The 72,089-nt window shown below is 41.2% G+C and overlaps 2 protein-coding genes across 10 annotated transcripts in view; both read right to left on the bottom strand.

Annotated features, from left to right (window-relative positions):
• Nucleotides 1-12,763, bottom strand: part of LOC139423231 (calcium uptake protein 2, mitochondrial-like) — a 17,691-nt gene extending 4,928 nt beyond the window's left edge. Inside the window, exons 1-11 of the mRNA XM_071175020.1 lie at nt 12,527-12,763; nt 9,555-9,684; nt 9,328-9,359; nt 9,122-9,197; nt 8,888-8,935; nt 6,058-6,140; nt 4,707-4,766; nt 4,135-4,232; nt 2,593-2,764; nt 2,150-2,258; nt 1,881-2,038 (exon numbers count right to left, since the gene is read on the bottom strand). Of these exons, the coding sequence (XP_071031121.1) occupies nt 1,881-2,038; nt 2,150-2,258; nt 2,593-2,764; nt 4,135-4,232; nt 4,707-4,766; nt 6,058-6,140; nt 8,888-8,935; nt 9,122-9,197; nt 9,328-9,359; nt 9,555-9,684; nt 12,527-12,763 (1,203 nt within the window). The remainder of the gene's footprint in view (nt 1-1,880; nt 2,039-2,149; nt 2,259-2,592; nt 2,765-4,134; nt 4,233-4,706; nt 4,767-6,057; nt 6,141-8,887; nt 8,936-9,121; nt 9,198-9,327; nt 9,360-9,554; nt 9,685-12,526) is intronic.
• Nucleotides 12,764-21,196: 8,433 nt separating this feature from the next.
• LOC139423230 (galactosylgalactosylxylosylprotein 3-beta-glucuronosyltransferase 1-like) lies at nt 21,197-58,469 on the bottom strand. 9 transcript variants are annotated; one of them, XR_011635815.1, is made up of 7 exons: nt 58,198-58,463; nt 32,519-32,703; nt 31,349-31,869; nt 30,683-30,979; nt 30,104-30,209; nt 29,612-29,675; nt 21,609-21,672 (listed from the first exon to the last, which is right to left on the bottom strand). XR_011635815.1 is itself a non-coding variant. In XM_071175014.1 (6 exons), the coding sequence occupies exons 3-6, from the start codon at nt 32,670-32,672 to the stop codon at nt 21,562-21,564; spliced, it is 1,083 nt and encodes a 360-aa protein (XP_071031115.1). In that variant the 5' UTR covers nt 32,673-32,703; nt 58,198-58,310; nt 58,401-58,469; the 3' UTR covers nt 21,197-21,561. The 9 variants fall into 9 exon arrangements, 8 of the variants coding, with proteins under 8 accessions (XP_071031115.1, XP_071031114.1, XP_071031113.1 ...); XM_071175014.1 differs by lacking the exons at nt 29,612-29,675; nt 30,104-30,209 and having other exon boundaries at nt 21,197-21,672; nt 58,198-58,310; nt 58,401-58,469; XM_071175013.1 differs by lacking the exons at nt 29,612-29,675; nt 30,104-30,209 and adding an exon at nt 55,512-55,661 and having other exon boundaries at nt 21,197-21,672.
• Between the last annotated feature and the right edge of the window lie 13,620 nt (nt 58,470-72,089).

Raw genomic sequence — 72,089 nt, 5'->3', positions numbered from 1 at the left:
GACTGTTAAACAGCCACCACTAACATTGAGTGGCTGCTGCCAACACACTGACACTGACTCAACTCCAGCCACTTTAATAATGGGAATTGATGGGAAATTATGTAAATATATCACTAGCCACTTTAAACAATGCTACCTTATATAATGTTACTTACCCTACATTATTCATCTCATATGCATACGTATATACTGTACTCTATATCTTCGACTGTATCCTTATGTAATACATGTAACACTAGCCACTTTAACTATGCCACTTTGTTTACATACTCATCTCATATGTATATACTGTACTCGATATCATCTACTGTATCTTGCCTATGCTGCTCTGTACCATCACTCATTCATATATCCTTATGTACATATTCTTTATCCCCTTACACTGTGTACAAGACAGTAGTTTTGGAATTGTTAGTTAGATTACTTGTTGGTTATTACTGCATTGTCGGAACTAGAAGCACAAGCATTTCGCTACACTCGCATTAACATCTGCTAACCATGTGTATGTGACAAATAAAATTTGATTTGATTTGATTTACTTGCACATCATCATCTGCACATTTATCACTCCAGTGTTAATCTGCTAAATTGTAATTATTCACTCCTATGGCCTATTTATTGCCTACCTACCTCCTCATGCCTTTTGCACACACTGTATATAGACTTTCTTTTTTTTCTACTGTGTCATTGACTTGTTTATTGGCTTGTTTATTGTTTACTCCATGTGTAACTCTGTGTTGTTGTCTGTGTCACACTGCTTTGCTATATCTTTGCCAGGTCGCAGTTGTAAATGAGAACTTGTTCTCAACTAGCCTACCTGGTTAAATAAAGGTGAAATCAAAAAAGAAAACTGCCAGCAGCTCTTAGCAATGTTTGAAGCAAAGCGCTGTTTATGACTTCAAGCCCATCAACTCCTGAGATTAGGCTGGCAATACTAAAGTGCCTATATGAACATCCAGATATATGAAATACAAAATGGTAGAGAGAAATAGTCGACGCATCAAAATTCCTATAATAACAACTACAACCTAAAACTTCTAAACTGGGAATATTGAACCACCAGCTTTCATATGTTCTCATGTTCTGAACAAGGAACTTAAACGTTAGCTTTTTTACATGGCCCATATTGCACTTTTACTTTCTTCTCCAACACTGTGTTTTGGCATTATTTAAACCAAATTGAACATGTTTCATTATTTATTTGAGACTAAATTGATTGTATTTATGTATTATATTAAGTTAAAATAAAAGTGTTCATTGAGTATTGTTGTAATTGTCAATATTACAAATATATACATTTAAAAAAAGCGGCCGATTAATCGGTATCGGCTTTTTTTGGTCCTCCAATAAATCGGCATCGGCATTGAAAAATCATAAATCGGTCGACCTCTAATAATAATAATAATGTCAATAAACTTTACAGAGTGGCTGCGTGAATTGATCACCAGGACACCTTTTTATATGGACTAAACAACTCCCCCAAAAATGTTGCGCAATCTCCGCTGCGTCCTCCCTTTCCTAATCCTCACTTCTGAGATTAACATTCTGGAAAATTTGGACAACATGATCAGTGTGAGCGTTTTCTCCCCCCCAAAAAGTGCGTAAAGTAACACATCGCGGAACGTTTAAAAGGTCATTTAGTACACTGGAAAAGGTGTCCTAGGGGGCGGGGCGGTTCGATTAGATTGTGTAGCCTTGGCTGAAACTTAACTTGTGTAGCACAATTCATACAGAGACCGCACCTCACAACACAATGATTATTAACAAGTAAATTGGAGACTTGAACGTTTGAAAGTTTGAGTGAAGCACAGATCTCAAGAACAAATAACACCCTGACATACTTTTTAATGTGATTGCCAACTGGTAAATACCCCCTTTACCTTCAAGCCACGTAGTACTCGGTCCTCCATCACTCCGATAAACTCCTTGTGGCTCAGGCAGTTATCGCCGTCCAGGTCAAAGATCTTGAACACAGTGTCCAGCACGTTCTCCGAGAGGTCGTGCCCTGTGGCGATCTTCACAGCTCGCTTAAATTGGACTGTGGAGTATCAAAAGAAAGTCAAATTATCAGGATAATGTCTTTGGTTGAAGTGATTTGACTGTGTCGAATCAGAAACTTTCATACAAAATGCCCAAGGTAGAAAATTACCCATTCCAATAGGTCGGTTGGCTTCACTTATCATTTTCACAGAGAAGGCAAAGTCCTCCAGGTTGTTGGTGAATAGGCAAAACGCTTTGAACTCATCAAATGTGATGCTCTACAAAAGAAGAGGGACAAATGTCCAAGTTGTATACTGAGAAGTCAACCCTTGAGACCCCCCCCACCCCCCCCCCAAGAAAAATGGGTTTATTTCACAACTTCTTAAACCTGAAGGTACATTGACCTGACTTCCTATTATCCTTGGCCCTGTTTGAATAGAAAATGCATCCTTTCTACATTAAAGTAACCCCACATCAGAATTGGTTGGATTGGGGAAAGTAATTGGGTGGCAATTCTCAACCTTGCTTTCACAACCCCTAATAATCTGTGGTGACCAAGGAAGGAAGGGTGGATTTTTCAAAGCATTGGAACAGGGCCACATTCCTTTTTACCTGGCCAGCGGGGATCCTCTTCCTCATGTTCTCCCAGTAGGCCTCGTTGGCTTCCTCGTTGGTGTAGTGCAGCAGCCACTCTGCAAAGTCCTCCCGCCGCATGGTGTCCATGCCCTTGGAAAACTGCAGGAACTCCATCTCCTGCACCTCTGCCTGCAGGTCCTCCATGAACCTAGAAGAGAAATCCAGAGTAAAGACACTGAATGTGACTAGGTCGGTTCCGGGCCCGTACTCAGTGTCTCAGAGTAGTTATGCTGATCTAGGATCAGGTCTCCCTGTCCTTGTAACTATATTATGATCTAACAGGCAACACTGATCCTTGAGCAACAATAAGTATTCAGTGCATATGAGAAAACATGATTTTACTAGGATTAGGTACACCTATATATGCAAAAGTATGTGGACACCCCTTCAAATGAGTGGATTCTGCTATTTCAAACACACCCATTGCTAAAATCAAGCACACAGCCATGCAATCTCCATAGACAAACATTGGCCGTAGAATGGCCTTACTGAAGAGCTCATTGACTTTCAACTTGGCACAGTCATAGGATTCTACCTTCCCAACAAGTCAGCCCTGCTAGAGCTGCCCCAGTCAACTGTAAGTGCTGTTATTGTGAAGTTGCAATGTCTAGGAGCAACAACGGCTCAGCCGCAAAGTGGTGAGCCACACAAGCTCACAGACCGCCGAGTGCTGAAGTGCATAAAAAATTGTCTGTCCTCGATTGCAACCATCACTACGGAGTTTAACTTCCTCTGGAAGCAATGTTCACAGCACAATATCTGTTAATCGGGAGCTGAATGAAATAGGTTTCCATGGCCGAGCAGCTGCACACAAACCTAAGATCCCCATGCGCAATGCCAAGCGTCGGCTGGAGTGTTGTAAAGCTTGCCATTCTACTCTGGAGCAGTGGAAACATTGCGATGAATGATGATGAATCACACTTCACCAATTACGGCTGTGATGAATCACACTTCACCAATTACGGCTGTGATGAATCACGCTTCACCAATGAGGGCTGTGATGAATCACGCTTCACCAATGGGGCGGTTTTTCATGGTTCGGGCTAGGCCCCTTAGCGTTAAGATTTACCTTCACTGGAACTACAGCATACATTTACATTACAGACAATTATGTGCTTCCAACTTTGGCAACAGTTTTGGGAAGGACTTTTCCTGTTTCAGCATGACAATGCCCCCTGTGCACAAAGCGAGGTCTTACAGAAATGGTTTGTCAAGATTGGTGTGGAAGAACTTGACTGGCCTGTACAAAGCCCTAACCTCAACCCCATCAAAGACCTTTGGGATGAATTGGAACACCGACTGCGAGCCAGGCCTAATCGTCCAACCTCACTAATGCTTGTGGCTGAATGGAAGTCCCTGCAGCAATATTCCAACATCTAGTGAAAAGCCTTCCCAGAAGAGTTGAGGCTGTTAAAGCAGCAAAGGGGAGACCAACTCCATATTAAATGCCTATGATTTTGGAATGAGATGTTCGATGAACATGTGTCCACATACTTTTGGTCATGTAGTGTATTTTACCTGCAGAATACATTGTACTGAAGCTTGTTTTTGCCATTCCTGCCAAAGAAGAATGCCTGCAGTGTAGTGTTCACACCATCCCCCTCTACGACTGGTTTCTGTGAAGATGACATCAAGTTTCAACACTTCCTGCCTTTGTTATTACTGCAAGCCCCATCACGCTTGAAATATGAGTAAACACAATCAGTTTTCCAGCCGGTACGCAATGGTTTACGTCACCGTACAATGACAGTTGGCAAGGTTTAGTGCTTTCAATGTGCATTTCCACATGTCATTTAAAATAAATGTTAAAAAAATACCCTTTATTTAACTAGGCAAGTCAGTTAAGAACAAATTCTTATTTACAATGACGGTCTACTGGGGAACAGTGGGGTAACTTCCTTGTACAGGGGCAGAACGACAGATTTTTACCTTGTCAGCCCAGGGATTTGATCCAGCAACCTTTGTTACTGGCCCAACGCTCTAACCCCTAAGCTACCTGCTGCCCATATCAAGTATTTTGAAAACTTTTCAACAATTCACATAAATGACTAAGGAGTTCAGTCTTAAAAAGGTTTAGAGTGTTGACTCACCACGTCTGTGGCACCTTCCATGGGCACTTTCTCTTTTCTTTTCCCAATGATTTTCTTGAGCTTCATCATAAAACAAAGCAGCAACAATTATTCCTTGTATTATAATAAATGCAGATACTAAACTACAAAAGATTAATAATTTTTCATTAGTCAAAAAGGTTTACTACCCACAATGCCTCACTAATATTAAAACTGGAGCCAGTCTGAAACAGCAAACAGTGTGTGTTTGAGATCGACTGAACAGCAGATGGACCGCATAGAACTACTGATCTACAAATCATCTTGCAACCCAAATACTACTCATGATGTGACCAAAGCGATCACTTGCCTTGCTCACACTGATCCTCTCAAACACGCTGAATGATTATCCATGCTGCTCCTCGCTCTACTTTGTCAGGTGCATAACATGCTTACATGTAAGATGTTTTGGACCCCGTATTCCCAGTAGGAACACACAACAGAGGTCTCTTAACGCTATCTAAACCCTGTGGTTCCCAGTGTTGCTGAATGTCTACACCAGGCTCTATTCAAAATTAGGGAATCAACTTTTCATTGGTTTGGTGCAAAACTGTGTCAGTCACATGCATTTTTGTAGCAATGTATGCATACTGCATTGTGCTAAAGCCAACTGGCAAATACAGTATGTTTACAAGCTAGATTCTGTAACATACAATGCATTCGGAACGTATTCAGACCTCTTGACTTTTTCCACATTTTGTCACGTTACAGCCTTATTCTAAAATTGATTGAATTGATTTTTCCCCTCATCAATCTACACAGAGAGTCAGAGTCCTTTAGGTGTCTTTTGGAAGAAACTGGTGCAGACTGGCCATACAACATGTGACTGAGTTAGTATCAAGAGTATAGTACTCACTTGTTGGAGCATTTATTTTAAAACCTCCAACTGGGCAACGTCCATGTAAGGGCTGGTAATATTTTGGAATTTAACAGTGTGGATACTTGATATAGATATACATGACTGTATATTTTGATATACAATCAGACAATACAAATTACTATATGCAACATGAAAATACAAATCCATCAACTCCTTGAGAAGCATATCATCACTGTCTGATGAAAACCTCATCCTCAAACCACAAATGTTTCAGTAAATAAAACAAATAAAACAAAATTTTCCACATTAACGTACATGCAGTTATGAATACATTTTCTTGGTCCTAGAGTCACTAAATGTTCAGAGTACATTGAGGGGAATTACTGCTTTCAATCAATAAAAACGAATTAAAAAAATTGGCCACAAATGCAGTTACAAGGTTTTCATCAGAGAGCGACGATATAAAAAAAGAAAATGTGAGGAACATTATATAATACACATTATAAAGCATACCTTGAGAAACTCCTTTCTGTCCACATGCTCATTGCCATCAATATCAAGCATTTTGAAAGCTATATGAAATCCTGTGTGTGGCTCTGAAATTACACAATGCATTTTCTATTAGAAAATAACATCACAGGCTTATCTGCAGTTGAAGTCGGAAGTTAACATTAAAACATTAACATTAACATTAAAATGGTTGAGTCATTAAAACTTGTTTTTCAACCACTCCACAAATGTCTTGTTAACAAACTATAGTTTTGGCAAGTCGGTTAGGATATCTACTTTGTGCATGACACAAGTAATTTTTCCAACAATTGTTTACAGAGATTATTTCACTTATAATTCACTGTATCATAATTCCAGTGGGTCACAAATGTACATACACTAAATTGACTTTGCCTTTAAACAGCTTGGAAAATTCCAGAAAATTATGTCATGGCTTTAGAAGCTTCTGATAGGCTAATTGACATAATTTGAGTTAAATGGAGATGTACCTGTGGATGTATTTCAAGGCCTACCTTCAAACTCAGTGCCTCTTTGCTTGACATCATGGGAAAATCAAAAGAAAAAAGGTACCACGTTCATCTGTACAAACAATAGTGCGCAAGTATAAACACCATGGGACCACGCAGCCGTCATACCGCTCAGGAAGGAGAAGCGTTCTGTCTCCTAGAGATGAACGTATTTTGGTGAGAAAAGTGCAAATCAATCCCAGAACAACAGCAAAGGACCTTGTGAAGATGCTGGAGAAAACAGGTACAAAAGTATCTATATTCGCAGTAAAACGAGTCTTATATCGACATTACTTGAAAGGCTGCTCAGCAAGGAAGAAGCCACTGCTCCAAAACCGCCATAAGCCAGACTATGGTTTGCAACTGCACATGGGGACAAAGATCATACTTTCTGGAGAAATATCCACTGGTCTTATGAAACAAAAATAGAACTGTTTGGCCATAATGACCATCGTAATGTTTAGAGGAAAAAGGGGGAGGCTTGTAAGCCGAAGAACACTATTCCAACCGTGAAGCACGAGGGTGGCAGCATCATGTTGTGGGGGTGCTTTGCTGCAGGAGGAACTGGTGCACTTCACAAAATAGATGGCATCATGAGGTATGAAAATTATGTGGATATATTGAAGCAACATCTCAAGACATCAGTCAGGAAGTTAAAGCTTGGTCTTAAATGGGTCTTCCAAATGGACAATGACTCCAAGCATACTTCCAAAGTTGTGGCAAAATGGCTTAGGGATAACAAAGTCAAAGTATTGGAGTGGCCATCACAAAGCCCTGACCTCAATCCTATAGAACATTTGTGAGCAGAACTGAAAAAGTGTGTGCGAGCAAGGAGGCCTAATAACCTGACTCAGTTACACCAGCTCTGTCAAGCATTTTGCTACACTCGCATTAACATCTGCTAACCATGTGTATGTGACAAATAAAATTTGATTTGATTTGAGGAATGGGCCAAATTTCACCCAACTTATTGTGGGAAGCTTGTGGAAGGCTACCTGAAACGTTTGACCCAAGTTAAACCATTTAAAGTCAATGCTTCCAAATACTAATTGAGTGTATGTAAACTTCTGACCCACTGGGAATGTGATTAAATAAATAAAAGCTGAAATCATTCTCTCTACTGTTATTCTGACATTTCACATTTCAGAATTTTTACTAAATGTCAGGAATTGTGAAAAACTAAGTTTAAATGTATTTGGCTACGGTGTATGTAAACTTCCAACTTCAACTGTAGGTACTGCTTGGACCCAACAAAGCAGTGACAAAATGAGCGCTTAACAGCAGGGTCTTCTGAAATAATGATTCTAGCACAACATTGTTGGTGACTGGGCAACATTTTGAATGAGAAAGTTAATTCGCCAAAACACTACCACATGAGCTGTGTGGTCAGTATCTAAGTATGAGAAAAAAATACTATAAATAGAAAAATAAAATGTGCGTTCTATTGGACTGTTTGAATATGTTATTTTTATTTGTGTGCCTACTGAAAACCACCACCCAGGTTGTCAGTCCAGCCACATAAGTTTTAGCCAGCTTTTCAGTCACTGCACTAACCTTGAGGGCATAGAAAAATCCACAAAATCAAGTAATGCATACATAATCTTATTATTTTCACAATGTTACAGTAGCAGGCTACACAATATACTATCCTAAACATGATAGATAGTACATTAGATTAGGCTACGTCAAATTAAGTTAACCTATTGTGCAGACAATAAGATGAGGGTCCTGAAAATATCATGAGCAACGGAAGCTCGGCAATTCATAAATGAGCCAGCTACTGTACAAAGGTGTTGCCACACATTCATTATGTTTGCACGTCTATATGCTACATCTGTGCTAAACCAGAGCTGTGTTCATTAGGCACCCAACGGTAGAAAACGTTCTTAAACGGGAAGGTATCATCTGTCCTTGTGTAACACTGTTGTTTCTGTTCTTCTCCCTGCCCCAACCTGGACTCAAACCAGGGACCCTCTGAACACATCAACATCTGTCGCCCATGAAGAAGCCGCGACCCTTGAGCAGGTGATGTCACCGATTGAATGATACTAGGCTACACTCAAACCCTTTGACCTCCTCCACAGCAACCCCAGCAGTCGGGCAGAGCTCAACTGAGTAGATACCACTAACTAGCTAGCCAATTGATATCGACTAAACTTGTCCAATAAACACACATTTTTGTTTTCAGTTGCAAACCATTTTGCTAATGGACACGACCCAGATGAAGTAAGATGTGCTGTGTAAGCATGAGAGGATGCAGGTTCCAATGCATGTCATTGAAAAGGAGGGCTGTTTCTACTGTATGTCATGCTGAGTCTATAACTTACTGGTCAGAATAGTCAACAGGAACAGGTACTCTGTGTAGGATATCAGACCTGCAAGACACAAAACATGCCATCTGTATCACACAAACATTTCAGTGAGTGTTCATTTAACCCGTTTAGATTGACTCCAACATCAAATATATATTTCCTGCCTGAAGTATAACTAGCCAGCATCTTCTAACTTTGATAACGCACGTAGCACCAGTGAGGTTGCTTGACCATGGCATGAAAACGTACCATTGTCTCCAAAGTTTCTGAACAGACTGTTGCCTGCCTTGGCCCATGAGGCAGCATCCAGCATCTTATCCACCTCCTGCAAGTATCATCAATTATGCAAAGAGAAACAACAAAAAGTCATCTCGTGCTGTAATGCTCATGTTGGTAAGACTATAGGAAATCCAAAACAAGTTCTGACAATGTGTTAACCCGATCCCAACACTCACCTTTTTGGTTAGAGCTTTATTTTGCAATTTACCTACAAGCAGAAGGAAAAGTAAAGAGCAGTTGTTGCTTGGAATAAAATGTAATACACTTACCCAGATGGAGCTTGTATCTAGCCAATGAAGCCATATGCCAAACAATTACATTCATTACATAATGCAGTATTCCTTTTCAACCACGTAGGCCATTTTACAACATGGACACTATCATTTGATACTACTGTACTTACGGTCAACATTCTCCAGCATGATTGAGAAGAGGAAATCCCTTGGTGTCATGTAGAGCTCCTCATCGTACAGCATTGAGGCAAACTGGTTGAAGCGCATCCGTCTGGCAGACATCTGGGATACTGGAAGCACCTATAATACAGAATGAAGAATTAGCATTAAAAGGAGGACAAAGTCTAAACTAAGGGGCAGTGCAAAGCTGAACATTTGATAAAATAATGGAAATAGAATGGTCAGTACTCCTGACCAACTATTTTGGCACATAGACATTCATGCAAACAGCAATTAGCTAATGGATACATTTTATTTGCTTGCTTATTCTATCAATGTATCAACTGATGGCACAATTTCCCTATACATAGAAAATATTATCCCATAGGCCTGTCCCTCTTGGTCACCACAATCACACCATTATTCAACTGGTCGTTCAGATCGGCACCGTTTCCTTTTTATTTTAAGTTGCACACCGTTTTCTTCATACTGAAAGCAGCCCTAATCAATATGGTGTGACCATCAAATAGCAAAACTTGTGGAGCAGACATAGATCATAGCTGTGTTCAAATACCCATACTAACATACTTAATGAGTATAAACTACATACTATTAGTTCATTTTAGTATACTGTAAACAAACAGTATCCTTCAGTTGAGCATACTAGCGCTTCACCTGTCTACCGGAAGTTGATGCTGTTGCTATGCAACCTCTTGCTAGCATAACAAATTACTAGCTAGACATTTTACTACTTTGGGTGTGCTCTTAAATTCAATCTGGAGTGCCAGAGTGTGCTCTGGGCGTTGGTAAATTCAGAGCGTCGTCAGATTGTCCGTTTGTAAATTCATAGCGTTTCGCTCTGGGAGCGTTCAGAGTGCACACTGGATGCTCTAGCCGAGGAGTAGGGTTGATTTAAGCATTCTGACCTTACAACTGGCTAGCTACTTCCAGACACAAATGAGAGAACACCTCACTCTGACCATTTCACTCACCCTAGCAGAGCTGGTTAGGCAGTTTTCATGTTATCCTATCAGTTGGTGACAAACTGCTGCTGGCAACAATTTAATTAAGCTATTTTACCTACACCGGCAATATTCAACAGGTGTTGAGCGTTCGTAAATTCAGTTATTCTGCGCTACTCTTGTACACTCAAACGAGAGTGCTCTCGGACTAACTCGGATAGCCAGAGCAAATTTACGAAAGCACCTGAATTGAGAACGCACAGCTAATGACTGGAATAATCAAGTCAATAGTTAGATAGGATATTGTTAATATACTGGCAATTTTGATGTATTAGTAACCAACTAACGTCGTTAATGCTGTTAGAAAGCAGCTAGCTAACATAGCATATCTTTATGCAACCTCTCCCTCAATGTGATCAAGACAAAGGAGATGATTGTGGACTACAGGAAAAAGAGGACCAAGCACACCCCCATTCTAATCGACGGGGCTACAGTGGAGCAGGTTGAGAGCTTCAAGTTCATTGGTGTCCACATCACCAACAAACTAACATGGTCCAAGCACACCAAGACAGTCGTGAAGAGGGCACGACAAAACCAACTCCCCCTCAGGAGACTGAAAAGATTTGGCACGGGTCTTCAGATCAAAAGGTTCTACAGCATCTCCATCGAGAGCATCCTGACTGGTTGCATCACTACCTGGTATGGCAACTGCTCGGCCTCCGACCGCAAGGCACTTGAGGGTAGTTCTAGCGGCCCAGTGTACCACTGGGGCCAAGCTTCCTGCCATCCAGGACCTCTATACCAGGCGGTGTCAGAGGAAGGTCCTAAAAATTGTCAAAGACTCAAGCCACCCTATTCGTAGACTGTTCTCTCTGCTACAGCACGGCAAGCAGTACCGGAGCGCCAAGTCTAGGTCCAAGAGGCTTCTAAACAGCTTCTACCCCCAAGCCATAAGACTCCTGAATATCTAGTCAAATGTCACTAATACAATTTGATTTGATTTACAGCAGTATGTAACCGGTATGTGGTTCGTAAGGATAGCGTAGCTAACGAATTGTCAGCCAACATAACTGTAAGGTAACTTATTCGAAAAGTACCGTTCATTACATTGCCCAACAATTGTCATAATTAGTTAAGCAATGCATTTGTATCCGCTCTCGTTAGACTTCGGCTGCATAAGTCACACCCATTTCCAGAATAATTGCATTATGGATCCTAAAATCACGGCAAGTGTCCACTGTTTGAATACTTCGTATTTTGGCGAATGTAGTACGAGATCCGGAAACTTTTGGCATACTAACTATATCCATACTATGACCAATAAGCATACTATACATTTACGTCACGGATAGCATGGTTTGTAGGAGTATTCGAACACAGCTCATATTGTAACGACAGTCACAGTCGATAGCGCGCCGGACCTGGTGTCAGAAGTGATCGAACCTCGCATCCACGACAGTGCGTGTGCTTGGCCGGTGAGCGCGTTCCTGTAAGACGTAGAGTCGCGAGGACGCGCTCTTTGAAAGGAGGGAGTAGTGTACAAGAGTAGCTCGAAGGTCGAGGGTTCGAGACCTGCTCACTGCTGTTCATTACAATATATAAAGAACACACAAAACAATATCGCCCTCTGAGCCACCGTAATCATCATGCACAGTTTCCGTCTAATTAAACGTTTAACACCGTTCTGAATACACCACAATACTCTCAAAATGTTGATTGGATCAAAAAAAAACATTGCGATAACTAGCTACCTAACGTTACCATATTATTTGTATGCAGAGCCTTAGCTAAATAGGCTACTTGTTGTTTACTAATAGGCCTACTGTAATATATATGGCTGTTTACTTGAGCATTCAGTTGTGATAATGCCTGGTAGAAAAGTTTAGCATACAAATACTGATTCACCAGGCACTTAGCAAGATTCCTGGCAAGTTCGGAGATCTACTTAACTCAAACTTCGTTGCTAACTTTACAGACAGCTAGTTAGCTGCGCCACTTCACCAAAGAGACTCGAATGTTACCTTTTCCTCCTCGGCATGGACGGTGAAGGGCAAAAACCTCTTGCTCGACTCAAAGTGAAAATATACCAGCCCGCTTCCAACGGCAGACCCCAAAATGCCAGGTCTCAGGGCACTATGCAGCGTTCTATATGACCAAGGTCTCCTCCAAAAGTTTCTCAAAACTCCAGCAACCCTGCCAAAGCTGGCCATTTTCCGTAAACTTCTTCTTCGTTTAATGGCGGTTGGAATCCAATACATGTTGCATTACTGCCACCAACTAGACTGGAGTATAACACCTTTATACTTTGCTTGAATAAATAAAAAATAAAAATACCATATAAAAACAAAGAATACCCCCCTCCATTATTTAAATAATACATCACTTGTTGGACTATCCCTCTGCACTGGTACAACTCTACAACTCACAAGACTCCTCATGATCCCCCCCTTGACCCATCTTCCTTTACTTTCTTCACTGCCTCAGCATAGACAGCTTCTGCAATACTCTAACCCTGGAAACCTCAACCTGCCTCTCTCGTGGACATTTCTGATCTCCAGCCCCATGGGTATCCCTACAATTAACACATACCACTACTTTCTCCAATGCTACACATGCCTTTGTCTCATGCCCTTGCACACACTTTTCACACCTAGGAACCTCCCTCCTACACATGTGTGGCAGCTGCCACATGCACATAAGGTTGACACCTGTAACCACGTAATGTATTCGGCACAAAAGCTCATACGGGATAACTTACATATCGTAACATAATTTCGTTGGGCAAAGACTGAATATCAAAACTCAAAAGAACAGACAACTCTTCTGTTCCACCACTCACGCCACCCTGTCTGGGTCGCATCAAATTACGAGCATCGCAAACCCCCAGAATCTTCACCTTCAGTTGGTAATTTTTCACATTTACCTCTACCCCAGTAAACACTCCTTGCAATGGCACCCTTTCCTTGAGAGCAAAACAATTCACCTCTCTTGTCCCCAATCGTTTAGTTTTTTATTTATTTATTTAACCTTTATTTAACTAGGCAAGTCAGTTAAGAACAAATTCTTATTTTCAATGACGGCCTAGGAGCAGTGGGTTAACTGCCTGTTCAGGGGCAGAACGACAGATTTGTACCTTGTCAGCTCGGGGGTTTTGAACTTGCAACCTTCCAGTTACTAGTCCAACGCTCTAACAACTAGGCTACCCTGCCGTGGAGTGCCTGCTCCCTCTGACCAGCAGAAACACACAATTATCAAAAGACCACTTCTGATTACCTTCACGGATTCCACAGCACCAAATCTGTTTTCACCCAGCCTGAAACCACAAATGGATCAGCCAAAAGGCAAGGGTTCAATTTTTCAAATTTTTCTACTCCTACTGTCACAGACACATCTTGATCCTGACCCTTGGTGCAAACCTCGGGCTCCGAAAATTTAACCACATCTCCTTATGATAATACTGCACTTCTCATGACATACATCTTGTTATTGCCCTCTCAAGGGATGCCAGTTAACCGGCAGTTACAATCCAACAGCAAATGCAACCTTCCTGTCTGCTTGTCCAAATCTCTTCTTCGGTATTATGGCATTCACAGATTTTGTTTGTGCATGCCGCCACCTACTGTGCGGAAATGTGTGGTCGATCACATTACATTATGTGATACAAACATAAAAACGATGGGCGAAAGGAAAACAATTGCACCACCAACTAACCCCACACTTACATACCACTATTTAATTTACCCTAAATTATCTTAGCCATGCCGATGGCCTGGGAGAACGGGACTCTCGTTCAACACACCCTGTAACTCTTCTGCAGTAAAACCTTCTACACCAGTAATTCTCTGCAGCTGCCACCATAACATCTATATTCTGGGATTTACATTCCATTTCTGCAATGCAGTTATTAACCATGGCAACGAATGCTAAGAAGCCAAACTTACTGAAGCACAAATTTGTATTACTCTGTAGTAGAGGTCGACCGAACTGTGTGAAGACCATTTCTTTCTAACAAAGACCGTAATTAATTTGCCAGAACTTTACTAATTTATAACATAACATTTAAGGTTGTGCATTGTAACAGCAAATTTTAGTCTTATGGATGCCACCTGTTCGATAAAATACGTAACAGTTCCGTATTTCATTGAAAGAATAAACGTTTTGTTTTCGAAATGATAGTTTCTGGATTTGACCATATTAATGAACGAAGGCTTGTATTTCTGTGTGTTGATTATATTATAAGTCTATGATTTGATATTTGATAGAGCAGTCTGACTGAGCGGTGGTAGGCAGCAGCAGGCTCGTAAGCATTCATTCAAACAGCACTTTCCTGCGTTTGCCAGCAGCTCTTCGCAATGCTTGAAGCACAGTGCTGTTTATGACTTCAAGCCTGTCAACACCCGAGATTAAGTTGGCAATACTATAGTGCCTATAAGAACATCCAATAGTCAAATGTACTGTATATGAAATACAAATGGTATAGCGAGAAATAGTCCTATATTTTCCTATAACTACAACCTAAAACTTCTTAACTGGGAATATTGAAGACTGATGTTTAAAGGAACCACCAGCTTTCATATGTTCTCAATTGAGCAAGGAACTTAAACATGAGCTTTTTTACATGGCACATATTGCTCTTTTACTTTTTTCTCCAACACTGTGCTTTTTCTCCAACACTGTGCTTTTGCATTATTTAAACCTAATTGAACATGTTTCATTATTTATTTGAGACTAAATACATTTTTATTTATGTATTATATTAAGTTAAAATAAGTGTTCATTCAGTATTGTTGTAATTGTCATTATTATAAATATATGTATAAAAATTGGCCGATTAATCGGTTTCGGCTTCTTTTGGTCCTCCAGTAATCGGTATTGGAGTTGAAAAATCATAATAGGTCGACCTCTACTCTGTAGTAGCCTTGGCCTACTGCTCACCCTTGACCCATCATCCTCTGCTCTCTTCACTGCCTCGGTATACAGCACCTTCTGTTATATTCTAACCCTGGCAACCTCAACTTGTCTCTCTTGCACTGGGCACTTCTGATCCCCAGCAACATGGGCACCCCCTACAATTGACACACAGTTTTTTCCACTGATCCTACACATTCCTTTGTCCCATACCCTCCTGCATACTTCTCACATCTCGGAATCACTGCTGCAACATGACCATAAGTTTGGCATCTGAAACACCTTAATGTGTTAGGCACAAAAGCTCTCACAGGATAACTGACATATTTTAACATGACTTTGTCAGGTGAAGACTCTGCTTCAAAACTCAAAAGGACAGACAGTGTCTTCTCAGTTTCATCACGCTAGCCACCGGGTCTGCGTCGCACCAAACAGCGAGCGTCACAGACACAGTGTCACGTTCTGACCTTAGTTCTTTTGTTATGTCTTTGTTTTAGTATGGTCAGGGCGTGAGTTGGGTGGGTTGTCTATGTTCCTTTTTCTATGATTTGGGATTTCTGTGTTTGGCCTGGTATGGTTCTCAATCAGAGGCAGCTGTCATTCGTTGTCCCTGATTGAGAACCATACTTAGGTAGCATAGTTTCACTTTTGAATTGTGGGTGATTATTTCTGTGTCAGTGTTTGTTCCACATGGGACTGTTTCGTTTGTTTCATTTATTCACGTTGTTATTTTGTACTTTTCAGGGTTCTATTAAAAGTAAGCAATATGAACACGTACCACGCTGTGCATTGGTCCTCCGATCCTTCCTACTACTCCTCCTCGTCTGCCCAAATGTATTTCTGCAGGCATGGATGTGCCTCAGGGTCAAAAGGGCACAGCATGGAGGCGTCGCTGTGTTCTTTGCAAAATGAAGTCCCCCATCACCTGCACCACATGCTTGGTGATCCTCTGCTTTACAGCAGAAAGAGACTGCTATGGCACCTAGCATCAGCAGCACAATATTGTGTAGAGGACTGAGGGTCTTCCGAATATTGAAAGTGTTATTTTGTAAATGTAAATATATTTTGTTCATGTTTTTATCTCCATTTTTTTTTTGGGGGGGGGGGGGGGGGTGTTAGAATACTGTTTTGGTATTTTGTATATACAGTGGGGGGCAAAAAAGTATTTAGTCAGCCACCAATTGTGCAAGTTCTCCCACTTAAAAAGATGAGAGAGGCCTGTAATTTTCATCATAGGTACACTTCAACTATGACAGACAAAATGAGAAAACAAAATCCAGAAAATCACATTGTAGGATTTTTTTATGAATTTATTTGCAAATTATGGTGGAAAATAAGTATTTGGTCAATAACAAAAGTTTATCTCAATACTTTGTTATATACCCTTTGTTGGCAATGACAGAGGTCAAACGTTTTCTGTAAGTCTTCACAAGGTTTTCTCACACTGTTGCTGGTATTTTGGCCCATTCCTCCATGCAGATCTCCTCTAGAGCAGTGATGTTTTGGGGCTGTTGTTGGGCAGCACGGACTTTCAACTCCCTCCAAAGATTTTCTATGGGGTTGAGATCTGGAGACTGGCTAGGCCACTCCAGGACCTTGAAATGCTTCATAGGAAGCCACTCCTTCATTGCCCGGGCAGTGTGTTTGGGATCATTGTCATGCTGAAAGACCCAGCCACGTTTCATCTTCAATGCCCTTGCTGATGGAAGGAGGTTTTCACTCAAGATCTCACGATACATGGCCCCATTCATTCTTTCCTTTACACGGATCAGTCATCCTGGTCCCTTTGCAGAAAAACAGCCCCAAAGCATGATGTTTCCACCCCCATGCTTCACAGTAGGTATGGTGTTCTTTGGATGCAACTCAGCATTCTTTGTCCTCCAAATAAGACGAGTTGAGTTTTTACCAAAAAGTTATATTTTGGTTTCATCTGACCATATGACATTCTCCCAATCTTCTTCTGGATCATCCAAATGCTCTCTAGCAAACTTCAGATGGGCCTGGACATGAACTGGCTTAAGCAGGGGGACACGCCTGGCACTGCAGGATTTGAGTCCCTGGCGGCGTAGTGTGTAGGCTTTCTTACTTTTGTCCCAGCTCCCTGCAAGTCATTCACTAGGTCCCCCCGTGTGGTTCTGGGATTTTTGCTCACCGTTCTTGTGATCATATTGACCCCACGGGGTGAGATCTTGCGTGGAGCCCCAGATCAAGGGAGATTATCAGTGGTCTTGTATGTCTTCAATTTCCTAATAATTGCACCCACAGTTGATTTCTTCAAACCAAGCTGCTTACCTATTGCAGATTCAGTCTTCCCAGCCTGGTGCAGGTCTACCATTTTGTTTCTGGTGTCCTTTGACAGCTCTTTGGTCTTGGCCATAGTGGAGTTTGGAGTGTGACTGTTCGAGGTTGTGGACAGGTGTCTTTTATACTGATAACAAGTTCAAACAGGTGCCATTAATACAGGTAATGAGTGGAAGACAGAGGAGCCTCTTAACATGTTATCAGAATTCTAATGTTAAAGTGCAACAATACATATGGCTTCCTGGGTGATTCAGTACAATTGACTTAATTATGTTTTAGTATGTTTATAGCTATATAAGTGGAAAAGCAGTAGTGACTAATGTGTTATTGATTAGATGGAATGATTTATGTGCAAATGTAAACTCTGCAAAAAAAAGAAACGTCCATTTTTCAGTACACTGTCTTTCAAAGATAATTTGTGAAAATCCAAACAACTTCACAGATCTTCATTGTAATTGAACACATGCTTGTTCAATTAACCATAAACAATTAATGAACATGCACCTGTGGAACGGTCGTTAAGACACTAACAGCTTACAGACGGTAGGAAATTAAGGTCACAGTTATGAAAACTTAGGACACTAAAGAGGCCTTTCTACTTCCTGAAAAACACCAAAAAAAGATGCCCAGGGTCCCTTATTATCTGCACGAACGTGCTTTAAGCATGCTGCAAGAAGGCAGCAATAAATTGCAATGTCCGTACTGCGAGACGCCCAAGACAGTGCTACAGGGAGACAGGATGGACAGCTGAACACCTGCACAGGATCCGAACATCACACCTGCGGGACAGGTATAGGATGGCAGCAACAACTGCCCGAGTTACACCAGGAACGCATATTCCCAGTCCTCATTCTCAGTGCTCAGACTGTCCGCAATCGGCTGAGAGAGGCTGGACTGAGGACTTGTAGGCCTGTTGTAAGGCAGGTCCTCACCAGACATCACCGGCAACAAAGTTGCCTATGGGCACAAACCCCCCGTCGCTGGACCAGACAGGACTGGCAAAAAGTGCTCTTCACTGACGAGTCGCGGTTTTGTCTCACCAGGGGTGATGGTCAGATTCACATTTATCATAGAAGGAAAGAGCGTTACACCGAGGCCTGTACTCTGGAGAGGTGGAGGGTCCATCATGGTCTGGGACGGTGTGTCACAGCATCATCGGACTGAGCTTGTTGTCATTGCAGGCAATCTCAATGCTGTGCGTTACAGGGAAGACGACATCCTCCCTCATGCGGTACCCTTCCTGAAGGCTCATCCTCAAATGACCCTCCAGCATGACAATGCCACCAGACATACTGCTCGTTCTGTGCGTGATTTCCTGCAAGACAGGAATGTCAGTGTTCTGCCATGGCCAGCGAAGAGCCCGGATCTCAATCCCATTGAACATGTCTGGGACCCGTTGGATCGGAGGGTGAGGGCTAGGGCCATTCCCCCCAGAAATGTCTGGGAATTTGCAGGTGCCTTGGTGGAAGAGTTTGGTAACATCTCACAGCAAGAACGGGCAATTCTGGTGCAGTCCATGAGGAGGAGATGCACTGCAGTACTTAATGCAGCTGGTGGCCACACCAGATACTGACTGTTACTTTTGTTTTTGACCCCCCTCCCCTTTGTTCAGGGACACATTATTCAATTTCTGTTAGTCACATGTCTGTGGAACTTGTTCAGTTTATGTCTCAGTTGTTGAATCTTGATATGTTCATACAAATATTTACACATGTTATGTTTGCTGAAAATAAACGCAGTTGACAGTAAGAGGACGTTTCTTTTTTTGCTGAGTTTATTTGTAACCGTAGGCTAAGTACATACAGGGCATCTATTTGAGACAGAATGTTTGAATAAGGGTCTTAGTTGCAGATTCTAACAGAGGCAGTGTTGTCATTTCAGACAATATATGAAGGTTTGAAACTCAATGACAACGGAGGTCATTTACAATTGTAATGTGCTAAGTGAAAGAAAGTATTTTCTTTTCCCTCTTTCCAAATAATGTTAATGCTTATTTGATGAAAATGCTTGTAAGTAATTTTCCATTAGGTCAAGACTTAGTCTCAAAAGGGAGGAAATGTTGTGGAAAATTACACAATTAGATATACTATGCTGTACAGGTAAGAGCCGGGTGTGACCACAGTATGTGACATCCCGTTCGTACTATATGTAGGAACTCCTATGTGTGGAAACTTGCATGAAGGAACATACAATGGTGGCAACGCCAGCTATCTTAATATACACAGACAAGCTAAACGCCTTTTATACACTATGTTCCCCATCCATGTTTGCACACATCTGCTAACAGCCACATAGACAAAGAGGTTGGACTTTTCTATAAAAGCTGAGAGCCAACCCTGTTAGTTGGGCCTTAACTATGCACTGTTGCTCCTTTTTGCAAATCTTATAATAAATTTGTTGTTTGAAGATTCTGCAGTCTCTCTTCCCTTCGAACAGATAAAATCCCCTACATACTTACTGCCAAATTCTCTAAAATGATGTTGGAGGCGGCTTATGGTAGAGAAATTAGCATAACATTTTCTGGCAACAGCTCTGGTGGACATTCCTGCAGTTAGCACACTAATTGCACACTCCGTAAAAACTTCTGACATCTGTGGGATTGTGTTATCCCCAGCACAAGGTGCATCTGTGTAATGATCATGCTGTTTAATCAGCTTCTTGATATGCCACACCTGTCAGGTGAATGGATTATCTTGGCAAAGGAGAAATGCTCATTAAAAGGGATATAAACAAATTTGTGCACATGGAACATTGCTGGGATTTTTAATTTCAGCTCACAAGACATGGTACCAACACTTTACATGTTGCATTTATATTTTTGTTCAGTATACAGTATATATGAATAAGTGTTTTCTTAGTTATTCAAGTCTAAATTACCATAGAAAGCCATATATTCATTACCAAAATTACAGAAGATTCCGGTAACTTTTGTAAATGTACGTTTCTGTTGGTGGCCCACTCTTTTGATAGTATGCATGTACTTCTTACATAGCATGGCATTAATATATTTTTGACTATGCCTTGGGTAATATCTATTTCAGCCTCAACCAGGCGCCTTGGAAGTTCCTTCCACACATTCCCTTTTTCCCTGGAGAGAATTTTTATGTATGGCTATCCAAGTGAAACCTTCGTAACGCTACCAATGAGTAAATACAGTCATATCATACTATGATACTTTGGCTATGACACCTGCATTTGTCTATGTGCTTCTATCTGTTGCTATGGTACTGTATGTTTGTTATCATGGAAGTGGAGCAGGGAAGTCAAGTGATTAGGTGAATTGTAAATGGATTCATTGTTTCAGAAAAGGACATTCCCTGAAAAGAATGTCTGTACTTGCTTGTCTTGGTAGTATTTATGGTATTGAAATATGTTTTTTTGGGGGGGGGGGGGGCGGGCTTTCAGCAAGCACGCTAATTATTTCTGAGATGCAAATGAAATGGGATGTTGATAATGTTGTAATGCCTATGCAAGGGCGGACTTAGTGATTTGGAGGCCACAGGCAGAGATTCCCCCCACACACCATTTAATATGGGTTTTATAAGAAGTAATTTAACTGTAAAAATGTAGTACCTTTTTAATGTCAGTCTGAGCTCCCCTCCACCTGAGCTCTTCGGAGTCTGAAAATGCAGACTGAAAAGACTTGAAATTCCCTTTACTACTAAAGGTCTTTGCAACACCACATAGAAGATAAGGAAGCAGGAAAATAGATAAGAAGAGAGAGAGTATTACTCTTTTAAATTCATTAGATTTATTTGAGATGATTAATAATAGTAATACATATGATATTTATTGTCTGTTTCCTTTTTGGATCCTCTTAAGTGCTTGTTGGAATGTGTGTGTGTGTTTATTTATGTGTTTGTGAGTATGTGTGTGCCTTGTGATTAAGGCTGCTGAGCTTTGCTGCCTGAATGGTGATCTTCATCAGGTCTGTGTCCTGTAACCAATCAAGATAGACCTGGAGAGAGGGAGCGGGCAGAAGGTACTTGTTAGAAACTGAGATTACTCCCCCACTTCTGATATTTACCCCTTAGACTTCCCTTGTATTTTTTTTGTATAATAATTACTTTACTCTAAAATTGAGAGATACACAGAGAGCTACAGAATGAGCTACAGAGATACAGCGAGAAATATAGCAAGAGATACAGAGAGAGAGATAAAGGGAGGCAGGTAGTATAGAGGTTAAGAATGTTGGGCTAGTAAGCGAAAGGTCCCTGGTTCAAACCCCAGAACTGCCTAGGTGAAAGAAATCTGACATTGTGCTCTTGACTAAGGCACTTAACTCTGATTTTTCCTGTATGTCCTCTGAATAAGAGCATCTGTTAAGTGACTCAAATGTAAAACACAGAAAGAGAGATAGCACTCCTGCCATCAAATACTGTAGAAGATTGACCAGATAGTCCACAACAATAAATAAATAAATAATAGTTATTTTACTTTTCTCCTAAAGTTTTTTGTTTTATTCGTCCTAAGACTTGAGAAGAGAAGGGTAGTGGAAGAGGGATACAACAATTCAAAGACATGATGAGGTGGGATGATTGAGTACTCACCCTGGTCTGTCATGGTTCCACCTGTCGCCAGAGGGCGGCAGAGACCGTCCTAGAGACATCAACTACACTCAGGTGTGTCCAATTTACTCAATATGATTTCCCTGTTAAAAGAGGTGTGTTTTCTGTTATCTTTGGCAGAAGCTTGAATTATGTGTGTGTGTGTGTGTGTGTGTGTGTGTGTGTGTGTGTGTGTGTGTGTGTGTGTGTGTGTGTGTGTGTGTGTGTGTGTGTGTGTGTGTGTGTGTGTGTGTGTGTGTGTGTGTGTGTGTGTGTGTGTGTGTGTGTGTGTGTGTGTGTGTGTGTGTGTGTGTGTGTGTGTGTGTGTGATGCCTGAGAGAGGTTGAGAATTAGTGTTTGTTGGTTTTTTCAAGTGTGCTGTGATCCTGTGGCTACCTTTCTCAATAAAGTATTATGTTTATCCTTAACTGCTGATTCCTCATCTGGTCTCTTCTCTGCACCTTGGTCCAACCTCATCATGTCACATGGCCAGTGAGCAGAGGCAGCAGGTCAGTGGAGTAGTTCTAGGAAGGCAGTTTGAGGGACACCTTCAGAAGCTTAAGTGTCTTGGAGAGGTGGTGAACAAACTCGGCCGTCAGGCTCTCCTCCACCGTGGAGGAGATGGCAGTGACCTCATCAGGGAGAAACACAAACATACTGACATAATCCTGCATCTGAACAATCAGCAGAGAGAGAGAGAGTAAGGAGAAATAGGCAGGAAGAAAATGGGGAGAGATTAGATCAATAGGAAAATATGTTTATGAACAAGAAGTATTTAAAACGTTTTATACCAGACTGTGAGAACAAATGAACTGTACTTACTGTTCAGCCCAGGTCTGAGTTGATATCCCAATTTCCCTTGGTAATGGTCATGGGTCATCATGGCAATGCGGGTGAGTGTCTTCCCATCTAGCTGGAATTCCTCCATCCCTCTACTTTGACTTATCAAATAAAATTGTATTTGTCACATGCGCAGAAAACAACCGGTGTAGACCTTACAGTGAAATGCTTACTTACAAGACCTTAAGAAGCCTTTTGACCCTAGACTTGGCACTCCGGCACTGCTTGCTGTGCGCTAGCAGAGAGAACAGTCTATGACTAGGGTGGCTGGAGTCTTTGATAATTTTAAGGGCCTTCCTCTAACAGTGTCAGGTATAGAGATCCTGGATGGCACAAAGCCTGACCTCAGTGATGTACTGGGCCGTACACACTACCCTCTGTAGTGCCTTGGGGCAGTTGCCATATCAGGCAGTAATGCAACCAGTCATGCTCTCGGTGCAGCTGTAGAACTTTTTGAGGATCTGGAGACCCATGCCAAATCTTTTCAGTCTCCTGAGGGGGAATAGGCATTGTTGTGCCCTCTTCACGACTGTCTTGGCATGTTTGGACCATGATAGTTTGTTGGGGATGTGGACACCAAGGAACTTTAAGCTCTCAACCTGCTCTACTACAGCCCCGTCAATGAGAATCGGGGAGTGCTCGGTCCTCCATTTCCTGTAGTCAACAATCATCTCCTTTGTCTTGATCACATTGAGGGAGAGGTTGTTGTCCTGGCACCACACGGCCAGGTCTCTGACCTCCCTATAGGCTGTCTCATCGTTGTCGGTAATCAGGTCTACCACTGTTGTGTCGTCGGCAAACTTAATGTTGGTGTTGGAGTTGTTTCTGGCGATGAAGTCATGGGTGAACAGGGAGTACAGGAGGGGACTGAGCACGCACCCCTGAGGGGCCCCCATGTTGAGGATCAGCATGGCAGATGTGTTGTTACCTACCCTTACCGCCTGGGGGGCGGCCCGTCAGGAAGTCCAGGATCTAGTTGCAGAGGGAGGTGTTTAGTCCCAGGGTCCTTAGCTTAGTGATAATATTCGAGGGCACTATGGTGTTGAACACTGAGCTGTAGTCAATGAATAGCATTCTCACAAAGGTGTTCCTTTTGTCCAGGTGGGATAGGGCAGTGGGGCGTGGAATAGAGATTGCATCATCTGTGGATCTGTTGGGGTGGTATGCAAATTGGAGTGGGTCTAGGGTTTCTGGGATGATGGTTTTGATATGAGCCATGACCAGCCTTTCAAAGCACTTCATGGCTACAAACGTGAGAGCTACTGGTTGGTAGTTATTTAGGCAGGTTACCTTAGTGTTCTTCGGCACAGGGACTATGGTGGTCTGCTTCAAACATGTTGGTATTACAGACTCAGTCAGGGATAGGTTGCAAATGTCAGTGAATGCACTTGCAAACTGGTCAGCTCTTGCTCGCAGTACACATCCTGGTAATCCGTCTGGCCCTGCGGCCTTGTGAATGTTGACCTGTTTAAAGGTCTTACTCACATCAGCTATGGAAAGCGTGATCACAGTCGTCCGGAACAGCTGATGCTCTCATGCATGCTTCAGTGTTACTTGCCTCGAAACGAGCATAGAAGTTATTTAGCTCGTCTGTTATGCTTGTCACTGGAAAACTCGCGGCTGTGCTTCCCTTTTGTAGTCTGTAATAGTTTGCAAGTCCTGCCATATCTGACGAGCGTTGGAGCCGGTGTAGTACGATTCAATATTAGTCCTGTATTGACGCGTTGCCTGTTTGATGCTTCGTCGGAGGGCATAGCAGGAGGGCATAGCATAGCAGGTTTTCTTATAAGCTTCCGGGTTAGAGTCCCGCTCCTTGAAAGCAGCAGCTCTACCCTTTAGCTCAGTGCGGATGTTGTCTGTAATCCATGGCTTCTGGTTGCGGTATGTAAGTACTGTCACTGTGGAAACGACGTCATCGATGAACTTATTGATGAAGCCAGTGTCTGATGTTGTGTACTCCTCAATGCCACCGGAAGAATCCTGGAACATATTCCAGTATGTCCTTGCAAAACAGTCCAGTAGCTTAGCATCTGCTTCATCTGACCACTTCTTTATGGTGCGAGTCACTGGTGCTTCCTGCTTTAGTTTTTGCTTGAAGCAGGAATCAGGAGGATAGAATTATGGTCAGATATGCCAAATGCAGGGCGAGGGAGAGCTTTTGTACATGTCTCTGTGTATGTTTGGAGTAAAAGGGGTCTAGATTTTTTTTTTTACATTAATACATGCTAATGACACGTCTTAGTTTCACAAAGTTGTTTACTTAGTCTCTATCTTTTAGTTATCTTTATTTGTTTCTTCATCATCACCATGCAGCTCATTGTGTTTGAGGAGCAGGACTGTAAGATGTTTGAAGAGACTCCTGATCTGGGCATGGCTGTGGACAATCAGTGACTGCATTCCAAAGCTACTGTACTTTTGATAGACAGTAATAATGAGTGGATCGCATTTTCACATTGGTTTTTCTCTGGGCCCCAAAGTGCTGAACATTTTATGGGGGTAATTCACCTCATCCATCTTGAGTAGAATATTTATTTCCATTTTATTGACATGAAATATCATGCAAACGGGTTTATTTATTGAAACAAGGAACTAGAACTATATATCCCAGCCTAACAAAACATATTTTCAACTAGAATCATTGTAATCATCACTTTCTGTGTGTGTCATGATGTAAATGAAAGCATTCTGGAGTGGTGCAGCGGTCCAGCGCATTGCTTCGCAGTGCTAGAGGCGTCACTACAAACACCCTGGTTCAATTCCAGGCTGTATCACAACCAGCCGTGATTGGGAGTCCCATAGGGTGGCACACTATTTTTTGTTTAACCTTTATTTAACTAGGCAAGTCAGTTAAGAACAATTTCTTATTTACAATGACTGTCTACACCTGCCAAATCCGGACAACACTAGGCCAATTGGGTGTTGCCTTATGGGACTATCAATCACAGACGGTTGGGAAACAGCCTGGAATCAAACCAGGGTGTCTGTGGTGACACCTTGAGTCCTGAGATGCAGTGCATTAGACCGCTGCGCCACTCAGGAGCCTCAGTGTTGTCCGGCTTTGGCCGGTGTATGCTTCATTGTAAATAAGAGTTTGTTCTTAAACCTCTACAGGATCGTTGGGATCCCCACGGGACAGTTGAGCTAACGTAGGCTAATGCGATTAGCACAAGGTAAGTAACAAGAACATTTCCCAGGACATAGACATATCTGATATTGGCAGAAAGCTTAAATTCTTGTTAATCTAACTGCACTGTCCAATTTACAGTAGTTATTAGTGAAAGAATACCATGCTATTATTTGAGGAGAGTGCACAGTTATGAACTTGAAAAGTGATTAATAAACCAATTAGGCACATTTGAACAGAAATGCAATGGATAATTGGATGAGTATAAAACTTTGCACAAACACTGCTGCCATCTACTGCCCAAAATCTAAACTGCGCCTGAGCTGGAATAATACATTATGGCCTTTCTTAGATGATAGTACATAAGAACATGTTTTTTTCTTTGTATTGTATATATATTTTACCAAATCTAATACGTTATATTCTCCTACATTCATTTCACATTTCCACAAACTTCCAAATGTTTCCTTTCAAATGGTATAAAGAATATGCATATCCTTGCTTCAGGTCCTGAGCTCCAGGCAGTTAGATTTAGGTATGTCATTTTAGGCTAAACATTTTTTTTTTAAAGGGGCAGATCCTAAAGAGGACTTGCCTAGTTAAATACATTTAAAAAAATAAACTTCCAAATGAAACATTACACCTGTATCATCTGACCACTGATTGACAGGCTCAGTCAGTTTTAGTTGTGATATTTATCATGTAACATATTGGCAAATATGAGTTACTGTGCTGTATGTTTGCACTTCAATATTTGGTCTTCCCTGAGACCAGGACTGTATACGATTTACTTTAGAAAAAGGGAAACCAATGCTATGTTTGAACAAAAATGTAAATATCAGCCATTAGTCGCAATAAACCATGTCAAACAAGGAAACCGAAAGAGACATTGACATGTGGGGTAAATTTGTGTAATTGCAGTGGTTGTTTACAAAGCAGACATTCCCTCCGTTTACTTTTGAATATCAGATCAAAGATCATTAAGTGCCATTTGGAGTCCAGACTGGTTAGAAAATGGCATATCAAGGGAAGGCATTTATCCTGTGACTGATGTAGTATGTGTTGTGAAATAATCATATTTATTTGACTAGCTCTAGTTTCATTGGCAAATGTCCTTACCTATTGTCTGTTGGAGAGGTGAAAAAAATGTGATGCGTATTTCACTCCAAAATGTGTTTTTCTCAATCGCATACAAGGAATTTTTGAATCGGTGTTGAAACAAACTATAGCAGAAAATCAATGATCAAATGCTCAAATACATTTACAGAACTTCTGATAATTTTTTTGCTGGTGACTTGCATATCTTACAGGCTGACCACACCGCTCGCACCGCGTGAGAGAGCGCTGCAAAATAAAAACTGCTCACATGCGCCTATGAGCGTCTTTGTTGCCAAGGACTAAAATAGAAATCAGTTCTATTTCTGACGCAGATCGCGCTGCAAGTCCTGCCTCTCCCATCTCCTCATTGGTTTATAGAAGCAGATACCCACGTGTCATCTCCTCATTGGTTATGCCCACGTGGGTGACTGAAAGACGAACGAGGTCAGTGGCGGTAATGCACCTAATTTATGAAAGTTGCCAATCGCAATATAAAGAGAAGAAAAATCCTGGAAGGAAGAGAGATAACTAGAAACTATTCTGTTGACCATTTTATGTGTGGATTAATTGGCGGAGTAGAGGACCTTGTGCATTTCAGGTAAAATAACAACTCAATGTTTATATCCCAGGACAAATTAGCTAGCAACAGCAAGCTAGCTAAATAGGACAAATTAGCTAGCAAGTGCAAGCTAACTAGCAAAATTTCAATAAATGTTTAATGGTTCTCAACCTGTCCCCAAATTAATATAATTGGTTCAGAGTTTGTTTTGATATTTTAACCTGCGTGTCGTGATTGCGTTTGGTGTGGGGGGACAAAGTAAATGTATGCACGATGGCGCACGATGGTGCACGCGCGCAGCCGGTTTGGGTTTCGTGTTAGATTTTACAGGAGATACTGACCCTATTGTTATAGAGGTTTTGCTTTGAGGCCTCCCTATACATTCATACCAGTTGTATTCTTCCATTGTATTCACCTTTCCTTATTTCTATTTTGGATTGTGTTTCTGTGCACCAATGGAGTCTACAAAGCCTGGTTTGCTCATAGTTATGTATTGACTATGGAATGGAATTGGATTGTGATGATATTGATGAATCCTGCACACAATGTGCTAATTTTGTTTCTTATCAGGAATATATTTAATTTAATGTGTATGAAATTGTTTGGTGAAATATGCATAAAAGGAGAGTAATTGCAAATAATTCTGCACTTTTGGATAGTTGAACTTACAATTTTGATCATCATGATTTAGTAACTGCAAGGAAAATCTATTGATCTACTGGGATTTTTTTCTCGAGTCTACTTGGACTCGAGATAAGTATATTTGTGTTCATCTTTTTGCAGGCAGTCGTGTTGTTTTGATGAATTTATTAGCAATTTTGAATGTACAATTTTAGTTTTGATTTAATGTATTTATAATTTGAGAAGGCAAATACATTTTGGTAAGGCAACCATTTACTGTTTTGCGAAAAGCCACAGAGTTCTGTCTTGTGAACTTTGTTTTGAAAATCGATTGTTAAAGAAAATGCTTGTACGTGATTGAGAAACTGTAACAGACAACAGACCCTGACCTGAAAGTGCTAATATAGTGTTATATGATCAGTAAAAGATGCAACAGCAAATAAAAGCTGGCATTACAGTACGGGGGTTATGCTAAATCATTGTTCCTACACTGATTACTCTGTGCGTATATGCGTGCGGATGTTTGTGTACAGACGTGTATGTGTGTGAGACGTGTTCTAATTAGTGATAGGTTTGAGGGAGCAGAGCTGTCTGAATAGCTCAGTGTTTTACAATGGGACGTGGGAAGGGTTCATGTCCTTTCCAGATCAATCTGTCAGTCAATGCTGACTCCAGTCAGACAAGAACTACTTTATCCAGCTCTGTTCTGCACCCCAAGTACAGTCCGCTCCACAACAAAAGGAGCCTAATCACCAACAGACAAAAGCCATTCAGGGCCTCTGATTGATTCAGTTTGGTCCAGTGCCTGGTTACGATCATGTTGGTTTGTGTCAGCTGGGTTAAGGCCGCTTCCTGTTGACCACTGTATGAAGCCATCCTGTTGTTTGAACCGCCGACAGTCTTTTGTTTAAGTTGCAAGCTCCTTGTGGGCGTCTTCCATTGATGCATCAGTAAAGTGCTTAGCTAGATACAGTATCACCATCCATGAATCTGTGCTTTGATATTCTATGCCTGTATTGATACGTACTGTAGCTGTGTACTGCTTGTAGTAGACAATAAGGCTGTCTTACTCCCTTTACAGTCGAATTACAGTAAATATGTATTTCACCCTGATCCTGCTTGCCCGGAGCTTGTCTTTTGCCAGTCCGTTTGGAATCCCAGCCATATATAACCTGCAATAACACAATGGTATATGGGCTTAGGAGATGTGTAAAGAAAATATGTAATCAACAATTATTCCATCATTACTACCAACCACGGAGAGAATAGTTTAGGCAAATGAGAAGAAACTAAAGACAAAACCGCATTAATAAAACTATCTATCTTTTGTAAGGATCTTCTGTCAAGTTATGAGATGAAATCATAACATCCCTGTTATACAAATTCAGACAGATTCGGCAAAGCTTTATACTATGAATAATAATACAATATTAAAACCTTTAGTGGAAATAATAAGCTCACAGGGGTTCAGATAGCCAGGTTGGCACTCAGACATAGGGTTGCAAAATTCCGGTAACATCTACAAAACCTGGGAACTTTGGGAAAGGTACTGGAATTTTGCAAACTTAATTAATCACAGACCCAATAACTTTCAAATTACCTGTGATCCAAAATCATTTTCATATCTCCACGTTGGAGTCCGTAAATCCTTTCTTTCCCTCGTTCACCAGGACAGGCTTTTCTGTCCTCGTGTGCCATACAAGTACCTGTTTGGGGCGGGGGGTTCAAGTAAAAATGGTGGAAAAGTTAGTTGAAAGTAGTTGAAAGTATTTTTATACCGCTTGAATGTTAGCTAGGCTAGGGGTTAGGCTTAGGGGTTAAGGCTATTAGTTAAGGTTGGGGTTAGCTAACATGCTAAGTAGTTGCAAAGAAGCAAAACATGTAAGTAGTTGCCCGTGAGGAGTTTCGAACACGCAACCTTTGGGTTGCCAGACATTTGCATTATACGGCTATTATCCACAGCGACCAACCACCTTTCTTTAATTTTTGCCTGAAGTAACATTCTGTCTTATGTAACCATATTAAACGGATCATACTAATTTGACTGTCCTGGATTTTCATTTCCTATGTTACATCTATGAGACCAGCCTGACCCAGTGGGAATCAAACCCACAACCCTAGCATTGCAAGCAACATACTCTATTAGCTGAGCCACACAGGGCAACTGTTAGTTCCTTACCTTAGTGCAATTAGCAGCCTTGGGCTCCAGGTCGCTGAGGGTGACCAGCTCCCGCAGTAAGCTGCTCTCCTGGTATCCTCCCTTGACTCCTCGCAGCTTGAAGTAGGCCTGAGGCTTAAAGAGAATGAGGCGGAGGTTCACCGCAAACCCAGCCATGTCTATGGCAAAGGGTCGGTTGGGGTCAAACACAGTCTTCCAGCCGTAAACCTTGCCCAGGGTATTGACTTTAGGGGACTCGTACCGCAGGCCGCCCACAAAGGCTACAGGCCACACAGACACCTTCCTTGTTGAACGCATCTAGACGAGGAAGGAGAGAGAGGGTAGAGCCCATGGAGATCCTATGATATTAGTGCTCTATGTAATTCTATGGGTGGAGAAAGATCAATAAGTATTTATTTTCCGATATATGATTTTATGTGAGGAAATAGCTATTTTAATTTGTATCATATGCAAATATCAGAATTCATGTTTACAAACTTTGTTTATGGCAGGTGTCAAGTGAAGCCTATGTGTTGAGGCTGTGCATTTATCTAGTGGCATATTGTAAGGAGCCATGCTCTTTATTTAATTATACTACTGCGCACTGAAACCAAACATTTTGCCTGTTTTGGTAGCTAAAGAGGAAACAATTCTGTACTGCACAACATCTCTCCTTGTTCCACTCACCTCCTCAAACAGATCCAGACTATAGGTGTTATCATCGTCTGCAAAGTAGACGATACCAGGCTGGCTGTTGCTGTTGTTGGGGCTGAAGGTCTCTCTAAGCCAGCGCAGAGCCAGGTTCCTCTGCATGGTTCCCCGGGGTATCCTGGGGTCCCTCATGTCCCCACGCAGCTTATAGTTCCTGGGTGTCTCCACATTAAGGTGGGTGTAGTTCAGGCCTGTTTCCTGAAGGAGCCTGGTGACTAGCAGGGTTTGTCGCTGAGAGTCCTCAACCAGGATCCAGTGCAGGTTGGGCACGTGGAGGAAGGTGTTGGCCAGACGGGTCAGCTCTGCCTTCTGGACCGGCCGGCTGTAGGTTGGGGTGATGACGTGGAGGGTGGGGAGGACATCAGACCAGGGCGGCTGGCGGCTGTAGACGTACTCGGTGCGCACAACCTCCACAATGTCCTTGTTGTTCTCTGAGGTGCAGGGCTCCTTGAGGGTGAAGGTGTTCCGGGAGTCTCGCCGACTCTCATGTCTGTCATCTGAGAAGGGGAAAGAAGTTTTTGGTATAATAAATGCTTATAGACTGTATAGGAACTGTACGTTTCCATAGAGATGGCCTTCGTAGAGACGGAGGAGGCATCTAATCATGCAAATAGTCTTCTTAGTCTGTTGTAGAGTTAGATTTCAGTCAAAAGTTTTAATGAACTTGTCGTTCGGAAATCTAACTCCATACTCTTTTGTTAGACATGTAATCTCCTTGTGATAAACATAATATACTCATCACTAACTTAAAAAGTAATGAATTAGATGTCAGACTAATATGAGTCAGTTAAAAGGTGTGAATCCGATTAGAGAAATTAATATTGTGGACAATCAATTTTCTACTGACAGTGCTCAAATTGATAGCGGCCTCATGCCACGGTCTCACAAAATGACAATATTTTCTTTCATACACTGATGAAGTGTTTAGCTCATTATGAACAAAAACCTTTTGCCATTGTGTTAAAAGTCTTGTAATAGACAATGCAGCATATTCTGATAAAAAGTTAAGTGGTGGGAAAATGTAAAAAATTAAGCTGGGAAATCATGTGAAGACGTTCTTTTTAAGTGTACTATATTAAATGGAGCATCCCAGAATAAGCATAGATATAAGTAAACCAAACGTGCTCCTCTGCCCAAGAGACTAACCATAAAACCCCCTACATGGGGAATTTGAGGAATGACCTTTACACTTTCGAGCAGCTAGCAGAGGGGTGATGGCACTCTGATGCCAAACAGTGATAAGTAGCGTCCAAGGCAACACGATCAACACGATGGCCAGAATGTCTCGTCTCTTCGGCATCTCCGGGGTCAAACCTGAGCCACGTCATTACCTGCAACACACATTTTTGGTTAAGAAAGGGTAACACAATTATACTAAGCTCATGTAGCATTTATTAGTTATATTCTTCAAGAATCAATGGGTGACCATTTTATCATTAATTGAGAACCTTAATAGCAGAATATTTTAGACATTGTGCCTTTAAGGTAAATACCAGGTGTTATTTCTGGATGGATTTCTGAACAATGGCTTCAGTATAAAGCGTTGAACTTAAAGAATGGGGAAAGCGATCCTCCACTTTTCAAACAGACTACAGTGCCTTCGGAAACTATTCAGACCCCTTGACTTTTTCCACATTTTGTTACATTACAGCCTTATTCTAAAATTGATGAGAGTTTAAAACAAATAACCTATCTTCACACAATACCTCATAATGACAAAGCAAAAACAGGTTTTTATTCATTTTTGCTAATAAAAATGAGATGACATTTTACATAAGTACTCAGACCCTTTACTCAGTACTTTGGGCAGCACCTTTGGCAGCGATTACAGCATCAAGTCTTGGGTATGACGCTACAAGCTTGGCACACCTGTATTTGGAGAGTTTCTCTCATTCTTCTCTGCAGATCTTCTCAAGCTCTGTCAGATTGGATGCTGTACAGCTATTTTCAAGTCTCTCCAGAGATGTTCGATCAGGTTCAAGTCCGGACTCTGTCTGGGCCACTCAAGGACATTTAGAGACTTGTCCCGAGGCCACTCCTTCGTTGTCTTGGCTGTGTGCTTAGGGTCATTGTCTTGTTGGAAGGTGAACCTTCAACCCAGTCTGAGGTCCTGAGCGCTCTGGAGCAGGTATTCATCAACAATCTCTGTACTTTGCTCCGTTCATCTTTCCCTCGATCCTGTCTCCCAGTCCTTTCCACTGAAAAACAGCCCCCTGACCATGGCCCTTCTCCCCCGATTGCTCAGTTTGGCCGGGTGGCCAGCTCTAGGACGTCTTGGTGGTTCCAAACTTCTTTCATTTAAAAATGATGGAGGCCACTGTGTTCAATGCTGCTGACATTTTTTGGGACCCTTCCCAAGATCTGTTTCTCGACACAATCCTGTCTTGGAGCTCTACGGACAATTCCTTTGACCTCATGGCTTGGTTTTTGCTCTGACATGCACTGTCAACTGTGCAACGTTATATTGACAGGTGTGTGCCTTTTCAAATCATGTCCAATCAATTTAATTTACCACAGGTAAATCCAATCAAGTTGTAGAATCATCTCAATGATGGTCAATGGAAACAGGATGCATCTGTCTCATAGCAAAGGGTCTGAGTAATTATGTAAATATCGTATTTCCATTTTTTTTCCTTATGGGGTATTGTGTGTAGATTGCTGAGGATTTTTTGAAATGTAATCCATTTTTGAATAAGGCTGTTTACGTAACAAAATGTGTAAAAAGTCAAGGGGTCTGAATACTTTCCAAAGGCACTGTATATTTAGCCAGCTCATAGTCAAAGAATGGAGGGGTTGACCCGTGGTGGAGCTACAGTAGCTGCCATCTAATGGATGATCACGTGTGAATTAGCCACATGCTTAACCCTCCATTAAGGAGCTGTCGCTCCGAGACTGGTTCTGCAAATTTAAAGTGTTTGCTAAGGAACCTGCTTTCCCATCAAAGTCATTGCACACCAGAAAATAGGTCAGAGATAGCTGCAAGCTTTTTTCTTATTATCTACCTTATAGAAAAGCATGCTTGAACACTACATAAAGAATACCTCACATTGCAATTGATCTGCAAAAAAAAATGTATTATTTAAAAAAAACTGTAATATCCTATGTTTCGGAGTCGTGGCTGAACAATAACATGCATGATATATACACCTCACTGGCTTTTCCATGCATCGTCAAGATCGGACACCAGTCTTGGGTAAGCTGAGAGGTGTTTATCTTTGTTAACATTAGAGTCTTGAGTTTTTGCTCGCTTGAGTTAGAATACCTCATAATAAGCTGCAGATCATACTATTTACATTTTTTGTAGCAGCCTATTTCCCATCACAAACCGATGCTGGCTTCATTAATAAGTGCATCAGTGACCTTGCATACATATCCCATCCAAAAGCCATGGATTATAGGCAACATCCGCACTGAGCTAAAGGCTAGAGCTTCTGCTTTCAAGGAGCAGGACACTAATCCAGACGCTTATAAGAAATCCTGCTACGACCTCCGAAAAGACATCAAACAGGCAAAGAGGCAATGCAGAACTAAGATTGAATCCTACTACGCCGACTCTGATGCTTGTAGGATTTGGCAGGGCTTGCAAACTATCACAGATTACAAAGGGAAACCCAGCTGCAAGCTGCCCAGTGATGCAAGCCTTCCAAACCAGCTAAATGCCTTCTATGCTCACTTCTAGACAAACAACACTCAACCATGCATGAGATCACCAGCAGTTCTCGATGACCAGTTGTGTAAAGTTCTTAAGTTGTACTTTAAAGTAATTTTACTTAAGTATTTTTGTGGAGTATCTGTACTTTTACATTCCTAAAGAAAATAATGTACTTTTTATTTTTGAGCAATTACATGTCCTTTTGATATTTAAGTATATTTAAAACCAAACAACTTTTTAATTTTTTTTTTACTCAAGTAGTATTTCACTGGGTGACTTTCACTTTTACGACTAGTCATTTTCTATTAAGGTATCTTTTTACTCAAGTATGACAATTGAGGACTTTTTCCACCACTGCAGATGACTGTGTGTTCTCGCTCTCCGTAGCCAATGTGAGTAGCACCTTTAAACAGGTTAACATTTACAAGGCCGTGGGGCCTATGTCTGATATTACCAGGATGAGTACTCAGAGCATGCACTGACCAGCTGGCAAGTGTGTTCAAGTATATTTTCAACCTCTCCCTGGCCCAGTCTGTAATACCTACATGTTTCAAGCAGACCACCATAGTCCCTGTGCTCAAGAATGACATGGTAACCTGTCTAAGTGACTATCGCCCCGTAGCACATCTGTAGCCATGAAATGCTTTGAAAGGCTGGTCATGGCTCACATTAACACCATCATCCCAGACACCCTGGACCCACTCCAATTTGCATACCGCCCCAACAGATCCACATGATGCAATCTCTATTGCACTCCACACTTCCCTTTCCCACTTGGATAAAAGGAACACCTATGTGAGAATGCTGTTCAGCCTTCAACACCATAGTGCCCTCCAAGCTCATCACTAAGCTCATGACCCTGGGACTGAACACCTCCCTCTGCAACTGGATCCTGGACGTCCTGACTGTCCTTCCCAGGTGGTGCGCGTAGGCAACCAAACATCCGCTATACTGATCCTTGACATGTGATCCCCTCAGGGCCACATTGACAGGCCTGTAGTGGAGAGGGTTGAGAGCTTTAAGTTCCTCGGTGTCCACATCACTCCCTGCCATCGAGGACCTCTATACCAGGCGGTGTCAGAGCACTGGCATAATGCAGTTTGTCTGGACTCCCGCAAGGTTGGCGTTTGGCCCCCTTCCCCCTAACTAAAATAAAATGTGTCAGCCAGACAGCCACACATGACAGCCACACATGAGGAAAGAAGTAGTCAACTTGAGGATAAATCCAGTCACTATTTATTATTGAACTCAGCGGGTTTTGTCTGGCTAATAGCCTACAAAAGAATGGGCTGCAATATTCAAGGTAAATTAAATTAAATCAAATTTGAGAGACTTCCCTGGTCTCCTGAATTCCTCCTTTTTTTTGTGTGCAAACAATTTCACCTTTTCTATACTGGATATTGCCCACCCAGACTTTTCTGAGACAATGTCATACAATGCCATACAACTCTCCTTCCATGTCCTCCAAGTGCTCTTAAATACAAGTAAAACTAAATGCATGCTCTTCAACCGATCGCTGCCTGCACATGCCCGCCTGTCCAACATCACTACTTTGGACGGCTCTGACTTAGAATACGTGGACAACTACAAATACCTAGGTGTCTGATTAGACTGTAAACTCTCTATCCAGACCCAAATCTCCAAACATCTCCAATCCAAAGTTAAATCTAGAATTGGCTTCCTATTTCGCAACAAAGCATCCTTCACTCATGCTGCCAAACATACCCTTGTAAAACTGACCATCCTACCAATCCTCGACTTTGGCGATGTCATTTACAAAATAGCCTCCAATACCCTATTCAACAAATTGGATGCAGTCTATCACAGTGCAATCCGTTTTGTCACCAAAGCCCCATATACTACCCACCATTGCGACCTGTACGCTCTCGTTGGCTGGCCCTCGCTTCATACTCGTCGCCAAACCCACTGGCTCCATGTCATCTACAAGACCCTGCTAGGTAAAGTCCCCCTTATCTCAGCTCGCTGGTCGCCATAGCATCACCCACCTGTAGCACGCGCTCCAGCAGGTATATCTCTCTGGTCACCCCCAAAACCAATTCTTTCTTTGGCCGCCTCTCCTTCCAGTTCTCTGCTGCCAATGACTGGAACGAACTACAAAAATCTCTGAAACTGGAAACACTTATCGCCCTCACTAGCTTTAAGCACCAACTGCCAGAGCAGCTCACAGATTACTGCACCTGTACATAGTCCACCTATAATTTAGCCCAAACAACTACCTCTTTCCCTACTGTATTTATTTTATTTATTTATTTATTTTGCTCCTTTGCACCCCATTATTTGTATTTCTACTTTACACATTCTTCCACTGCAAATCTACCATTCCAGTGTTTTACTTGCTATATTGTATTTACTTTGCCACCATGGCCTTTTTTTGCCTTTACCTCCCTTATCTCACCTCATTTGCTCACATCGTATATACAGTGCCTTGCGAAAGTATTCGGCCCCCTTGAACTTTGCAACCTTTTGCCACATTTCAGGCTTCAAACATAAAGATATAATACTGTATTTTTTTGTGAAGAATCAACAAGTGGGACACAATCATGAAGTGGAACGACATTTATTGGATATTTCAAACTTTTTTAACAAATCAAAAACTGAAAAATTGGGCGTGCAAAATTATTCAGCCCCCTTAAGTTAATACTTTGTAGCTCCACCTTTTGCTGCGATTACAGCTGTAAGTCGCTTGGGGTATGTCTCTATCAGTTTTGCACATCGAGAAACTGAAATTGTTTCCCATTCCTCCTTGCAAAACAGCTCGAGCTCAGTGAGGTTGGATGGAGAGCATTTGTGAACAGCAGTTTTCAGTTCTTTCCACAGATTCTCGATTGGATTCAGGTCTGGACTTTGACTTGGCCATTCTAACACCTGGATATGTTTATTTTTGAACCATTCCATTGTAGATTTTGCTTTATGTTTTGGATCATTGTCTTGTTGGAAGACAAATCTCCGTCCCAGTCTCAGGTCTTTTGCAGACTCCATCAGGTTTTTTTTTCCGTTTTTGATTTGTTAAAAAAGTTTGAAATATCCAATAAATGTCGTTCCACTTCATGATTGTGTCCCACTTGTTGTTGATTCTTCACAAAAAAATACAGTTTTATATCTTTATGTTTGAAGCCTGAAATGTGGCAAAAGGTCGCAAAGTTCAAGGGGGCCGAATACTTTCGCAAGGCACTGTAAAAGCACTAAACATCTCTCTAAAAGCTTCACTTATTTAAAAGTTTTACTTGAACCCTAAACGGTTCTCAAGTAGATTACAAAAAAAGCTCATCCATTGTTTAAAAATGGTCTTTTTGCCTTTGTGCAGATTGCCATGTCTCATTTTCAATTAATTGAAAATTATACCTTTTTCAAAGTATCTCTCTTTTTCAAACAAGCATTGCAGAGCTGGCTACAATTTCAATTTCACCCCCCTGAAAAGACAGAACAAATATTATGGCTGAACTCTAATGTGCTGGTTGATAAAATACCTGTATTTATGGGAAAGATATTTGAAAATGATATTGGAATGGTAGAGTTATGTCCTTCATGGAGTTATCAGAATTGTACATGAAGGTCTGCTCAATCCAAGAGTACAACCAATTGATTACAGCATCACCCCAAAAATGTAGGAGGCAGGTGGCAGAGGGATGAGGTAGGGAACTGGTCTGTCTGCCCAATATAAAGGATCAAAACTGGCAGAGGAATAAATAGCATGAATAGAAAAGTATACCAGTTTCATTTGAGGACCAGGATGTTGACAACTGTGCCATACAGATTGCAAAATAGTTGGGAAGAGATTTTTGATGTACCGATTCTATGGTACAGGGTGTATGCATTGATATATAAAACAACGCACGATTCAAGACTTCATGCTTTTCAGCTAAAATTATTGTATAGAATTCTTGCCACCAACAAAACGTTGAGTATTTGGGGCATAAAATCATCGAAGCTCTGCAGATTTTGGTATTGCCCTCAGGTAGCCAGTTTCTGGTCTCAGGTTTAGGAATGGTTGAAAATGCATAGCATTGATCTAAAATTGACCCTAGACATAGTACAGTTATGAGATCTTGAGAGACCGGGTCAGTCAATTACTAATATACTAATACTCTACGTTAAACATCACAGCAATGTTGAAAGATATGTGTTACGTAGAAATCTGAAGAGGGTGGCCAGCAGAGATAGATGGGATGTGGAATTGGAGACAGGTGGGAGTGGCGTTGTTGTGCGGGAGATAGAATGATGGACAAAGATAAAAGTTTTTTTTTAAGTACAAATAAAACATAAGAAAAAGTTTGTTTGAATGACAATGAGGGACAGTGTTTTTACAACTAATGCCGGTTTGCCTGAGGCTGATGCCTTGCAGGAGTTTGTAAACATGCATATACACACTCTCTCATTCAAATAAATTCATACAAGAACACACACATGCATGTAATAGTGCCAGACATGCACACAAACACATATAGTTGGCATTGCGGCTATGATTTTAGTTGTCGTTGATATCCTTAGTTTTTGTATTTTTTGTTGTTGTTTTTTTGCATTGTTGTTTGTTGTTTCGTGTCTTTCTTTTTTCTCTTTAGTTCATTCTCTTGGTTGTTGGTGCATTGGGGGGGGGGGGGGGGTTCTTGGGCATGGGGAATGGAATTAATTGTATTTTTTATTTGTAATCTTGGGGGGGGGGGGGGGGGGGGGGGAGGGGGGGGCTGTGGGAGGTGTCTCGAATGGTTGAGGGACAGCTATTGGGGAACTGTGGGGGGGATCTTGGAGGGTTAGGGTTCACGTTTTTTGACCTGGTGGGAGATCAGTCAACGTGCCATTGAGCAGGGCATTGACCCTGGATGCTTCTGTGTGTCGCTCTAATGGGAGTCTGTTGGATGACTGGTATTATATATTATGTATTATGTAGTTGTTGAGCGGCTTCACTGCAAGTATATTGTATGTTTCGGATAGTCAATTTAAAAAAAGTAAATTCCCTGATCCACCTCTACGCAGACGACACCATTCTGTATACTTCTGGCCCTTCCTTGGACACTGTGCTATCTAACCTCCAAACGAGCTTCAATGCCATACAACACTCCTTCCGTGGCCTCCAACTGCTCTTAAACGCTAGTAAAACCAAATGCATGCTTTTCAACCGTTCACTGCCTGCACCCGCACGCCCGACTAGCATCACCACCCTGGATGGTTCCGACCTAGAATATGTGGACATCTATAAGTACCTAGGTGTCTGGCTAGACTGTAAACTCTCCTTCCAGACTCATATCAAACATCTCCAATCTAAAATCAAATCTAGAGTCGGCTTTCTATTCCGCAACAAAGCCTCCTTCACTCACGCCGCCAAACTTACCCTAGTAAAACTGACTATCCTAATGATCCTCGACTTTGGCGATGTCATCTACAAAATAGCTTCCAATACTCTACTCAGCAAACTGGATGCAGTTTATCACAGTGCCATCCGTTTTGTTACTAAAGCACCTTATACCACCCACCACTGCGACCTGTATGCTCTAGTCGGCTGGTCCTCGCTACATATTCGTCGCCAGACCCACTGGCTCCAGGTCATCTACAAGTCCATGCTAGGTAAAGCTCCGCCTTATCTCAGTTCACTGGTCACGAGGGCAACACCCACCCGTAGCACGCGCTCCAGCAGGTGTATCTCACTGATCATCCCTAAAGCCAACACCTCATTTGGCCACCTTTCCTTCCAGTTCTCTGCTGCCTGTGACTGGAACGAATTGCAAAAATCGCTGAAATTTGAGACTTTTATCTCCCTCACCAACTTTAAACATCTGCTATCTGAGCAGCTAACCGATCGCTGCAGCTGTACATAGTCCATCGGTAAATAGCCCACCCAATTTACCTACCTCATCCCCATACTGTTTTTATTTGTTTACTTTTCTGCTCTTTTGCACACCAGTATCTCTGCCTGCACATGGCCATCTGATCACTTATCAGTCCAGTGTTAATCTGCTAAATTGTAATTATTCGCCTACCTCCTCATGCTTTTTGCACACAATGTATATAGACTCTTTATTTTATTTTTTCTACTGTGTTATTGACTTGTTTATTGTTTACTCCATGTGTAACTCTGTGTTGTTGTCTGTTCACACTGCTTTGCTTTATCTTGGCCAGGTCGCAGTTGTAAATGAGAACTTGTTCTCAACTAGCCTACCTGGTTAAATAAAGGTGAAATAAAAAATAAAAAATAAACTGTTCCATGAAAATGCGCATATAAAAATAATACTAACTGGCATGCAGATCGGTAGAAATGGTGGGCTAAATTGTAAGCTTCCCCAAACTTCAAACTCATGAGCTGCCTATAGTCTTTACTATAAGACCCATTAAAAAAAGGTGAACACGCAGTCAACGGTCCGTCCAACTGATTCATTCTGGCGCCGGGCCCTGCAGAACAGTCCATTGGGTGGTGGGCCATTCTTGGTACACACTGGAAACTGTTGAGTGTGAAAAACTTAGCACCGTTGCAGTTCTTGACACAAACCGGTGTACCTGGAATCTACTACCATACCCCATTCAAAGGCACTTACATCTTTTGTTTTGTCCTTTCACCCTCTGAATGGCACACATACACAATCCATGTCTCAATTATTTCAAGGCTAAAGAAAATCCTTATTTAACCTGTCTCCTTCCCTTAATTTACACTGATTGAAGTGGATTTAAAAAGAGATCATAGCTTTCACCTGGATTCACCTGGTCAGTCTGTTATATTTACATTTGAGTCATTTAGCAGATGCTTTTATCCAGAGCGACTTACAGTTAGTGCATTCCTTTTAAGATAGCTGGGTGGGACAACCACATATCACAGTAAAAGTAAGTATATTTTTACTCAATAAAGTAGCTATCAGCAAAGTCAGCGGGGGTGTAGGGTTTGAGCATAGCCTGAAGGTCGGGAGGGGCAGTTACTCTTGCTGCTCCGTAGGCAAGTAGCATGGTCTTGTAGTGAAAAAGAGCAGGTGTTAATGTTTTGTATACTCAGTGTATAATGCACATTTGTATTTATTTATTTATTTACCCAGGTAGACAAGTTGAGAACAAGTTCTCATTTACAATTGCGACCTGGCCAAGATAAAGCAAAGCAGTTTGACACATACAACGACACAGAGTTACTTACACATGGAGTAAAACAAACATACAGTCAATAATACAGTATAAACAAGTCTACAGTGTCTTGCGAAAGTAGTCGGCCCCCTTGAACTTTGCGACCTTTTGCCACATTTCAGGCTTCAAACATAAAGATATAAAACTGTATTTTTTTGTGAAGAATCAACAACAAGTGGGACACAATCATGAAGTGGAACGACATTTATTGGATATTTCAAACTTTTTTAACAAATCAAAAACTGAAAAATTGGGCGTGCAAAATTATTCAGCCCCTTTACTTTCAGTGCAGCAAACTCTCTCCAGAAGTTCAGTGAGGATCTCTGAATGATCCAATGTTGACCTAAATGACTAATGATGATAAATACAATCCACCTGTTTGTAATCAAGTCTCCGTATAAATGCACCTGCACTGTGATAGTCTCAGAGGTCCGTTAAAAGCGCAGAGAGCATCATGAAGAACAAGGAACACACCAGGCAGGTCCGAGATACTGCAGATTTGGATACAAAAAGATTTCCCAAGCTTTAAACATCCCAAGGAGCACTGTGCAAGCGATAATATTGAAATGGAAGGAGTATCAGACCACTGCAAATCTACCAAGACCTGGCCGTCCCTCTAAACTTTCAGCTCATACAAGGAGAAGACTGATCAGAGATGCAGCCAAGAGGCCCATGATCACTCTGGATGAACTGCAGAGATCTACAGCTAAGGTGGGAGACTCTGTCCATAGGACAACAATCAGTCATATATTGCACAAATCTGGCCTTTATGGAAGAGTGGCAAGAAGAAAGCTATTTCTTAAAGATATCCATAAAAAGTGTTGTTTAAAGTTTGCCACAAGCCACCTGGTCAGATGAAACCAAAATTGAACTTTTTGGCAACAATGCAAAACGTTATGTTTGGCGTAAAAGCAACATAGCTCATCACCCTGAACACACCATCCTCACTGTCAAACATGGTGGAGGCAGCATCATGGTTTGGGCCTGCTTTTCTTCAGCAGGGACAGGGAAGATGGTTAAAATTGATGGGAAGATGGATGGAGCCAAATACAGGACCATTCTGGAAGAAAACCTGATGGAGTCTGCAAAAGACCTGAGACTGGGACGGAGATTTGTCTTCCAACAAGACAATGATCCAAAACATAAAGCAAAATCTACAATGGAATGGTTCAAAAATAAACATATCCAGGTGTTAGAATGGCCAAGTCAAAGTCCAGACCTGAATCCAATCGAGAATCTGTGGAAAGAACTGAAAACTGCTGTTCACAAATGCTCTCCATCCAACCTCACTGAGCTCGAGCTGTTTTGCAAGGAGGAATGGGAAAAAATGTCAGTCTCTCGATGTGCAAAACTGATAGAGACATACCCCAAGCGACTTACAGCTGTAATCGCAGCAAAAGGTGGAGCTACAAAGTATTAACTTAAGGGGGCTGAATAATTTTGCACGCCCAATTTTTCAGTTTTTGATTTGTTAAAAAAGTTTGAAATATCCGATAAATGTCGTTCCACTTCATGATTGTGTCCCACTTGTTGTTGATTCTTCACCAGAAAATACAGTTTTATATCTTTATGTTTGAAGCCTGAAATGTGGCAAAAGGTCGCAAAGTTCAAGGGGGCCGAATACTTTCGCAAGGCACTGTATATATAATAATCTCAACCCACCCAATTCATATTTATTATATAGATAAGCATGCTTTATTTTGTCTGATTTAGCGTCCCAGATAAAGTAAAATATATTTGCTCATATGATTTGAAAAATGTATCCTCAGGAGAAGGCAGCGCCATAAGTAAGTGAGTAAACTGAGATAAGACTAAGGAGTTTATCAGAGCAATTTTTCCATAAATAGACAGGTATTTACCTCTCCATGGTTACAGGATCATGTCTATTTTTACAAGTTTTCTATTGAAATTCATTGTGGAGAGCTTATTTATATATTTAGTGATATGAATACCAAGTATGTCTACTTCACCATCAGCACATTTTATAGGTAAACTGCAGGGTAATCTAAAAGTTGTATTTTTTAAAGATCCAATATGTAATATTGTACACTAATCTTAATTAGGTTTTAGTCCAGAAAGTACAGAAAAGTTATCTAGATCTTCAATAAGACATTGCAGGGATCTAGCTTTCGGACTTAATATAAAACTTGAGTCGTCGGCATACATGGACACCTATGTTTTTAAGCCTTGGATTTCTAATCCTCTAATGTTGTTGTTTAATCTGATTTTAATAGCTAGCATTTCGATGGCCATAATGAATAGATATGGTGACAGTGGACACCCTTGTTTAACTCCTTTTGACAATTCAAAACTCTGAGAAGTAGCCGTTATTTGCTATTTTACACCTGGGGTTGCTATACATTATTTTTACCCATTTTATAAGAGAATTGCCGAAATCGAAAAAAACCCAGGCATTTATAAATAAAATCTATTCTTACTTTATCAAATGTCTTTTCAAAATCCGCTATAAATACCAGGCCTGGCTTCTTAGATGTTTCATGATCTTCTATTATTTCTAGTAGTTTCTAGTAGTTGATCAGGATTAACAATACCTGGTAAAACCTTTTTAATTCTGAGTGCTATGCATTTCGCTGCTATTTTTTGCATCACAACATTGAAGTGTAAGGGGCCTCCAGTTTTTTTTTTAGATAGACTGGGTCTTCATATTTGCTATCTGGGTCTTGTTTTAATAATAGAGAAATCAGACCTTCCTGCTGAGTACCTGACAGACTACCATTTCTATAGGAGTAGTCAAAACAATCTAACAATGGAGCTTTTAGTAAAGGCTCGATATACCTCTACCGATATGCCATCAAGCCCTTAGGTTTTTCCAGACTGAAAGGATTTAATCGCCTCAAAGTTCTTCCTCTGTAATTTGGCCTTCGCACTGATCTTCCTGTACATTTGTTAATTTTCTATTTTGTTTATATTATTTGGAAAGAATTCCTTACCGTAATCTTCATTCAGTGGGGGAGGATGAGATGGAAAAGAGAACATCTGCCTAAAATAATTAGCTTCCTCTTTTAAAATATAATTTGGAGAATCATAGATGACTCCGTCTTCAGTAACGAGTTTCTGCAAATTGTTTTTGTTAGCGTTCCTGTATTGGTGATTGAGGAAGAATTTGGATCATTTTTCTCCATATTCCATCCAGTTGGCTTTATTTTTGTAATAGATTACATTAGATCGTTCTTGAATAAGTTCCTCAAGTTCTTTTTGTTTTTCCTCTAACTTATTTTGTATCTCCGTAGTATCGTTTTTATTGCTATCTACCTGTATTATTAGTTCATGGATTTCCCTAGTTAGTCTTGTCTCTTTAGCCAGAAACTGCTTTTTTATTATTGAGGAATATTGAAATGAATGACCTCTGAAGGAACATTTTAAAGGTATCCCAAACAATAATGGGATTTGCTGAACCTATATTATACTGGAAAAATTAAATTATAAATTATTTTGTCTAAAATAAGTTGTCCTCCAGTAAACTTTGATTCAATTTCCAATATCCTCATCCACGTGGAAAATCTATAAGAGTTATATGAATTCCAATAAGCTGATGATCCGATCGCATTCCGTCTCCTATTAAAACTTTTTAAACCTTTGATGCAAGAGAGAAAGAGACGAGAAAGTAGTCAAGACGACTAGCTTGATTAAGTCTCCTCCATGTATATCTCACTAGGTCTGGGTTTTCTAGTCTCCAAATATCTACTATTTCTAATGTGTCCATAATATTTGTGATTTCCTTAAGGGCACAGTGATGATAGTTTGTAGAGTGATTACCTTTACGGTCCATTGAGGTACTTAACACTGTGTTGTAGTCTCCTACCATAATGATTTGATAATTTGTTGCCTGTAAGTTCAATAAAATGGTATAAATGATTTTCAAAGAATTATGGATCATCCTGATTTGGACCATATAGATGAATGAGCCAAATCTCTTTATCGTCCACTTTCATATTAAAAAAGATCCACATTCCTTGTGAATCAATCCTGACAATTTACATATTCAGATCAACATTTTTGATATTTATTATCATCACACCTTTTGAGTTCCTTTGTCCATGACAGAGAATTATTTTACCACCCTATTCCTTTTTCCACACAACTTCATATAAGGATGTAGAGTGAGTTTCCTGTAAACAGTGTTATATTCCTTTTCTTTTAGCCATGTAAAGACTAATCTTTTTTTAATAATCTGCTAAACCGTTACAATTAAAACAGGCTACACTTATTTCACCCCTTACCATAACTAGATGCTATTCTCAGTCTAAATTGACCATGACTAGTGCTTGTAAAGTTACTGTCATCAGAGGTATTATGATGGTCAAAATTAGAGCTTTCAAATGTCTGATATTTATAATTCAAGAAATAGGTTCTAGCAATATTTGTTTTATTCCCTTGCCTGTTTTCCTGTGAGCCAATGCCACAGATGTTAGACAATTATTAAATTATTATTATGTGTGTAAATCTGAGTAGGTTGACGTGTATGATATTGGATGTGATTTAGTGAGTGTATATGATGTCTGCATAAGAGTAAGACTATGATATGTGATGTCCAAATAAATAATAACTCCTCCAATTTGCATGGTTGAGTATCTATGTGTGTAACATGTAGTGCGTATAGCCTTAATATTCATGATGATAATTGTAATCCATATCGTATCACCATCATAGTTGCATCATAATTACCTTTAACATCATTGAAAAACACATCCCAGCATTTCCATAGGAATTGACGTTTCACATGATCATGAAAGTCACCTTGCATTACTCTAGAGAAGGCTTCACTACAGTACAAATGTATTCCGTACAATATGTTATCATTCCCCAATGCCCCTATTCTGATATCTCCCCCATGCTTGTTGTAAACATATATAAACTTGTAGACAAATACATTAAAAAAATAGATAAACAAACATATTAAATTATAAAACAGTTCGACAATAGAGAGAGAGAAGAGAGAAGAGAGAGAGAGGAGAGCGAGATCAGGTGTGTGTGTGTATATAAGTCTAAGTCTGTATGTGTAAGCGAGCATGTAATTGAGTACGTGTGTGTTCATATCCACTTCATAGTGTTCAGATATTTTTACAGTTCCCATACTTTCTTTTTTTCGTAACCTGAAGTCCCTGTAGAATTTAGTACAGCCATGGTGTTATGGAGCTGTCTCGGAATAGCTGTCCATCTATAAAGAGGTTGTCCACAATGAGAAAGGCATGCTTACCCTTCTCCCTTTGTTGCCTTTGTACCAGATACAGTCTTTCACGACGTTCGTTTATCTCCCTTGGAAATTGATCATTTAGACTGAATTTGGTCCCTTTAAGTTCCCTTCCCCTGCCTTTGATCCTTTAATTGGTAGTGTTCAAATTTTGTGATGATCAGTCGGGGACCCGTGGTCTTGTCGCTCCGAGCTCCATGTCTGTGTACTCGGTGGAAAGCCACCTTGTTTACAGTCTCTTTATGAAGTTTCAAGGCGGATTGCATAAGTTCTCTGATTGCACCCTCTGGATAATTGGATGTGTCTTCCTGGAAAAAAAATGATTTTCACACATGCTACGACTTTGTATGTCTAGTAGCAACTCCTTCACCACCCTGTTTTCCCTGAGTAGACAATCTATGTTGGAATCGTGGATTTTTACCTTGGCTGCGAGTGCCTTGTTTTCTCCTTGGAGTGTGAGAATTTCACTCTGGCTAAACTCCAAACTCCCCATCAGCCCTGCTACCTCTTCACACAACTTTTCCAGTGTTGAATGGATTCCAGCCAGAGCACTAGCCTCTACTTCAACGGTAAGTAAATCGTCCGTGTCTGTGGACTAATCTGTTTTCTATTTTTGTTGGGTTAAAGTTATTAAGTGAGGTCGTCGGATATTTCCATGATGGAGTATGTTGCTCCTCCTTAGTGTAAAGCTGTTGGTACTCGTCAATTTCCATCAGGATCTCCTTAGTATCCAGGTTGGCTCTTTACTGCAACCAGTTGTTTTCCGAAAAGACAACAATGAGTCTTTCCCACGACTAGCACTCGTGGAATCCACGCCAAAAAATGGAACACAAACTTGCAGTCCCAGCCATAAAGATTAACCGCATCGTGTAATCCTTAGCAACAAAACCAATAAACAACAAACCGAGACTTAGTGTTTGTTGTTTTTCTAGTGTACTGTGATCCTGTGGCTACCGTTTCTCAGTAAAGTATTTATGTTTATCCTGAACCACAAATGTAAAAAATGTAAACCTCTTGGAGCTGATTTTCTGGTGTTTTTACAGTCTTATGTCCAACAATACTGAACAAAAATAAACATGCAACAATTTCAAAGATTTGAGTTACAGTTCAAATAAGGAAATCAGTCAAATAAAATAAATAAGGCCCTAATCTATGGATAACACATGACTGGGAATACAGATATGCATCATTTGGTCACAGATACAGTACCTTAAAAAAAAGGTAGGTATGTGGATCACAAAACTGGTCAGTATCTGGTGCGACAACCATTTGCCTCATGCAGCGCAACACATGTCCTTCGCAAAGAGTTGATCAGGCTGATGTTTGTGACCTGTTGAATGTTGTCCCACTCCTCTTCAATGGCTGTGGGAAGATTCTGGATATTGCTGTGAACTGGAACACGCTGTCGTAGACGTCAATCCAGAGGATCCCAAACATGCTCAATGGATAACATGTCTGGTAAGTAAGCAGGCCATGTAAGAACTGGGATATTTTCAGCTTCCAGGAATTGTGTACAGATCCTTGCGACATGGGGCTGTGCATTATCATCCTGAAACATGAGGTGAAGGCGGCGAATGAATGGCATGATAAAGGGCCTCAGGATCAATTTAAATTGCAATTGATAAAATGCAATTGTGTTCATTGTCCGTAGCTCATGCCTGCCAATACCATAACCCCACCGCCACCCTGGGGCACTGTGTTCACAACGTTGACATCAGCAAACCACTTGCCCACACGATGCCATACATGCTGTATGCCATCTGCCTGGTACAGTTGAAACTGGATTCATCCGTGAAGGGCATACTTCTCCAGCTTGCCAGTGGCCATTGAAGGTGAGCATTTGCCCACTGAAGTTGGTTACAACGCCAAACTGCTGTCAGGTTCAAGACCCTGGTGAGGATGATGAGCATGCAGATGAGCTTCCCTGAGATGGATTCTGACAGTTGTGCAGAAATACTTAGGTTGTGCAAACACACAGTTTTATGAGCTGTCCAGGTGGCTTGTCTCAAACCATCCCGCAGGTGCAGAAGCCAGATGTGGATGTCCTGGGTAGGCGTGGTAAGACTAGGTCTGCGGTTGTGAGGCCGGTTAGACGTACTGACAAATTCTCTAAAACGACATTGGAAGCAGCCTAAGGTAGATAAATTAACATTCAAACATTCTCTGGCAACAACTCTGGTGGACTTTTCTGCCGTCAGCATGCCAATTGCACACTCCCTCAACTTGAGACATCTGTGGCATTGTGTTTTGTGACAAAGCTGCACATTTTAGAGTGGCCTTTTAGTGTCCCCAGCACAAGGTGCACCTGTGTAATTGCCATGCTGTTTAAATCAGCTTCTTGGTATGCCACACCGTCAGGTGGATGGATTATCTTGGAAAAGGAGAAATGCTCACTAACAGGGATGTACACACATTTGTACAAAAAAATTGAGAGATATGCTTTTGTGCATTTAAGGTCATGAAAGATGGGACCAACACTTCACATGCTGCGTTCACATTTTTGTTCAGTATGTATACAGACTGAGTATACCAAACATGTGGAACTCCTTCCTAATATTGAGTTGCACCCCACCTCTCAGAACATCCTCAATTCATCGGGGCATGGACTCTACAAGGTGTCGAAAGCATTCCACAGTGATGCTGGCCCATGTTGACTCCAATGCTTCCCACAGTTGTATCAATTTGTCTGCATATCCTTTGGGTGGTGGACCATTCTTGATACACATGGAAAACTGTTAAGTGTGAAAAACCCAGCAGCATTGCAGTTCTTGACACAAACCGGTGCGCCTGGCCCGGCACCTACTACAGTACCATACCCTGTTCAAAGGCACTTCAATTTTTTTGTCTTGCCCATTCACCCTCTGAATGGCACACATACACAATCCATGTCTCAATTGTCTCAAGGCTAAAAAAAAATCCTTCTTTAACCAGTCTCCTCCCCTTCATCTACAGATTGAAGTGGATTTAACAGGTGACATCATTAAGGGATCATAGCTTTCACCTGGATTCACCTGGTCAGTCTATGTCATGGAAATAGTTCCTAATGTTTTGTACACCCAGTGTATGGTACACGCACATGCATGCATGCACACACGCACTCAAACACATGCCCCTGATTTTATCATTCAGACACATTTCCAAAGCTAGCCACTGGTCATAATAAGGGTATTATTAAAAATAAGGATCTGTAAAGAAACTCTTATTGAAAGTCTTGAGCTTAAAAAGCCAGACAAGCAGAGAGCCATCCCTGTGTAGATACATGAAATGTTTATATGCATGATGTGAACTCAGCTTGTTTTACATGCAAAGCTTTTCTAAGGAGCAGAAGAATACCAAAACACATCACACAATACAAATCCTCTCTCTGGGGAGATTGTGATGAACCCCCCCCCCCCCCCCCCCCAAGAAAAAACATATTTGATTTATCTGACAATAAACCAACTTAACCCAGAGGTATTTAAATTCATTTTTGCTGTTACTCCGTTTTGCTGTTACTCTGTTGTTACTCTTACTGTATTGATATTTATAAATGCTCAGTGCACCTTCTGTGCACTCTTTTCAGCTCTGTGGCACCTAGATATAGTAAATGTGCAGTCTGAATCTGGTTGATATGTACTACAGATATTGCAATCAGACCACTCAATGATCTTCGGGCAAGTCCATTAAAACTTTTTCAAATGCTTGGCAGCTCCAGGACTTGGCAGCTCTGGAGTTTGTCCTCTGACTGCCATTGATTTGAGAGCCTGGCAGCGAGTCTCACTGCGAGCTCCATGGTGACAGAGACATCACAAAGAGCCTCACACGCACGCACTCATACACTATGAAGGAGCTGGACAGGGACCAAACCATTAACCACACTGGAGGAAGCAGGGATCCTTACTAATGGGCCCCACTGGGGTTGGCCTTGTTACATGTGGAAATGTCCCCAATTACTGTAACCAGGCCAGCCATAAACTCTGGTTGGATAGAGTGGTTCAGTCGGCGAAACGTTTGCAGGTCTTTTAATCAAATGCTGAGAATGCACAAATACAGACCGGAGACTCATAAATCAGACACAATGTGCCATTAATTTATCGAGACCTAGAAAAGCAACACAAAAGACTATTCTTCTGTGGTGCTGCTTTATCTTCATGTAATCAATATGATTCACTCACATATAACTATTGATCCTTGAGAATGTACTTGATTAGTCTTTATAACTGGTCAAGGCCAAAGTCAAGATATCAACATGGTGAATGTTCTATACGGTGAACACCCTGACTGGGTAGTTGATAGAGGACTGCTTTTCTCTTGTGAGACATGAGAAGGTTTATGTTCTGTATGTTATTCACACCAACCATGCTATACATATGATATAAAACTGAACAGGTTTATCTTGATAGAACCATTAGCATGTGTCCATCCTCATCACTAAACTTCCTGATTAAATAACTTATCTATGAAAACCTGACTATGCAATAAAGATTTGAGCGTTGCTTTACCAGCAACTGGACCCCTGAAATCCAATTAAATCGCACAGATTGATTATTTACCTTCAGAGCCATATCCCCACCACCTCTCCAAATGGAATGATGCCTAGATACATCAAATAAGATGGGATTTTCAAGATGGCAAAATGAATGAATCTATTTCTTTGGATCTATCAAATGAATGCGGGCACTTATCAAGGTGGCCATATTGCCTGGTAATACTATGAATGAACTATATAGTCAATTTGATGACTGGTTGGAGTATACAGTAGGACACATGGCAAAAGAATACATTAAACATGACTAAACTCATTAACATATCGTCACTGGAGGCATTCACTACAATCTTGAGTTCATGTTTATTATACAATATGGGTGGAATGTAGACAGAGGAACCACAAAATGTCATCTTGCTTATACATGTATCATGAATGCACTCATGTTTTACAGCTTAATGTCATCACACTGAGCAATCTCTAGTCTAGACTATTTGTTTGACTAGTCAATTTACACACAGCACCGACACACACTAACCCCACCAGAAATGCCACTAGAGGTCTTTTCACAGTCCCCAGGTCCAGAACAAATTCATGGAATACAGAGCCACGAGTGCATGGAACTGCCTTCCATCTTATATAGCGCAAGTGAACAGCTAACCTGGTTTATAAAAAACAAATAAAGTAACACCTCATGGAACAATGCTTCTCCCCCATGTGACCTACTTGTTGTGTGTATGTACGGACATGTACACTATATATACAAACGTATGTGGACACACCTTCAAATTAGTGAATTTGGCTATTTCAGCCACACCCGTTGCTGACAGGTATACAAAATTGAACACAAAGCCATGAAATCTTCAAAGACAAACATTGGCAGCAGAATGGCTTTACTGAAGACCTCTGACTTTCAACGTGGCACCTATCTAACAAGTCAGTTTGCACAGAGCTCTGACCTCAACCGACTGCGTGCCTGGCCTAATCGCCCAACATCAGTGCTGGATCTCACTAATGCTCTTGCGGCTGAATGGAAGCAAGTCTCCACAGCAAGGGACAGAAGAGCTTATAATCACCCATGTTTTTTTTAGAGATATTTACCTACATCCTTGTGCTAAGATGCTGTGGCAACTCAACACATGGCAGAGCACACCTTTCATATTAGCATGCTGAGTATTGCTATACAACACACTATTACTGGTGGCAATTAAATAACCAATACACTATCAGATTTGGATCTCTTGGAATTGTATTTTTTCCCAGTATGACAAATTTCCTTAAAACAAATAGTTCTGCACTTTGCAACATTGTTTTTTTTAACGAGTCAGTCTAGGTAAATTATTTAATCAGTCTAGATAAATCATTTGATCTAATGGCGAAGAGTAACCAAATACCCAATAGAATGTTCCATTGTTGTTTGATAGTCATTTTCTATAGAGAGCTTGCGGTCGCAGTTGTAAATGAGAACTTGTTCTCAACTAGCCTACCTGGTTAAATAAAAAATCAGCTAGCAAAATGCACCAGGCGCCATGTTGGAAGACCAAAGTCAGCCTGTTGGAAGTTATCCAATCATCCACATGGCTGGCTGCCTTTTGCTACCACTGGAAACTTCGGAAGATTGCACATAATTTTGCTTTTTAAGGACCAAGAAAACAGAGGAATTGGGAGAACCTATTCAAGAAAGTAAATGTTTTGAAAATGATCAATGATTATTAGCTAGCTAGCTTTCTACAGAAACGTAGTGTGCAGGCTAACTCATGAGCTGCTATGTAATGTTCACTAGTTAGATAACTTTATAGAATGTATAGCTAGCTAAATGAATTAAATATCACCAGCTTGCTAACGTCATATTAGCTGGTTAGCTTCTTGATGTATTTATCGTTGTAACTCTAAATGCATGTGTAGCTAGGTAGCTAACTAACAGCCACGGAAGAGGGTGAAAGGATTAGCTAGCAGTTCCAGCTGTCAGAGAAGGGAGACAAGGCTACTCTGTATAGGGCAGGTAACTGTGGGAGGACATTATGAAACTGAAGACAGAGCTATATAACTAGCAACATAATATTCAGTACTGTCTTATTTGAGTATAATTATATGTTAGCACATTTGGTGAACAAAAATACAGTTTAAAAGTCACACAAAAATTTATAAACCTATTAAAACTGGAGCAGGCCAACCCTGCTGGGTGTGCATGCTTCTGTTCCAGCCCAGCATGAACACACCCGATTCAATGTATCAAACCTTATTAGTTAATAATCAAGTGTACTATTTCCGGGCTGGAACATAAGCCTGTTCCCCCATAGATCAGGGATCAAGGTATGGTATAGACTTTTTTTGGTTCACCTAAAATTATGCTTAAGTAAAAAACAGCCTACATGTTACTAAAATGTCTATCCTTTAGATACGAGTTAGTGCCTCGACACAATCCTGTCTCAGCGCTCTACAGGCAATTCCTTCGACCTCATGGCTTTGATCTGACATACACTGTCAACCTTATATAGACAGGTGCGTGTCTTTCCAAATCATGTCCAATCAATTGAATTTACCACAGGTGGACTCCAATCAAGTTGTAGAAACAACTCAACGATGATGAATGGAAACAGGATGCACCTGACCTAATTTTGATTCCCATAGCAAAGGGTACTTACGTAAATAAGGTATTTATTATATATATATTTTTTATACATTTGCCAAAATGTCTAAAAACCTGTTTTTGCTTTGTCATTATGAGGTATTGTGTGTAGATTAATGAGATTGAAAAAATATTTGTAGATTGAAAAAATATTTCATACATTTTAGAATAAGGCTGTAACATAACAAAATGTTAAAAAGTCAAGGGTTCTGAATACTTCCCGAATGCATTGTACCTGATTCAACTCAGAGGGCCTGATGATTAGTTGATAAGTTGAATCAGGTGTGTTTGTCCAGGACTAGAATAAAATATACTGTTGGAGGTACGCGAGGACTGGTGTTGGGAACCACTGGCCTACAGTATGATGGCATTAGCGTTATGGGCATTTGCAATGCAGCCCTTGCCATTGTGCATCTGAAGCAGAGAAGCTTAACTCACACATGGTTTACATATTATTCAGCTATATGTTCTCAATTTAAAAATGATACCAGTTGTCAATGTATATGAGGCTAATCATTATACTGGATTTTGTACATGCCTTGTGCTGACATTAAATTGTTTAGTTTAAATCCAACCGTTGTAATCTAGGTGGTGAAATGTCTGGAAGGAGATGATGGGATCCTTAGCTTAAAACATACAACTACTACTACCAATTTCAATGCCAGATACTTTTCTCGTAGAAGGTCTGAGTGGCACTGAGAGGTGCTACAGTGTTAATGAAGATGGTTTGCTTAAGACTACCCCAACAATTACATTGTCTATGCTAAATGTGTATAAATTGTAAAATAAATAAAATGGTTGGGCTATAAGAAACACTTTCTATTCAATGGGGCTAGGTAAAGCAGAGAGAACAATACTTTTAATTTCACCCATACAAAAATGTAGTGTTTTATTAAAGTACATAATGTTTACAATGTCATGAACAATAGTCTTTAACACTTTTCAAAATACATTTTATACATTCATATGATTTAAGGGGGCACTTCTGTCTTGACGACAAGGTGAAGGTGCTCTCTACTCAAATGGCACAACAGAATCATTCAGCTATTCCAAAGTACAACATACGACAACCATCTCGTATAACTGAGGGATGTCTCCTTTCACAGCTGGGAAAGGACGAAGTAGAAGCAGAAACTGTTGCTGCTGCAGCATTGCTCATCTTTACAGTGGGAATCCAGTCGACATGGGTGTCTTGATAGAGGTCAGCTGGTGAACCTACAGTACATAAACAAATGAGAAGCACTCCTGATGTTAGAATATCACTTCTTCAGGTCACCTATACCATCAGGGGACTTAAGTGTATGATTGTGTTTAATTCATTCAGGTGTTTTAGTTTCATATAAATATAACATCAATTGTTGGGCTGGAGCAACCAATAGTCAACAAGGCAGGTTGTCCTATGTCCAGTTTAATTGTTTAAAAAAAAAATGTGTTCATTATATGATATTTTTTTTTTATTTTTTATTCAATTTGCATCTCCCCTTTTCATGGTCATGGCCAGAATGGATCCAGCTTTTGTCAAATTCATGTAATATTTTACATTCCGTAGCAGATTAGGAGAATTTATGCAGCATGTTAGGAAAAGGGTTAGGGTTTACTAAAATGTTTTTTTTTTTTAAACTTTTGACCTTAATTTGACAAAAGCTGGTTCCCTTTTAGCCAGGACCCCTTTTCGGCCAAGATTACATGGTTGCATTCAAAACAAGGTAATTTTTATTGATCTGTTGTCAGTGTCAGTAGAGTAGGCCTAGGCTACTATGTACAAAAAAATATTCTGCTAATGTCTCCAGTCCATATAAAGTGTAGTAGAATTGCATGAAATGTTTATTAAAGGCTACATTTCTCCTGTGCAAATGAAAGAAACATCTCTGATATAGCCCATAAGCCTGTGCCACTATGCGCTTATTAATAGCCTAAATTATTACTATCCAGTCTACTCATCACATTAGGAATAGTACGCTTACATTCGTCTGCAAATGTGTGTCATGCATGCTCCCGCCATTCCCCCCTAGCGCTCGAGGAGGCCGGGCTCCCCAGCATTGTGCACTCCTGCCATCATCATTACGCACCCCTGCCTTCCCCCCGTCACGCGCATCAGCAATTATTGGACTCACCTGGACTCAATCACCTCTATATTACCTTCCCTATATCTGTCTGGTTCCCCGCTCTGTTCCCTGCTTCTGCATTAATGTTCATATGTCCTTGTATACCCGTGTGCTGATGCTGTTTCTGTCCTGTTACCTGTCTGTTCCTATTAAATGTTTGACTCCCTGTACCTGCTTCTCTTCCCCGGCATCAGTCTTTACAATGTGATGATAGAGGCATGCAATCCATTGTTATAAAGGTGTATTTTTATGGTGAAAAAATACCTTCCCCAAAACTTGAAAATCACGCGACACATACTAATATCTAGACTACAAGCTATCTAGCTAGCTAATTTTGGCAAATGTACTGTATACAGTGTTAACATCTGATTAACATAACAGCTAAACTAAACTCGAAATTGATCAGACTTGACTTACCAGTAATGAAATAATCGTAGCAGACCCTGTACTGACAGCTGTCTGGGTTCAGGTCTTGACAGGCAAAAAGGTTTTTTAACTTTTCTGACAGTTCTTGAGTCTTATCTCATTGTTATCACCAATGGTCAGTGGCGATTTTAGCATGTAAATCTTGGTGGGGCAAAAAAAGAAAAAGTGGGATGCATGCCAGCAAAGCCACTACACAACACAACACTAAACAATACATTCATTGCACTATAATGGTGACAAACGGTGCCCACAAACTGTTAGGGCCTATATAAAGCTGTCCCAGCAGCAGAGTCCCAACAGCAATCCCAACACCTTACCACTGCTATACCTGGTTATCAGCGGAGCCTAGTCTGGCAGCGAAACAGTTAATTCAGCCTCATTTACTGCCATTTAAAAAACGTAGCTGATATGGCTGACTTTCTTACACAAATGTGGTTTCTACTGACAATTGAGATGCACAAACTATGGCATAAGAGGACGACAAGGGGATAAGAGGCAATCCGTAATTTCGATTAAGACATTAATGAGCGACCGTGGACGGACGTAGTCAATATTCCTATTTGTTCAGCACTTTTGAAATGTACAGCGACAGAATTCAGAACATGGGCCGTTCTTACAGTCCTTTGCGTACACCAAGCCACAAGCGTAGGATAAATAAAAGGGGCATATAAGCAGACAACGAAAGCTCTTACATTTGATGATTACATTTCTCTAAAACAGGTTATAGGTTACATGTGCACCACCAAGTTAGAACAGTAAGTGAAATTAAGAAGTGAAAATAGACCAAATTATTAGGGTGAGGCACATTGAACACCATTTGGGTTTTCGCGTGTCAAAAAAGATACACGTCAAATAACACCATTTGACATGTTAAATCAGCTTTTAATTTGACACTTCAAATAACACAATTCTATTATAGAATGTTGTGTGTGCTCAATTTGCACGTGCAAGCCAAGCGTCACCACTACTACAGTAGCACTGTCAAAGCTGAACAAAAAAAGTCTGCAGACAAGCACACACACCGGCCACGAACAATGTGTTTACAGTACAGTGTTAGTGAAAATAGACCAAATTATTAGGGTGAGGCACATGGGCTACTAACAGCTTACTACACAACATACATACATAGTATTACTTTCTTAGCTACAGTATACATGTATCCCTTGCATATTACATCATTTATGCAGCAGCATAAAGTTACAAGACATTTTTGGACTCACCTTGTGCTGTGCTCACTTAAACAGGAAGGTGGCACGGTGGTCCTTTGTGGGCAAATTTTGTCATCAAACTTTGTCATCAAAGTCTGGCATTCTCTGTATTTAGGGTGGAATCTCTGGGGAAGAAAACACACAGCCACTTCACTGAATAGCAGGCTAGTGGTTGCTTTGAAATGCTTGCTGTTAGCCACTGATTCCTTCCAAACCTCTCATTGTTGAATTTGCGATTTCCAACTTGTTGGAAGGGACCCATAAAGTCAGCTTCCTCCTCTTTCTGGGTAGCGCGAGGTATCCAATCCACGGGAAGCAGGGTCATGTCCTCAGTGCCAGTCCCTGTGGAGACAGAAGAGGTCATCCTTCTGGAAGAATGCTGCTTCTCATTCCAAAAACAAAGGCTGGGATTGTTGAAAGCTGACAGAAAGGGTGGGGTTGGGGAGGGGGCACATGGTGGGACAATGGGATAAATCCTATAAAAATGTAACAGCCCTCCGAATGGGATTTTTGCTTAGGGATGAGGTATTATATAACTGTGATGCATAAGTGATACATAACATTCAGGTAATTTATCTGTCTTACAATCAACAGTCACATGGGCAGTCAGACAGACAGTCATGCCATTTCTTTTCATTCGCTTTCATTTCCTGACGAGACTTGACCTTATGAAAGGGCCACATTCTGAGTGGACATCCTTAAGCCCCTGAATTGCCACCTATTTGACATGGTAAAAATAAACCTCTAATATAAGAAGTTGCCCAGATTGTTAAAAAAAAATGGCTATATGAGAGGCAGTACAGTGAGACATTTCTATATTGGATTGAGGAACATGTTGATAGTGGTAGTCAAACAGGAAATTAGCTAAATACTTTTGGCAGGGGGATTAGAATGCAGTTGTTTCTCTGAGGGGTGCATGCAGCAGGTGTTTTGGAAGAGGAGGAAGTGTCTGCGAACTCCCTGCCCTGTGAAAGATCAGTCGAGATCAAAGCTACTGTATTACAGAGTGAATCAAAGGCTGAATCAGTCTATAGACAGCGTCTGAAAATGGCAATGTGAAATTAAAGAGCACCCAGAATATTGTATTAAATGGTGTATACACTGGACTCAATGGCCTCTTCAGAAAAGAAAGCATTTGTTCAAATTCTTCAGAATTTGTCTCAAAAAACAACAGGTGATATTTTTTCAATTATTATTTTGTTTCTGACAGTTGAGAGAGAAATTACTTTTATCTGACAGGTGAGAGAGACAGCATCAATTTCTTGAAAAGGCATGCATCCCCTCCTCCTTTTTCAAGGAAGATATTGGAAGAAAATGTAACTTTAAGAGCATTTAACTTTAAAGGGTCATGATGGGATATGGTGGAAAGTAGCTAAAAAAATAAGAGTACATACACTTGATGACAGAGAGGAGGGTGTCCTTGAAAAACTCCTAAATCTGATTCTGCCTGTTGGTTCTTTTTGAATGACAAGTGTGTCTTATTTCGTCATTCCAAAAGATAATACAATCTTCAACAAATGTTGTAATTTCATTTCATAAAAAAATGCTTTGTAAACGTCAGTGTGCGAGAACAGCTTTGCTTGATTAAAGCTCTATATTCCAACCAGTTTTGGGTTGTAGTTTCACTACGTGTAATTCCACTAGTAATTTAACTACATTTTGCAGTATGGTAGTTTAACTAAATTCACAGTGGGATTAACAAGAAGTTGTGCTTTTAAATTATGTATGACACTTGTATTTTCACGATATTTGTATTTTGAATTTCGGGCTCTGTAATTTCACCGGATGTTGTCGTAGGGGTCCAGCTATCGGTTCATGCGCCAAAAGAGAATGCAGTTTTAAGGAAAAGAATAGTTAAGAAAATACTTACTAAATAAACTAAAGTGAAAAAAATTCAAGAGTAATAATAAAAAAACAATAACGAGGCTATTTAAAGGGGGTACCGGCACCGAATCAATGTGCATAAATCCGGGAAAATTCTATTAGTATGGTATGTTACCTTTGTATGATATTTATTAATTTGTGGATGTCCATCATCCATTTCGTATGACATGTTACAAATTACAATTCATATAATATGTTACGAATCCTCTAACTGGGGTACCTGCTCCTGCTGAATCCATGGTAGATGTGAAATTCTGTTACAGGTGTGTACTGGAGGCGAAGTCAGGTGCAGGAGAGCAGAGTGTAGTTAACAGGCACACTTTTTTTCTGGTCCAAACGAAAGCACATAAGTACATAAACGTTCCCAAAACACGGAACACAAACAAAATTCTAGCGCGTGACAATACTCACATAACATAAAACAATTTCACACAAAGACATGAAGGGAAACAGAGGACTAAATACATGCGGTGTGATTAGGGAATGAAAACCAGGTGTGTATGGAACAAGACAAAACAAATGGAGCGGCGATGGCTAGAAAGCCAGTGACGTCGATTGGCGAACGTCGCCCGAACAAGGAGAGGAGCCGACTTCGGCGGAAGTCGTGACAGTTACATATTGCAATTCATACAATTCATACAATGTTACGAATTGCAATTCGTGCAATATGTTACGGATTTTGAAAATGTACAGTATATTGGGCTCCCGGGTGGAGCAGCGGTCTAAGGCATTGCCTAGCAGTGCTAGAGGCATCACTACAGACACCCTGGTTCGACTCCAGACTGTATCACAACCGGCTGTGATTGGGAGTCCCATAGAATGGTGCACAATTGGCCCAGCGTCGTCTGGGTTTGGCTGGGGTAGGCTATCATCGTAAATAGGAGTTTGTTTTTAACTGACTTGACTAGTTAAATAAAGGTAAGCAAATGGCAAATAGCTTGGTGGCTAACATTAGCTAGGGTTAGAGTTATGAGTTAGGTTAAATGGTAAAGGTTAGGGTTAGAGTTAAAGGTTTAGGGGAAGGATTTGCTAAAATGCTATGTACCTAAAAGTAGCTGCAAAGTTGCTAAAATCAAATTTGCTTTGTTAAAATCCCCAGCTACAATAAATGTATCCTCAGGATATAGGGTTTCCAGTTTGCATAGTCCAGTGAAGTTCTTTGAGCGCCGTCATGGTATCAGCTTGAGGGGGGATATACATGGCTGTAACAATAACCGACTAGAATTCTTGGCATTTGATTATGAGGAATTCTCGGTCAGGTGAACAAAAGGACTTGAATTTCTGTATGTTGTTTCAATTACACCATGAGTCGTTAATCATGAATCATACAAACCCCGCCCTTCTTTTTCCCAGGGAGTTGTTTATATCTGTCGGCGCGACTCACAAAGAATCCTGGAGGCTGTATCGACTACGACAGCATGTCCTGAGGGAGTCATGTTTCGGAAGTTTAAATACACCTTACCCAAATACATTTAAACTCACTTTTTCCCAATTCCTGACATTTAATCCTTGTAAAAATCCCCTGTCTATGGTCAGTTAGGATCACCACTTTATTTTAAGAATGTGAAATGTCAGTATAATAGTAGAGAGTGATTTATTTCAGCTTTCATTGCTTTCATCACATTCCCAGTGGGAAGTTTACATACACTCAATTAGTATTTGGTAGCATTGCCATTTAATTGTTTAACTTGGATCAAACGTTTTGGGTAGCCTTCCACAAGCTTCCCACAATAAGTTTGGTGAATTTTGGCCCATTCCTCCTGACAGAGCTGGTGTATCTGAGTCAGGTTTGAAGGCCTCCTTGCTCACACACACTTTTTCAGTTCTGCCCACATATTTTCTATAGGCTTGAGGTCAGAGCTTTGTGATGGCCACTCCAATACCTTGACTTGTCCTTTTTGCCACAACTTTGGAAGTGTGTTTGGGGGTCATTGTCAATTTGGAAGACCCATTTGCGACCAAGCTTTAACTTCCTGACTGATGTCTTGAGATGTTGCTTCAATATATCCAAATAATTTTCCCTCCCATGATGACATCTATTTTGTGAAGTGCACCAGTCCCTCCTGCAACAAAGTACCCCCACAATGTGATGCTGCCACCCCCGTGCTTCACGGTTGGGATGGTGTTCTTCGGCTTGCAAGCCTACCCCTTTTTCCAAACATAACGATTGTCATTATGGCCGAACAGTTCTATTTTTGTTTCATCAGACCAGATGAAATTTCTACAAAAAGTATGATTTTTGTCCCCATGTGCAGTTGCAAACCGTAGTCTGGCTGTTTTATGGCGGTTTTGGAGCAGTAGCTTCTTCCTTGCTGTGCAGGGAAGGACTCGATGTCGATATAGGACTTGTTTTACTGTGGCTATAGATACTTTTGTACCCGTTTCCTCCAGCATCTTCACAAGGTCCTTTGCTGTTGTTCTAGGATTCATTTGCACCGCTTGCACCAAAGTACGTTCCTCTCTAGGAGACAGAACACGTCTCCTTCCTGAGAGGTATGACGGCTGTGTGGTCCCATGGTGTTTATACTTGCGTACTATTGTTTGTACAGATGAACGTGGTATCTTCAGGCATTTGGAAATTGCTCCCAAGCATGAACCAGACTTGTGGATCTCTACCATTTTTTTTCTGAGGTCTTGGCTGATTTCTTATGATGTTCCCATGATGTCAAGCAAAGAGGCACTGAGTTTGAAGGTAGGCCTTGAAATATATCCACAGGTACACCTCCAACTAACTCAAATTATGTCAATTAGCCTATCAGAAGCTTCTAAAGCCATGACATAATTTTCTGGAATTTTCCAAGCTGGTTAAAGGCACAGTCAACTTAGTGTATGTAAACTTCTGACCCCCTGGAATTGTGATACAGTGAATTCTAAGTTAAATATTCTGTCTGTAAACAATTGTTAGAAAAATTACTTTGTGTCATGCACAAAGTAGATGTCCTAACTGACTTGCCAAAACTATAGTTTGTTAACAATAAATTTATGGAGTGGTTGAAAATCAAGTTTTAATGACTCCAACCTAAGTGTTTGTAAACTTCTGACTTCAACTGTATATTTAACGCACGCACGCACGCACGCACGCACGCACGCACGCACGCACGCACGCACGCACGCACACACACACACACACACACACACACACACACACACACACACACACACACACACACACACACACACACACACACACACACACGGAAAGCATTCAGACCCCTTCCCCTTTTCCACATTTTGTTATATTACAGCCTTATTATAAATGGATTAAATAAAAAATCATCAATCTACACACAATACCCCATAATAACAAAGCAAAAACAGGTTCGCTTTGTCATTATTTACATAAGTTTTCAGACCCTTTGCTACCTGAAATTGAGCTCAGGTGCATCCTGTCTCCATTGATCATCCTTGAGATGTTTCGACAACTTGCTTGGAGTCCACCTGTAGAAAATTAAATTGATTGGACATGATTTGGAAAGGCACACACCTGTCTACATAAGGTCCCACAGTTGACAATGCATGTCAGAGCAAAAACCAAGCCATGAGGTCAAAGGAATTGTCCGTAGATCTCCGAGACAGGATTGTGTCAAAAAGGTCCCCAAGAACACAGTGCCCCCCATCATTCTTAAATGAAATAAGTTTGGAAACACCAAGACTCTTCCTACAGCTGTCTGCCCGGCCAAACTGAGCAATCGGGGTAGAAGGGCCCTCTTCAGGGAGGTGACCAAGAACTCGATGGTCATTCAGAGAGCTCCAGAGGTCCTCTGTGGAGATGGGAGAACCTTACTGAAGGACAACCATCTCTGCAGCACTCCACCAATCAGGCCTTTATGGTAGAGTGGCCAGACGGAAGTCACTCCTCAGTAAAAGGCACATGACAGCCCGCTTGGAGTTTGCCAAAAGGCACCTAAAGGACAGTCAGACCATGAGAAACAAGATTCTCTGGTCTAATGAAACCAAGATTGAACTTGTTTGCCTGAAATCCAAGCATCAGAACAGCTTATATATAGAAAATATCCACACACTGAGACACACTGTTCTTTATCTGGCTTTGGTACACTGGCAATGGTGTTTGGCATGATGGGCTGTGGAAGTGCAGACTCTTTGTGCTTGTGGTGGCATGGTCTTGTCCTGTCTGCGGTGTACGCACAGCTGGATAAGACTCTGCCGGAAGTGATGTAGGGCTCGTTGACCTTGCCCTCTTAACTACTGACTGTTTGGACCTCTTGCAGTACCTTTGCTGGTATTGCCGTCTCCTGGAAAGACATGTTTACAGTGCTACCATTTTACACTTTTTGTGGAAGAGACGTAGGGCAACAAACATACTACGTACTGTTTAGAGACAATATTGGGAACTGTTTTTGAGAGGAAAGATAAGTCAAAGTGAATGGGCTGGGGGGCTGCAGAAGGTGTGAAAAGTCCAAGGAGGGCAGTTCAAATACATTTTTATTGGTCACATACACATGGTTAGCAGATGTTAATGCGAGTGTAGTGAAATGCTTGTACTTCTAGTTCCAACAGTGCAGTAATATTTAACAAGTAATCTAACAATTTCAAAACAACCACGGTGGGGCAAAAACGTATTTAGTCAGCCACCAATTGTGCAAGTTCTCCCACTTAAAAAGATGAGAGAGGCCTGTAATTTGCATCATAGGTACACTTCAACTATGACAGACAAAATGAGAAAACAAAATCCAGAAAATCACATTGTAGGATTTTTAATGAATCTATTTGCAAATTATGGTGGAAAATAAGTATTTGGTCAATACTATCTATCATCTCAATACTTTGTTATATACCCTTTGTTGGCAATGACAGAAGTCAAACGTTTTCTGTAAGTCTTCACAAGGTTTTCACACACTGTTGCTGGTATTTTGGCCCATTCCTCCATGCAGATCTCCACTAGAGCAGTGATGTTTTGGGGCTGTTGCTGGGCAACACGGACTTTCAACTACCTCCAAATATTTTCTATGGGGTTGAGATCTGGAGACTGGCTAGGCCACTCCAGGACCTTGAAATGCTTCTTACGAAGCCACTCCTTCGTTGCCCGGGCGGTGTGTTTGGGATCATTGTCATGCTGAAAGACCCAGCCACGTTTAATCTTCAATGCCCTTGCTGATGGAAGGAGGTTTTCACTCAAAATTTCACGATATGGCCTCCCGGGTGGCGCAGTGGTTAAGGGCGCTGTACTGCAGCGCCAGCTGTGCCATCAGAGTCCTGGGTTCGCGCCCAGGCTCTGTCGTAACTGGCCGCGACCGGGAGGTCCGTGGGGCGACGCACAATTGGCCTAGCGTCGCCCGGGTTAGGGAGGGCTTGGTCGGTAGGGGTGTCCTTGTCTCATCGCGCACCAGCGACTCCTGTGGCGGGCTGGGCGCAGTGTACGCTAGCCAAGGTGGCCAGGTGCACAGTGTTTCCTCCGGTGCATTGGTGCGGCTGGCTTCCGGGTTGGATGTGCGCTGTGTTAAAGAAGCAGCGGCTTGGTTGGTTGTGTATCGGAGGACGCATGACTTTTAACCTTCGTCTCTCCCGAGCCCGTACGGGAGTTGTAGCGATGAGACAAGATAGTAGCTACTACAACAATTGGATACTACGAAAAAGGGGTAAAATTCAAAAATAAAAAATAAAAAATTCACGATACATGGCCCCATTCATTCTTTCCTTTACATGGATCAGTCGTCCTGGTCCCTTTGCAGAAAAACAGCCCCAAAGCATGATGTTACCACCCCCATGCTTCACAGTAGGTATGGTGTTCTTTGGATGCAACTCAGCATTCTTTGACCTCCAAACATGACGAGTTGAGTTTTTACCAAAAAGTTATATTTTGGTTTCATCTGACCATATGACATTCTCCCAATCTTCTTCTGGATCATCCAAATGCTTCAGACGGGCCTGGACATGTACTGGCTTAAGCAGGGGGACACGTCTGGCACTTCAGGATTTGAGTCCCTGGCGGCGTAGTGTGTTACTGATGGTAGGCTTTGTTACTTTGGTCCCAGCAGGTCATTCACTAGGTCCCCCCGTGTGGTTCTGGGATTTTTGCTCACCGTTCTTGTGATTTTGACCCCATGGGGTGAGATCTTGCGTGGAGCCCCAGATCGAGGGAGATTATCAGTGGTCTTGTATGTCTTCCATTTCTTAATAATTGCTCCCACAGTTGATTTCTTCAAACCAAGCTTTTTATAAAAGCTGTCTTTTATACTGATAACAAGTTCAAACAGGTGCCATTAATACAGGTAACGAGTGGAGGACAGAGGAGCCTCTGAAAGAAGAAGTTATAGGTCTGTGAGAGCCAGAAATCGTGCTTGTTTGTAGGTGACCAAATACTTTTTTTCCACCATAATTTGCAAATAAATTCATTAAAAATCCTACAATGTAATTTTCTGGATTTTCTTTCTCATTTTTTCTGTCATAGTTGATGTGTACCTATGATGAAAATTACAGGCCTCTCATCTTTTTAAGTGGGAGAACTTGCACAATTGGTGGCTGACTAAATACTTTTTTGCCCCACTGGACCTTATACACATACAAGTGTAAAGGGATGTATAACAATATGTACATATAAATATATGGATGAGCGATGACCGTGCGACAATATGCAAGATGCAGTAGATGGTATAGAGTACAGTATATACATAGGAGATGAGTAATGTAGGGTATGTAATCATTATATAAAGTGGCATTGTTTAAAGTGACTTGTGATACAAGTATTACATCCAATTAATAAATTGACTAGAGATTTGAGTCAGTATGTTGGCAGCAGCCACTCTGTTTGTGATGGCTGTTTAACAGTCTGATGGCCTTGAGATAGAAGCTGTTTTCAGTCTCTCGGTCGCAGCTTTGATGCACCTGTACTGACATAGCCTTCTGGATGATAGCGGGGTGAACAGGCAGTGACATCGGGTGATGTAGGTGTCCTGGAGGGCAGGTAGTTTGCCCCCAGGTGAAGCGTTGTGCAGACCGCACTATCCTCTGGAGAGCCATATGGTTGTGTAGTCATGGTTAGAGGTTGAAGAGGCGTGGTTGCGCCTTCTTCACCACTCTGTCTGGGTGGGTGGACCATTTCAATTTGTCCGTGATGTGTACACTGAGGAACTTAAAACTTTCCACGTTCTCCACTACTGTCCCATTGATGTGGATAGGGGGGTGCTCCCTCTGCTGTTTCCTGAAGTGCACGATCATCTCCTTTGTTTTGTTGACGTTGAGTGTGAGGTTATTTTCCTGACACCACACTCCGAGGGCCCTCACCTCCTCCCTGTATTCCATCTTGTCGTTGTTGGTAATCAAGCCTACCACTGTAGTGTCGCCTGCAAACTTGATGATTGAGTTGGAGGCGTGCATGGCCACACAGTCATGGGTGAACAGTTCTTACACAGTATATATTGGTGTTTATGGGAAAAGGGAGAAATGGCACCTTTCAATCTTTATCATACACAACAATACATTTACTATCTCTAAGCACAACTGTGCACAACCAAACCCCCCTTCCTCATCTCAAAGACTTATCTGTAAACCTCCTCCATTCCATTGACTTTAACAGATCATTCTTGTCAATAGTAGCTCATGACATGAGATTTTAGTCTTTGTATTGTGTGTTGAGAATCTGCAGAGTGAAGAATGAGGTGGTTGTGTCATTACTGTTGTAGTCTTGATTTTATACCTTTCAGTGTCCCTTGCTCGTTTTTGTCCCACACTCTTGTTGTGCCCCATAACAGCAAGGTGTGCCCCCTCCCTCATGCTCGTGTACCCAAAATGCCACCGCTTTGGGGTATTTTTCAGCAGGGCACTGTGGAAAGACTCCAGATAACCTGAGTTTTACAAAGAGAAACAGTAAAAAGAGAAAAGGGGTAGACTAAATTGATGGTCTGGAAGGTACTCCTCAGGCTACATCTAACCACATGTAACCCCATAACACAAACACAAACCCATTCAAACACCACACAATTCATGTTTATGCCATGCTTACTCTAAATTGAGCTGTCTCAGCCATCAGCTTGTGAACATTTTAGCCAACTTACCTTCACCTTGTGCAGAGCTAATGATTGGAAACACGTGCCACAAAACACACAATTGAACCACCCTACTAATTGTATTGATCTCTATTAGACTGGCTAGCTTAGCACATGGACATTTCAATGTTGTCAGCTTGCTATTAGCTAGCTAGCATCACCAAATTGGCAGCAAGATTGTTAGCCAGCTGAGAACGAACTAATCAACCATAGACGATTTATATACGTTCATCATTGCTACCAACAGAGAGTGAGTTAGCTAAATTGACAATTCCATTTTTAGTAAGTGTTTTCCAGACAAGGGTGGAATAGATGGCTACCAGATAGAGCCACTCTTCTTTGCTAAAGTTAGCATACTTACGTTAGCGAACTTTAGTCAAAAATATAACAAACAAAGATATTTACTCTGCAGATGATTACTAGTTGTCTAGCAGTGACTACCACGGCATAGGCTAAATTGATTGAGCGCGTGTATCCAAAAGTTAGCTGGCTAGCGATATGATTTATATAGTCCAGCTACGGTATAATGCTAGCTAATGTTACGCTACCTCTAATCGAGAATCTTCTGTTTTGTTGTGAAGGCAAAACGCATCACTTCCCAGATGTCGTCTATGTATTCCCCTTCAGTTCAGTCTGAAAATCCCTCTGATAGTCTTTGGTCACTGTAAGCATCATTCTTGATAGCCTCAAGCCACTGGCTGCATCGGGGTAAATCTCTGGTAGGTAGAACGGTTAAAGATACACATTTTTGCGCTTGTTTGTAATTAGCATAGCCAGACACAGAACACCACACAGGCATGATGACAAAACATGTTGGCCTAGAGAAGATCTGAGATTACTACGTGTTGGGGGTTTAAAGTAACCAATACACAGGAAGTAGAACCTTCAAAAATTTTGTCATTTGTACGTTTATGAATAAATTGTAATGTTGTTAATACAGTAATGGTTATATGCTGTGGAAGAGCCAGTGTGAAAATCCCCTTTAACTTCTTTGAGGTATTTTCTGAACAGGTTCTCACTTGGTTTATCCAGTTGTCAGTTCAACCACACCGTTTACGCATTAATTTGTGGCACCCTAATAAAAATATAACAGTTGCAAACTCTGCAGCAGAAAAAAATTATATTCTTGCAGCTAGGTACAGTGCTTTTATCTTGTGGTTTGCGTGTCTTTATCCAGAGGGAATACGAAAGCTATAGCTAGTTCAAATTATAAACTTTTCTTCTAACCTTTTAAAAGTTGACGGTGCAAAAATCTTGCCAATCCATTCGTTATTCTACTAACTATGACTACGTGAGACACATGTTTTCCATAATGTACATTTCATGTATATACACTATATATACAAAAGTATGTGGTCACCCCTTCAAATTAGTGGATTTGGCTATTTTAGCTACACCCGTTGCTGACAGGTGTATAAAATCGACCACACAGCCATGAAATCTCCATACACAAACATTGGCAGTAGAATGGTCTGACTGAAGAGCTCGGTGACTTTCAACGTGGCATTGTCATAGAATGCCACCTTTCCAACAAGTCAGTTCATAAAATGTCTGCCCTGCTAGAGCTGCCACGGTCAACTGTAAGTGCTGTTATTGTGAAGTGGAAACGTCTATGAGTGACAACAGCTCAGCCGCGAAGAGGTAGGTCACAGAACGTGACCCCTGAGGGCTGAAGCGTGTAGAGTGTAAAAATCGTCTGTCATCGGTTGCAACACTCACTATCGCTACATATTCGTTGCCAAACCCACTAGCTCTAGGTCATCTATAAGTCTTTGCTAGGTAAAGCTCCGCCTTATCTCAGCTCACTGGTCTATTTGCTTTTGTTTTTCTGCTCTTTTGCACACCAGTATTTCTACTTGCACATCCTCATCTGCACATATATCACTCGAGTGTAAATTGCTAAATTGTAATTACTTCGCCACTATTGGCATTTTTATTGCCTTCCCTCCTTACTTCATTTGCACACACTGTATACAGATTTTTCTAGTGTGTTATTGACTGTACGTTTGTTTATCCCATGTGTAACTGTGTTGTTTTTGTCGCACTGCTTTGCTTTATCTTGGCCAGGTCGCAGTTGTAAATGAGAACTTGTTCTCAACTGGCCTGGTTAAATAAAGGTGAAATTAATAAAAAATAAAACTTTTTTTAAAATACCAAGTTCCAAACTGCCTTTGGAAGCAACGTCAGTACAATAACTGTTCGTCGGGAGCTTCATGAAATGGGTTTCCATGGCCGAGCAGCCACACACAAGCCTAAGATCACCATGCGCAATGCCAATCGTCAGCTGGCGTGGTGTAAAGCTCGCAGCCATTGGATTCTGGAGCAGTGGAAACATGTGCTTTGAAGTGATAAATCACGCTTCACCATCTGGTGAATCTGGGTGTGGCGGATGCCAGGAGAATGCTACCTGCCCCAATGCATAGTGCCAACTTTAAAGTTTGGTGGAGGAGGAATAATGGTCTGTGGCTGGTTTTCATGGTTCGGGCTAAGCCTCTTAGTTCCACTGAAGGGAAATCTTGATGCTACAGTATGCAATGACATTCTAGACTATTCTGTGCTTCCAACTTTGTGGCTACAGTTTGGGGAAGGCTGTTTCAGCATGACAATGCCCCCATGCACAAAGCAAGGTACAGAAATGGTTTGTTGAGATCGTATACATTGACTTACCAATCAATGTATACTGAACAAAAATATTAACGCAACATGTGAAGCGTTGGTCCCATGTTTCATGAGCTGAAATAAAAGATCCCAGAAATGTTCCAAATGCACAAAAAGCTTATTTCTCTCAAATTGTGTGCACAAATGTGTTTACATCCCTGTTAGTGAGCATTTTTCCTTTGCCAAGATAATTAATTCACCTGAGAGGTGTGGCATATCAAGAAGCTGATTAAACAGCTTGATCATTACACAGGTGCACCTTGTGCTGTGGGCAGTAAAAGACCACTCTAATATGTGCACAAGACACACAACACAATGTCACAGATGTCTAAAGTTTTGAGGGAGCGTGCAATTTGAATGCTGACTGCAGGAATGTCCATCAGATCTGTTGCCAAATAATTGAATGTTAATTTATCTAAACTAAGTTGCCTCTAAAGTCGTTTTAGAGAATTATTTGGCAGTACATCTAACCGGTCTTACAACCGCAGACCACATGAAACCACGCTAGCCCAGGGCCTCCACATCCGGCTTCTTCACCTGCTGGATCGTCTGAGACCAGCCATGCGGACAGATGATGAAACTGTGGGTTTGCACGTCCAAAGAATCGAATTTGTGTCTCAGGGAAGCTCACCACAATCTTAGAAAAAAAGGTGCTATCTGTAACCTAAAAGGGTTATTCTGCTGGAACCCTTTTAGGTTCCATATAGAACCCTTTCAGTTCCAGGTAGAACCCTTTTGGGTTCCACGTAGAACCCTTTCACAGAAGGTTCTACCTGTACCCAAAAAGGGTTATCCTATGGGGACAGTCAAAGAACCCTTTTGGAACCTTTTTTTTCTAAGAGTGCAAGGTCTTGACCTGACTGAAGTTCGGAGTTGTAACCGACTTCAGTGTGCAAATGCTCACCTTCGATGGCCACTGGCATGCTGGAGAAGTGTGCTCTTCACGGATGAATCCCGGTTTCAACTATACCTGGCAAATGGCAGACAGTGTGTATAGCGTTGTGTGGGTGAGCGGTTTGCTGATAGTGACGTTGTGAATAGAGTGCCTCATGGTGGCGGTGTTTAAAAAAATAAATAATAGAACCTTTATTTAACTAGGCAAGTCAGTTTAGAACAAATTATTGTTTACAAATGATGGCCTACTCCGGCCAAACCCGGACGACGCTGGGCCAATTGTGCGCCGCCCTATGGGACTCCCAATCATGGCCGGATGTGATACAGCCTGGATTATGCTTATGGTATGGGCAGGCATAAGCTATGGACAACGAACACAATTTCATTTTATCGATGGACATTTGAATGCACAGAGAAACTGTGTTGTGCCATTCATCCGTCGCCATCACCTCATGTTTCAGCATG

The sequence above is a fragment of the Oncorhynchus clarkii genome, chromosome 12, assembly GCF_045791955.1.
Source record: "Oncorhynchus clarkii lewisi isolate Uvic-CL-2024 chromosome 12, UVic_Ocla_1.0, whole genome shotgun sequence".
Classification (NCBI taxonomy): domain Eukaryota; kingdom Metazoa; phylum Chordata; class Actinopteri; order Salmoniformes; family Salmonidae; genus Oncorhynchus; species Oncorhynchus clarkii.
The sequence above is the reverse complement of the archived record's forward strand: the minus strand, read 5'-3'. Positions and strand labels throughout refer to the sequence as shown.

Excerpts from the sequence above, each read along its gene's own strand:
- LOC139423230 (XM_071175014.1), bottom strand. The coding sequence starts at position 32,672 with ATGCCGAAGAGACGAGACATTCTGGCCATCGTGTTGATCGTGTTGCCT. Across the intron at positions 30,980-31,348 it reads GTCTGGATCTGTTTGAGGAG|ATGCGTTCAACAAGGAAGGT; the intron begins GTGAGTGGAACA and ends TTCCTCGTCTAG. Across the intron at positions 21,673-30,682 it reads AGGCTGCTAATTGCACTAAG|GTCTATCTTGATTGGTTACA; the intron begins GTAAGGAACTAA and ends CCCTCTCTCCAG.